General features: G+C 40.3%; 1 protein-coding gene and 1 pseudogene across 2 annotated transcripts; both read right to left on the bottom strand.

Moving 5' to 3' along the window:
* Window positions 1-1,628: 1,628 nt before the first annotated feature.
* Window positions 1,629-5,552, bottom strand: LOC129526068 (small integral membrane protein 10-like protein 1; annotated as a pseudogene).
* Window positions 5,553-33,762: 28,210 nt separating this feature from the next.
* TESPA1 (thymocyte expressed, positive selection associated 1) lies at window positions 33,763-59,013 on the bottom strand. 2 transcript variants are annotated; one of them, XR_010129326.1, is made up of 10 exons: window positions 57,913-58,205; window positions 52,289-52,338; window positions 51,625-51,678; window positions 50,830-50,866; window positions 50,488-50,586; window positions 48,169-48,377; window positions 46,858-47,669; window positions 45,591-45,690; window positions 41,180-41,233; window positions 33,763-34,820 (listed from the first exon to the last, which is right to left on the bottom strand). XR_010129326.1 is itself a non-coding variant. In XM_063693913.1 (10 exons), exons 1-9 carry the CDS (start codon window positions 58,996-58,998, stop codon window positions 45,592-45,594), a joined length of 1,566 nt encoding a protein of 521 aa, XP_063549983.1. In that variant the 5' UTR covers window positions 58,999-59,013; the 3' UTR covers window positions 33,763-34,820; window position 45,591. The 2 variants fall into 2 exon arrangements, 1 of the variants encoding a protein (XP_063549983.1); XM_063693913.1 differs by lacking the exon at window positions 41,180-41,233 and adding an exon at window positions 58,836-59,013 and having other exon boundaries at window positions 57,913-57,955.
* Between the last annotated feature and the right edge of the window lie 13,076 nt (window positions 59,014-72,089).

The following is a 72,089-nucleotide window of genomic DNA, read 5'->3' as shown; positions in this document are numbered from 1 at the left end:
AATCAAAGAAAAACATATACATAGTTAAAAAGAAATCAAATAATGCTGCTGGATTGGTAGTGAAAACCAGCAAACCTTTGCCTTTTCTCTACCCACCCCTGATTTCATTTTTCCAGAGACAACCACTTTTAACCCTTAGCAGTTTCTTATTGTAGTTTTTGTTTTGTTTTGTTTTGTTCTGAAAAGACATGTGTATACTGCTTTTTCTGGACTTTTCTACAACAGATCTTGATTGGCTTGCCACCATTACACACACATCTCTCTTCTCTCCCATCCTCCCAATGTTATAGAATTATTTCTTATAAAATCAGTATTCAGTAATTACATAATTATGACTAACTTTATATGGCTAGTATTGTTCACAGTTGAGATATACAGCGTAGTTTTTGAATTTTTATTTTTCCTGGGTTTCATAATTACCTCAGTTTTGTTTTCTTAACAAAAGAAAAATGTGCAGATCACTAATTTATCCCCATGCTCTCTGGAAAATGAAAGCTCTCTATATTCAAATACACCAGGTACTCTATCAATTTTTATTTTTTCAAATATTCTACCTGAGTTCTCCATCTTTAGGCATTTCCTGTTGACTTCTTACTGTTCTCCCCTACCATTCTCCCTCTTTAATACAGTTATATTACTATTTTAGAAACTTTATGGTTACCTTGTAAGTAATAAATGTCTTTTCTCCCTCAACAACAGACCATATCTTTCAACTTCCCCCCCCTTTTTGTTTTTTGTTTTTTTTTTGAGACGGAGTTTCACTCTTGTTGCCCAGGCTGGAGTGCAATGGCGTGATCTCGGCCCACTGCAACCTCCGTCTCCCAGGTTCAAGCTATTCTCCTGCCTCAGCCTCCCGAGTAGCTGGGATTTCAGGCGCCCGCCATCACACCCGGCTGATTTTTGTATTTTTAGTAGAGACAGGGTTTCGCCATCTTGGCCAGGCTGGTCTTGAACTCCTGACCTCAGGTGATCCCCCCGCCTCGGCCTACCAAAGTGCTGGGATTACAGGTGTGAGCCACTGTGCCTGGCTGAACTGTCCACTTTATAAGGACACTATCACCATTCCATTTACCTTCCTCTCTCTCCTTCAACGTTCCCACTTGTATTTCCACTGATATTTTTAAAATATGGCAGATAACATTTGCATTCCACTTGGTAACCTTAATTAAGTATGCCCCTAATCAATAAAAATCATAAACAGGATTTTTATTTTACGGTTATTTAAACGTTATTCACTGAACAGCCAAGCTTTGTGCTAGGAAGGGATTTCTTTTTCTTTGGCTCCAAGCTCTTGATTGACATCCTGCCACAGGAGCATTGAAATACAGCCCATTTTCTTACACTCTCACCATTCATTCAAAATCTTGCAGCATCTTATATTTGGTACTTGGAGGAGGATGCTTTTCCTGTACAGTTTTATTTTTTTTTCACCTAGTTTCTAATTATTATTGTTTTCTCTTGTGGGATGAAGAAGTATATGCCTTCTATATCATATCCTTAATACCTTCAGCTTCTTACTCCTTGAAGCCTGGCTTACAATCCAATCCAATATTCCTGAAGTTTACTGATATTTTTTCCTGTAAATTTTAGCCTTTAGAAAAAAAAAAAAAAGGCGTTCTCTGCCCTTTTTCACGTCCTGAAATTTGTCAGGTGTTTATTTTAAGGTTGCATAGTGTCTTAGATCTTTTCAAGGTTCTTAACTGAAGTTCTCTGTTCCCGGAGTCGTATATTTCCTCTTTCTAGGAATTGCAGGCTCTCCGTGCTCCCAGAGGAGTTCCACTGGCAGTGAAGAGCCCAGCCACGAAGGGCGCCTGAGCACTCTCAACAGACTGTGGGACTCGAGGTAGGCAGCTCTGCTGCGCCGCGGGGGCCCCTGGGAGTCTGCCATCATGCTGTCCGGGGAGGCCGAGGCTGGCAGCTCAGTCGCGGCTCTAAAAGTGTACCTGCAAGCAGATGTTGAGGATCACAGAGCCTGCAACGACATACAAGTATTGGAAGTTCATGAGTGCCAGGACAGCTCAAAGAAGGCAAGGAGGGTGTGGGAGAGTCCCTTGCAGAAGACCCCGTACGAGGTGGGGGCCGCAGAGGGGCTTGAGGCCCTGATGGCCAAGGAAGACGGAGCCAGGGGCAGGGCTATGGGCCTAGTGTGGCCCCCCACTCAGATCCTGGAGCCAAGGTCCGCAGACCTCCCCAGCGATGGCCAGGACTGGTGGCAAAGGAAGGCAAAGCAGCCGCTGCTGCTCCGTCCAGTGCAGCAGGAGCAGGTCCTCCAACTAGTAGTATTTCTATTGGTTAATAGTGAACTACCTAAACAAGAAATCAAGAAAGCAATCCCATTTATAATAGTGCTAAAAAACCTAGGTATAAATAATATAATCAAGGAGGTGAAAGATCTCTACTAAGAAAACTGTGAAACACTGATGAAGGAAATTGAAGAAGGCACAAATAAATGGAAAGATATCCCATGTTCATGGGTTGGAAAAAATCATGTTAAATGTCTGTATTACCCATAGTGATTTACAGATTCAATGCAATCCCTGTCAAAATGCGATGACATTCTTCATAGAAATAGAAAACAATGTTTAAATTTGTATGAAAGCACAAAATACCCTAAAGAGCCAAAGCAATCTTGAGCCAAAAGAACAAAGCTGGAAACATCACAGTACTGAATTTCAAAATATCCTATAAGCTATAGTAGCCAAACAGCATGGTACTAGCATAAAACAGACATATAGACCAATGGAACAGAATAGAGAATTCAGAAATAAATTTACATATTTACAGCAAACTGATTTTGACAAGAGTGCCAAGAACACACATTGGGGAAAAGACTGTCTTTTCAATAAATGGTATTGGGAAAATTGGATATCCATATGCAGAAGAATAAAATTAGACCCTTATCTCTCACCTGATACCAAAGTCAACTCAAAATGGATTAAATACTTAAATATAAGATTGAAAACTATGGAACTACTAGAAAAAAATATAGGGGAATACTTCATGATATTGGTAGGAGCAAGGAGCTTTTGGAAAAGGCCTCAAAAGCATGGGCAACAAAAGCAAAAATGAACACATGGGATTTCATCAAACTAAAAAGCTTCTGTAAAGCAAAGGAAACAATCAACAGAATGAAGAGTCAATCTACAGAATGGGAGAAAGTATTTACAAACTGTGCATCTGAAAAGGGTTTAATATCCAAAATATATAAGGAACTCAAATAACTCAATACGAAGAAAACAAAGAACCCGATTTAAAAATGGGTGAAAGACCTGAATGGACATTTTTCAAACGAACTTTTGCAAATAGTCCACAGGTATATTAAAAAATGCTCAACATCACTAAACACTAGGGAAATGCAAACCAAAATCACAGTGAGATATCACCTCACTCCAGTTAGAATGGTTATTATCAAAAAGACAAAAAAAAAAAAAAAAAAACCAAGTGTTAGCAAGGAGTGGAGAAAAGGGAAACCTTACATACTACTGTTGGGAGTGTAAATTAGTACCATCATTATGGAAAACAGTAGAAGAGTCTTCAAAAAATTAAAAATAGAAATACCATATGATCTAGTAATCCCACTACTGGGTATACACTCAAAGGAAAAGAAATAATATCTCCTGCACTCGCCTATTTATTGCAGTACTGTTCACAATAGCTAAGATATGAAATCAACCTGTGTCCACCAATGGGTGAATGAAGAAAATGTGATATATATGATATATATCATACATAAATATATACACACATATATTCACACATACAATGGAATACTATTCATCCATAAAAAATATAAAATCTTGTCATTTGCAACAACATGGATGAAGCTGGAGGACATTATTAAGTGAATTAAGCCAGACACAGAAACACAAATATTGCATCATCTCACTCATATGTGAATCTAAAACTGTTGATCTCATGGAAGTATAGAGTATAAGGGTGGTTATCAGAGGCTGAAGTGGTTGGGAAGAGGGGGCATGGTGAGATAGTCATCAAATAATACACAATTACAGTTAGATAGGATGAATACATTTCAAGAGATCAATTGTAGAGCAAGGTGACAATAGTTAATGATGATACGTGGTATTCTTGAAAAATGTAGAGAGTAGATGTTATTTGCTGTCACCACAAAAATGATAGCTATGTAAGATAATGCATCTGTTAATTAGCTAGATTTAACCGTTGCACAATGTATATGTACATCAAAACATCATGTTGTCCATGACATACTACATGTTATTTATCAACTTAAATACAAATAAATAAAAAAAATCAGTTCTACAAAGAAAAAAAAGTTTGATAGAATTCATTAGTAGAAAAAAAAACTAGTTGCCCCAAACCACAAATAATTTGCCCTCTGCCTCTAATATAATTTTTTGGATATATTCAAGTTTTACATCTGCCCCATAAACCCTTCTTTTTGGAGAGCAAAGCCCTGGAGGCTCAGCATATGTTTTAAATTGGTGCTTAATATTCAGAGCCCCCGTCAAAATGAAAGAAGCTGCCTCTGCTCAGATCACTTGTCCATCTGTCTTTCTGTTCTCTTCGCATTAACATTTCCACAATCTTTCCTAAACCTGCCATATCATTAACATGAAACATTCAAGTGGAAAGAAGCCAACCAGTATCTTCCTACAATCAAAGGGAGGCTGGGCAACTTAGGTGAATCAAATAGAGATAAATCTTCAATGCTACTCTCAGTGACAATGTGAAGGGCTCTGGCTGAAGTGACAGCAGTCGGTTGCTGTCCTGTGGCTAAAAGGAAAGATAAAGGTGTTGAGATGAGACACCCGCTATCTTAAATCTGTTGAGAACTGAAATGCCAAGCTTTATCTATTAGGTTAGTGCAAAAGTTGACATTAGCTTTAATGGCAAAACCGCAATAACTTTTGCACTAACCTAATATGTCCCTATGATCCCCAAACTGGAAGCATCCTAGTAAAAAGAGAGGTCCAGAAAAGTTCCAATACTAAGTCCTGGTTATTCTATTTATTTATGGTCTCTCTTTGAGTATTTAGTACATTCTTTCTATGTGACAGGACTGTGTTGGTGAATAAGATGATAGGTTCTTTCTCTTCCAAATGCTGAGGAGTATTCATTCGGAATCATAGACATTGAATAAATAGCTACATATATGAATGTAACAAAATAAAACGAAGGGCCATAAGAAGGATTAAAAATGAGCACAAACTCTTTCCTAGCACCCCCACTGTGGAGAAATGGATTCAAACAGGAGAAATTATGGGAGTGAATAGCCTGGCTTGGTTTCTTATCCTACCTCACCTATCTGCATAATATGATAAACAAGCTCAATTCTCTTTTCTCCTGTGCAAAGAAGTGAAATTTTTCTCCTTTATGAGACAAAGAATAAAAGCAAGAATGAAGTGAAACTGGTTATCAGTATTATTTTGACACTGGAAAACATGATAACTAATTAATGGTTTATACTTTCTCAGTGGCAAATGAAGCATGACTTCTTCCATACTCCCAAACCAGATAGCAGTCCCCAATATCCATGGATCCATCTCCTGAACACCAGAAATGATTTTTGTCATTCTTCTCTTAATGTATCCTTTTATTTTCATTTATAACCAAGACCCTCAAACAAGCGAATGGTTATGACGTCTTCTGGCATTTCCCAATGAGTATTTTCTTCAGCTAAGAATTAGGTAGGAAATCATTAAGTTCATTGAAGGCAATACACAATTTATTTTTTAGTACAAATGCAGCTCTTCCTCTGGGCTTGGGCATGATATGTGGTACTCCAGTTTGTTGGTTTATTTGTGTCAAAACATGACACAGACATTTTCAGCTTTATCTACTGATACTTTCCTTAATCTGATACCCAAGCTAAAAATAACAACTTTGTTCTTTATAGCCAAATAACCAAGGAATCATTAATCTTGCAGTGCTACAAAATGTCCTTCCAGATTTCTAAATAAAATGCATCATTTAAGTAACCTATATTTGTCTGTATTTTAATACTCTACCATTGAACAGTATTGAAATAGAATGAATGTGTGGTCATTTATAAGTATTCTTATCATATATCCCTGTCAGTCTCTTTAAACTGCCCAGTGTCTCCATGACAATTCATAGGCCTCAGGAATATACTGACACTATGTAAAGAATATTACTACAATGATACCTCCTGTGAAAGTGTGATTACAAAGCATAAGCTCAGAAACTTACTAATTGTAGTTGTGTCTTCAGAAGAAATGATGGTCATGACCTCTGGAAAATAAATAAGATAAATTAAGAAATTACTGATACGCCTACTAAATAGTTGGCCAGCTAATTTCCTACCAACTCAGTTAGATTCAAATGATATAAACTAATGATAGATAAAAGGAACAGGAGTAATATAAGAGTATTCGTAAAAAGCATAATTAATAATAATAATTTCTAATTGTTTTTAAGATAAAACTTTAATTCTACTAAAAAATAATTTTTTACTGATGTGGCAGTCTTCTTTCCCTGGATATATAGTGGTTAAGAAAGAATAAAATTTCTCAATATCAAAACTTGTGTTTTCACCTCTATCATCAGTATTGAATGAAGTATCTTTAGATCCAGGGTGAAGCTGCTCTTAACTAGCTTCTAAAGAGTTCCTCAATCTTTATTCCCATAGACTTACCGCTGGAAACTATGAGGCTGGACACACCCACCATCACAAGAAGAACCAGGAAGGTAAATGGAACAAATCTGTGAAATACAGAAGGCTCAAGTAGGTAATACGCTAAGTGCTTCGATATTAGTTGATGGTCCTTTTATATCAGGCATGATCTAATAGGACCTGCTTTTCATATTAAGGTTTAGTGATTTGAAACAAGGACAATAAAACTAAAACAAACAACATAGCCTGAGGCCCAATGACAAGGACACTGACTTCAAAGCACCTTAGGCATTTAAATGGAATGTGAGGCCAAGTTGTCTAAACCAAAGAATTATCTAAAGAAGACTCTCATTTCTTAGCTAACCTTCAGATATTTTTCTGAGATTTTCTATCAAAAATTATTTGAACTCAAACTTTTAGCTTCTTATAGCCTGTTCCATATAAGTTAGAATGTTCCCCTTTTCCAAGATGAAGTTATCTTATCCTCCAGATTCCCTTCTCTTCAATATCTTCTAAATTATCCCCTTTCATTTCTCTTTCTTAAAGTCTATATTTCTTGTTATTCCTGACTTTTAACACATTATGTAATTCATTGTAAATCCTTCTTTTATTAATCATTAAAATAAACAAAACAAAAGAGAAATGGGATCTAGAAGTTAAATCTTCAAAAAGAAATTTTCCAATCTTTTACCCATCACTGTTCTTATTCCTTTTCAACCTTTCTTTATTCCAGAACACACTACATTTACTATCTTCTCTTCTTCCATTTTCCATTCATTTCTTATCTTGTGTTAATGTAGTTTTCAACCCTGTAACACTATCTTACTTATCTGCTTTATGTAGTACTATTGACTATTTCTTGAAAGTCCTTGATCAATTATTTTCTTCCAACTTCTTTGACTACACCTTTGCAGTTTTCTATTTTAGATTATTTTTAATAACCCATTCCTATGATTTTGTTCTGTTCTTCCTCTTCTCTCATTAATTTACTTTTTTCCCGTGTCAACTAATTCATACCAATATATCATTCATGTATTCATTTTTAATTTTTTAACATTTATATTTAACCAAGACTACCCTTCTTAGTTCCATAGACAGATAAGTAGCAAGGTAGGTGATAGAAAGTTAAAAAGATAGATAGAAATTGTTAGAAAAACTTCAGCCAAAATGTAAAGGAGTTTAATGGAGCAATGAATGATTCACAAATCAGGCAGCCCCCAGAATCACAGCAGATTCAGAGAGGCTCCAGGGATGCCTCGTGGTCAGAACAAATTTATAGACAAAAAAAGTAAAGTGACATACAGAAATCGGAAGTGAGGCACAGAAACAGCTGGATTAGTTACAGCTTGGCATTTGCCTTATTTGAACACAGTTTGAACACTCAGCAGTGTGTATGACTGGTTGAGATATGGCTGCTGAGATTGGCCAAGACTCAGTGATTGTTACAGGTGTATACTCCTGAGTTAGGTTTTCAATCTTGTCTACCTATTAAATTAGGTTGCAGTTTATCCGTAAGGACTCAAATATAGAAGTATGGAGTCTTTCTCCAGCCATATTTAGCTTGTTTTAACAATATTCACCTACTAAGCTGTCTTCTGTTGTCATGAAGACTAGTTTAAGATTTACACACACACACAGACGCATGCACACACACACACACACACACACACACACACCTCTTTTGCTTATGAGCGATCAGGCCCCTTAACCAGAGAAATGTAGCTATATAAGAGAGCAATAGTTGCATCTTGTATATCCTTTTCTCAGGGCACACTTTTATACCTGAAGTAAAGTAAATCATCCAAGATTGGCTGGTAATTATATTTTCTATTTAATAATTTTTCAATTTTTGATATTACAGTTGTCCCTCAGTATCCATCAGGGATTTGTTCCAGTACCCCCTCAGATACCAAAATCCATGGATGCTCAAGTCGTACAGTAGCCCTGTGGCACCCGTGAATAGAAAAAGTCAGCCCTATGTATTTATGGGTTTCACATCCCATAAATACTGTGTTTTCCATCCATGTTGGGTCGAATCTATAAATATGGTATCTGTAGATCAGGATGGCTGACTATTTGCACATAACCTATGCACAACCTCCCATATACTTTAACTCATCTCTAGATTGTTTATGTACCTAATATAATGTAAATTCTATGTAAATTGTTGTTATACCTCATTGTCTTAAAAAGTCTGTATATGTTTAGTACAAATCATCCATTTTTTATTGGTCAAATATTCTCAATCCATGTTAGTTGAATATGCAGATGCAGAACCCATGAATATGGGGGGCTGACTGTATTATAAATAATTCTGTGCCATAACAATAAGGCTTCAACTTCAATGAGGGGACTTCTGGTTAACATTAGTAGGAACATCTAAATGAATGGGCTTGGCATTATTGACATAAACAATGTAGGCAACTTTGTAGCAGAATTTGAAAAAGTGACACACACACACACATGCACACACTTATTATACATATATTAGTGGTGTTTCTTCCAATGACTGGTAGTGATGCTGTGGGAGTTGGGTGGGCATGAGATTGCAAAATCTCCAGTTCAGTGACTTAGAGATGTCTCAAATTCAGCTTTCCCCAAATCACACTTTTTATATTGTGAACCCAAAATATCTGAGACATGTCTCAGTCAATTTAGAAAGTTTATGTTGACAAGGTTATGGAATGCCCATGACACAGCCTCAGGAGGTCTTGATGACATGTGCCCAAGAAGGTTGGGATACAGCTGGCTTTTATACATTTAGGGAGGCATGAGACATCTATCAGTACGTATAAGATGTACATTGGTTCGGTCTGGAAAGGTGAGACAACTTGAAGTGGGGGGCGGGGGGGATCCAGTTCAGAAGTAGATAAGAGACAAAAGGTTGCATTCATTTGAGTCCTTGATCAGCCTTCCACTGAATACACAGTTTAGTCTGGCTCAGTGAATCTGCATTTTTACATAAACAATAAGGCAGAGGAAGCAATCAGACATGCATTTGTAACAGGGGAGCCTCAGAGGGATGACTTTGAGTTTTTTCTGTCCTTTGTCCACAAGGAATTATCTTGCTGGCAAATTGTGAGGGAGTTAATGTAGCATTTTATCTTTGTAGCTATCTTATTATTTAGGAATAAAATGGGAGGCAAGTTTGCCTGACATAATTACCAGCTTGATTTTCCCTTAGCTTAGTGATTTGGGGATCCTGAGATTTATTTCCCTTTCAAAATATATTGCTCCTTCTTTATTCTGTAATCTTAATTTAGGTACTGAGACGGTTTGGCTGTGTCCCCACACAAGTCTCATCTTGAACTGTAGCTCCCACAATTCCCATGTGTTGTGGGAGGGACCCGGTGGGAGGTAATTGAATCCTGGGGGCAGATCTTTCCCATCCTATTCTTGTGATAGTGAATAAGTCTCATGAGACCTGATGGTTTTATAAAGGGGAGTTTCTCTGTACAAGTTCTCTTCTCTTGTCTGCCACCACATGAGACATGCCTTTCATCTTGTGCCATGATTGTGAAGCTTTCCCTAGCCACGTGGAACTGCAAGTTTATTAAACCTCTTTATTTTGTAAATTGCCCAGTCTCATTTATGTCTTTATCAGCAGCATGAAAATGAACTAATACAATAAATTGGTACCAGTAGAATGGGGCACTGCTGAAAAGATACCCAAAAATGTGGAAGTGATGATGGAACTGGGTAACAGGCAGAGGTTGAAACAGGTTGGAAGACCCAGAAGAATACAGGAAAATGTAGGAGCTTGGAACTCCTTAGAGACTTGTTGAATGACTTTGACCAAAGTGCTAATAATGATATGAACAATGAAATCCATGCTGAGGTGGTCTCAGATGGAAATGAGGAACTTGTTGGGAATCGGAGCAAAGGTGACTCTTGTTATGTTTTAGCAAAGAGACTGGCAGCATTTTGCCCCCGCCCTAGATATTTGTGGAACTTTGAACTTGAGAGAGATGATTTAGGATATCTGGCAGAAGAAATTTCTAAGCAGCAAAGCATTCAAGATGTGACTTGGGTGCTGTTAAAGGCAATCAGTTTTAAAAGACAAGCACAGTATGAAAGTGTGGAAAATTTGTGGCCCGACAATGCAATAGAAAAGACAATCTCATTTTCAAAGGAGAAATTCAAGCCAGCTGCAGAAATTTGCATAAGTAACAAGGAGCTGAATGTTAATCACCAAGACAATGGGGAAATGTCTCCAGGGCATGTTAGAGACCTTTGCATCAGCCTCTCCCAGCACTGGCTGGAGGCCTAGGAGGTAAAAGTAGTTTTGTGAGCCAGGTCCAGGGTCCCTCTGCTGTGTGCAGTCTAGGGGCTTGGTGCTCTGGGTCCCAGTCACTCCACCCATGACTAAAAGAGGCCAAGGTACAGGTTGGACCATGGCTTCAGAAGGTGCAAACCCCAAGCCTTGTCAGCTTCCATGAGCCTGTGGGTGCACAGAAGTTAAGAACTGAAGTCTGGGAACCCCCACCTAGATTTCAGAGGAAGTATTGGAATGCCTGAATGTCCAGGCAGAAGTTTGCTGCGGGGCAGGGTGCTCATGAAGAACCTCTGCTAAGGCAGTGCAGAATGGAAATGTGGGGTTGGCACCCCCACACAGAGTTCCCACTGGGGTGCTGCCTAGTGGAGCTATGAGAAGATGGACACCATCCTCCAGACCCCAGAATAGTAGATCCACTGACAGCTTGCACTGTGTGCCTGGAAAAGCTGCAGACCCTCAATGCCAGCCCGTGAAAGCAGCTGGAAGGGAGATTGTGCGCTGCAAAGCCACAGGGGTGGAGTTTCCCAAGACCATGGGAACCCACCTATTGCATCAGCATGACCTCGATGTAAGACATGGAGTCAAAGGAGTTCATTTTGGAGCTTTAAGATTTGACTACCCTGTTGGATTTTGGACTTGCATGGGGCCTTTAGCCCTCTCATTTTGGTCAATTTATCCCATTTGGAATGGGTGTATTTATCTAATGCCTGTACCCCCATTTTATCTTGGAAGTAGCTAACTTGCTTTTGATTTTACTGGCTCATAGATGGAAAGGACTTGCCTTGTCTCAGATGAGACTTTGGACTGTGGACTTTTGAGCTAATGTTGAAATGAGTTAAGACTTTGGGGGACTGTTGGGAAGGCATAATTGGTTTTGAAATGTGAGGACGTGAGATTTGTGAGAGTCCAGGGGTGAAATGATATGGTTTGACTTTCTCCCCACAGAAATCTCATCTTGAATGGAAGCTTCCATAATTCCCATGTGTTGTGGGAGGGACCTGGTGGGAGGTAATTGAATCACGGGGGTGGGTCTTTCCTGTGCTATTCTTGTGATAGTGAATAAGTCTCAAGAGATCTGATGGTTTTATAAAGGGGAGATTCCCTGCACAAGCTCTCTTATTTTGTCTGCTGCCATGTGAGATGTGCCTTTCACCTTCCACTATGATTGCGAGGCCTCCTCCACCACGTGCAACTGTGGGTCCATTAAGCCTCTTTCTTTTGTAAATTGCCCAGTCTGGGTATGTCTTTATCAGCAACATGAAAATGGACTAATACAGGTACCATAACATCAAGTATGACTCTTGCATGCTATCTGTATCATCACAACATGTAAAATGCTTAAATGTCCTTGGGCATGTTAGCAAGGTCATACAGAAACATAGACTAGGAATTTTTATTCATGACGATAAAGAAGATGTTAGGTGTGTTAACGTTAGTCTATGACTTTTTAAAAAATAAACAAATGCTAGTCAACTTCATTTATATCCTTTGCCTAGTTTGTCCATGTAGATTGTTTCCCTTTTTTCTTATCAATTTATAGGCATAGTTTTACCTTATTATGTGTTTGATACAATGAAAGTTTTATTTGATACGTAAATAATATCATGTAATTTGAGTAAAGCTTCCTCATGGGAAATGAAGCTCCTTTCTAATGTTGAGGATGTGGACTCCATCAATATCCTTTCAAATGTGCAAAGTGGGAAGGGGCAGGGATGCAATTCATACCAATTTTACATCACTAACCTGTTCTTACTTGTTATTCTCAGTGTATTAGCATTGGCTTAAGAAGACATAAAATCTAACCAAATTTGCAGCTCCAGTATAATTCAGAGACATAATTATGAACTACAGTTGTAGTTTCTATGAAGAAATTTTTGGACATACCAAACAAGTTGGCCCATATGAGAGATAATGAATGGCTTTAACTATTTCAGAATTTGGGTACCGTAGCATGCCATTTTGGGGCTTAGAAGATAATGCTCCAAAATATGGTGTTTTGGCATGCTGAGTGCTTGAATTAAAGGAAATAAAAACCCTCAGAACCAAGGTATCTCTCTGACTTTCCCCTGACTTTCTGATCTTCTTTCTTTTCCAAGTACTGAGAAATTTCCTCTTCTGACTAGGGGAGCTTCTTTACAAAAGAAATACAATTGTTTTAAGATTTTCTCCCTGGTAATCTCATCAAATAACCAGGAAATATTAACTACCAGAGAAAAGACTGGGAGTCATCACATCCAGACAGGTTTTCATTTATTCTTCTGAGGGTAACTCAGAGGGTTTACATGGGAAAGTTTATCTACATAATGAAATAACTTTTGTTTACTGTGAAATTCTACTCTTCCCCTTCCTGCCACCTCCCCTAGAGCACATTCTCCCTGAAAATCAATTACTCCTATACCCACTCCCCATCTCACCTTCTTCTATGAAGAAGGGTATATAAGCATCCGGACCTCTTTGGGTTATTGGATAATCATTCCCTTGAAATTCCCTGGTGTGCATGCACATTAAATAGATCGGTAAGCAAATTTTTATATTTTAAAACATTTAGCAGAGATAGTATTTGATCTGTTAAATTAATTTGAAGATGTTTCTATTTTATTTTACCAAAGATTTTAAAAACGATCTTTACCAAAGATTACTAAAGTCATGTGAACTGAAAGGTATTTGAGTTAAAGTTCTAATTTTTCTGATAAAATATTTGATTTAAGTACTTTTTTCTTTAAGCCAATTAGAGTTCTTTTATATATTTCAGTAGTAAAATGTTATATACACCTGACATATATAAATACATAGACATATAATAGCAGACCAAAGTGTATCTTATAGAATTATAAGATCATTATTTTGTCAGTTTTCAAAATTTCTCTGCCCCATTGTAGACTTGCAATTTTTTTGAGAGCCTGTCTCATTGCCCTAGGCAATTGTCAGCTAGACAGCTCTAAATTTGCATTCTAAAGCAACAACTCTTAGGTGAAATCAGATTGAGAATTTACATCTCAAGGTACAGAGCTAAGAAGTTGGGCCTAAAAGATCATTTTACGCTCAAAACAAGGAAATAAAAAAAGAAATGGTGTAAGTACATTTTAGTTAAGAAAGCCAGGAAAAGCACTTTGAATGGAGGCATGACTTACGACAGTAAAGAGAAGTTTTAGATTTAAGAATCTCTCTTCTTGCAACTCTGAGGGTTCCATGAGGAAAACAGAGGTTCCTCCTAAAATGGAGTTTGTAGTGACTTTTCTGTTTCTCCCAAAGGAATCCCAGGCTGTTGAAAATTATTTTGGGTCGTCTCATGTGGGCATCCAAGATGGCAAGAGGAGAGGGAGGCCAAAAGCCCGACTGGTAAAAACTTTACCATTATGTGGACATGTCAGGCTTTTTGGTTCCCTTCCCCTGAGCCCAATCCTAAGCCAACCAGTTTAGGGTTTAGGAAATCAACTCTTTCCAGTTTGGAGGATGCATCTGAGGGGAGTATCCCATAGTATGGAGACAGAATTATCAGTGAAGAGAGACAATGGAGGAGCAAGGAAAAAAGGTGCTTTTTAAGGGAGTCCCAGGATTTCAGGATGCATTCAAGAGGGGTACAGACTGAAGATGAATGGCTACTCATCTAAGAAGGAAGTGTACTATATGAATCATTATCAATCTATTGCACAGGAAGACATAAGTAGTGAAAATAAGAGTGAGAACTCCCACTAATAAAAAGTGAGGGTCTCAAAGGGGGGAAATGAGAGAAGAGAGACAGGCCCTCTCATATTTTTTTATATTGTTTTATACTCAGAAAAAGAATGAGAAGTGAAACTAAAGGCAGGTAGCCCAGCTCCTAGGAACCAGACCCAAAACCAAGGAACCAGACCTGAAACCAGGCCTGGGCCTGCCTGACCTAAGTCTGGTAATTAAAGATCGATCCCTGACCTAACCGGTTGTGTTATCCGTAGATTCCAGACACTGTACAGAAAGGCATTGTAAAAATCCCTGTCCTGTTCTGTTTCATTCTGATTACTGGTGTGTGCAGCCCCCAGTCATGTACTCCTTGCTTGCTCAATCAATCACGATCCTCTCACACACACCCCCTTAGAGTTGTGAGTCCTTAAAAGGGGCAGGAATTGCTCAGTTGGGGAGCTCAGCTCTTGAGACAGCAGTCTTGCTGATGCTCCCGGCCAAATAAACCACTTCCTTCTTTAACCCGGTGTCTGAGGAGTTTTGTCTGCTGCTCATCCTGCTACACCTACAGGTTTTGGGATAGGCAGTGGAGTTAGGAGCAATGTTTTGCAGACAGGGGGTGGATCTCACAAACTACATTTTCAAGGGTGGGGAGAATTACAAAGAACCTTCTTAAGGGTGGGAGAGATTACAAAGTACATTGATCAATTAGGGTGGGGCAGAAACAAATCACAATTGTGGAATGTCATCAGTTAAGGCTATTTTCACTTCTTTTGTGGATCTTCAGTTGCTTCAGGCCATTAATAAGAAAAATAAAACAAAATAGTGGTAAAGTGTTGGGGCAGCAATAAGTTTTGAGGGTTGTTTGGAGAGCTAATAGGCAATGTTTCTCAGGGCTGCTTCAAGCAGGATTAGGGGCAGCATGGGAACTTACAGTGGGAGAGATTCAACTGAAGAAAGATTTTGGGGTAAAGGATTATATTGCGGGGTTGTTAGAAGGAGCATTTGTCATATAGAATTACTGGTGATGGCCTGGATGCAGTTTTGTATGAATTGAGAAACTAAACGAAAGACACAAGGTCTGAATAAAAGAAGGAAAAAAATAGGTATTAAAGGACTAAGAATTGGGAGTACCCAGGACATCCAATTAGAGAGTGTCCAAGGGGGTTCAACATTATTGTTTGCTTGGTTGGCAAGTTTTTGGGCTCTATGCTTGAGTTTTTTTATGTTGTCATATACCGGGCCAGATTGATTTAAGTAAAAACAACACTCTTCATTTAAAAATATACAAAGTCCTCGTTTTTCAGCAGTGAGTAAATCAAGGCCTCGGCAGTTCTGGAGGACAACTGCAGCTAAATACTCAACCTGGGCTTGGAGAACAGATAAAGTTTGTGATATATCTGTAATGTTAGCAGAGAAGTCATTAGAGAGACTGCAGAATGTCGTGGCAGTGGTTGAGATGCCTGCTATTCCAGTTCCAAGTGCAATAGTGGAGGCAGAAAGTCCTAGACCCACAAGTAAAGGGATTAGTGGGATGACTCTTTTTTGTCATGTTGATGTCATGAGGGGGACAAGCAGTTGTTCGTTCCCACCTGCGAACTGGATTTTGGGGGTAAGGAAGACTAGAATACATGTGCCCGTCAGTTGGCCGGTAGGCACATGTAGGTGGAAGAGCCACATAAAAAGAAGAGACCTTTTGCCAGGCAGAACTGGAAATGTAAAGTGAAAAGGTGAGAGGGTGTACTGAAAGAGGAATCCTGCACCCAAAATCCTAGAGATCCAGCAAGGGTAGCAGCTGTTAGAGGTTGTAATGGGGATTGATGGTGCTACTGTGTAGAGGGAGGGGTTCAGTTTTCATGGTGTATGAAAAAGCAAATAGTGTCTACAAGTAACCTTTCACTGCTATTCATGGGGCTGGGTATAAGCAAGCAAGAGGAGGGGCTAGGAGGAGATTCAGATGAGCAGGGGGAGGGTAGCCAATGATGGAGTGAGATGCAGGGTAGGTGTCTTCCTAAACAATAGTGACTGCCAATGTTTTTTAGTTTGTCAGTAATGATAGAGGTCTTATCAGTAATGCAAAGTTGGAATGCTACCATCTGTTTGATAATGTGTGTGGCTGGGTTCTGGAGATAAAGAGTAAAGGAACATGTGGACAGTGGAAGGTTGCCTAAACGGATTCCAGTAGGCTGTTGTCGGGAGATGCACAAAGGAGCGGCAACAGGGATAGGATAGTTGTTTGTGTGGTTAGGGGTCCACATATGGGGGGGGGGGGTGCAATTGACATAAGGAGAAAGGTGCCGTAAGTAGATGTGGAGAAGTGTAGCAGCTTGTTGGTGTGAAACATCTGAGGAGTTCTCACCAAATCTGTCTAGAAAGTAAAGAAGTTCCTCAGGCGGGTAAAGATGAGGGCTATTTTCACTTCTTTTGTGGATCTTTAGTTGCTTCAGGCCATCTGCATGTATACGTGCAGGTCACAGGGGACATGATGGCTTAGCTTGGTCTCAGAGGCCTGACATTCCTGTCTTCTTGTATTAATAAGAAAAATAAAATGAAATAGTGAAGTGTTGGAGCAGCACAAAATCTCAGAGGCCTGACAAGTAAAGATTTTATTGGGTGAAAAGGGTGGGGGGAACGGAAAAACAGAGACTCTTGGTGAAGCGAGAGAGTGTGCTTTCTGCCTTGCAGATTGAATCCCAGGATCCACCCAGGAAGAGGAGAGGCCAGGCTCCTCCCCATTGCAAATGGCACGAACTTCTGTGGCTCCACCCCAGAGTGCACTCCTCCCAGTGTGCAGACCAGCTGGAGTTTTGCCAGGGAGCCCTTCCCACCTGGCTGTCTCATTATTACCAGATTTTAGCTGAGGCAAATAGCTGATATTTCTGGCTTTTGAGCATCTTTACAAAGGGTAATCTCCCCAATGAAGCCAATAAGCATTAATAAGGTTATGACTTAACTATGGAAGGGTTCATACAATTTATATGATTACTGAGTACTCTAATTGTAAGGAGAAGTTAAGAATAGCTGGTTGTCAATCTTTATGTTAGTGGAAAGAGGGTTCTCAGATCTCACGAAATAAAAATTAGGGGTGAGTCCACAGAGTCCACAGAGTAGAGTGAAAGCAAGTTTATCAAGAAAGTAAAAAAATAAAAGGGTGGTTACTCCATAGACAGAGCAGCCCTAATGGCTGTTGTTTGGCTATTTTTATTGTTATTTCTTGATTATATGCTAAGCAAGGGGTGGATTATCTATATGTTTTTCCAGTAAAGGGGAAGGCAATTCCTGGAACTGATGGTTCCTCCCCATTTTAGGCCACACAGGGCAACTTCCTGGCATTGCCATGGCATTTGTAAACTGTCATGGTGCTGTTAGGAGTGTCTTTTAGCATGCTAATACATTATAATTAGTGTATAATGGGCAATGAGAATGACTAGAGCTCACTTTCATTGCTATCTTGGATTTGTTGGGTTTTGGCTGGCTTCTTTACCACATCCTGTTTTATCAGTGAGGTCTTTGTGACCTTTATCTTGTGCCAGCCTTCTTTCTCATCCTGTGACTAAGAATGTAGCCCAGCAGGTCTAAGCCTAATTTTACCCATCCCCTATTCAAGATGGAGTCACCTGGTTTGAATACCTCTGGCACTAACTTAGTCATTAAAGAGAATTTTTAAGACAAAATCTCAACTTAGCTGTTATCCAGGAATGAGGCTCAGGCTAAAGACTGCTCTCTACCATTGTAAAAGCAGGAAAAGTCACCTTCCTTTCCAGAAGCAAGCAGAACTCCAGAATGGAATTGTAATAGCAAAATAAACCTTAGATCTCACTCCAATTTTGGGAGATCAAGGCTTCACTGGAGAGGATGAAGCTCCCAGACCTCAGCAAGTTGTCCTATTGGTTTCAGCAATAAAAACAGCCCAAGTTAGTATCAGGCACTGTTAGGAGTTTTGCCACAGGCCAAGGGCCACCTCCACTCAGAATTTCATCATGGTTGCCAATTTGTAAACCTAAGACAGTGTCTCTATTAATTTAAAGGTTCATTTTGTCAAGGTTGAGGTTGTCCCTAGGAAGAAGAGACACAAGCCACGGTAGGATCTGTGGCCCACAATTTTTCCAAAGAGGATTTTGAGGGCTTCAATATTTAAAGTGGAAAAAGTGGGTGGGTGGGGAAAGGAGGAAGGAAAAAAAAGGGAGAGTATGGTCACATTCTTGTGAGGCTTGGGTTAGCTATCACTGAATCTACCTGTTACATGTGAAAAGGAAAAGATAGGGGAATAGCCAATTATATATTTGTCTTGCACTTCATAAATCTGTACTTTGCTTAAGTTAAAGTAAACAAAGAGCAAAAGTCAAATATGCATTCATCTCAGGGTGGACAGGGGGACAATTTTTAGTTTCCTTTTGTTCCGTACCTGTAAAGATAAGCTGTTAATTTACATTGTCATGGTGAGGGAGGCCCCTTGAGTAGATATATGTCCTCCTGTCTCATAACTATCTGTTTAGGAACAAAAGTAAAGTCAGCATTTTACATGACTCAGTTTCAAAGCTTTATTTTTCCCTTTGGTATAGTGAGTTGGAGTCCTGAGATTTTATTTCCCTTTCACAGGGGTACAGACACATTGAGGATGAAGAGGTTTCAACCATTTTTCTTCTAAGAAGAAAGTATAATAGACTCTTGGGTAGGACCTCAAAAATTGATCATCAGGAATTAATCATCCCTTTCCACTCCCAATACTTCTACCTTTCTACAAGCATAGTTGATTTTTAATCACATTTTTTTTTTTTTTGAGACAGAGTTTTGCTCTTGTTGCCCAGGCTGGAGTGCAATGGCACAATCTCAGCTCACTGCAACCTCCACCTCCCGGGTTCAAGCAATTCTCCTGCCTCAGCCTCCTGAGTAGCTGGGATTACAGGCACCCGCCACCACACCTGGCTAATCTTTTGTATTTTTAGTAGAGACGTGGTTTCACCATGTTGGCCAGGCTGGTCTCAAACTCCTGACCTCAGGTCATCCATCTGTCTCAGCCTCCCGAAATGCTGGGATTACAGGAATGAGCCACCACGCCCGGCCCACATTTCTTAATTGCCATGAATTCTTAAAGGTTTTTCTGAACTCACAGCCCTTTCAATTTTATGGAAAATTTTTGTTTGCAAGGATTTCCAAAGCAGAAGGTTTTAGCACTTGCTCAGTAATCGTCATGTGCTTCCTTATTATTACTGACAGTTAGTTCCCTCTTGGGTCCTGTCTTAACTTTGTTATACTGAAATCTTAGCTCTTTCTCTCCTCCAATTCTTTGGCAGGAAGAACATCCGTTCTCTGTTCTTTGCAGGTAACAACGTGGCTTAGACATGTAAGCAATGACTCAGTTCCTACTCAGTCTGCTCTTTCTTCAGCTGAGTCATCCTGACACCCACTGGACAAACTGAAATAGTCTCTTAGTCTTTTTTGTGTTGCTATAATAGAATACGTGAGGCTGAGTAATTTATAAAGAACAGAAGTTTTTTACCTCACAATTCTGATGGCTAGAAAGTTTGAGATTGGGCAGCTGTATCTGGTGAGGTCCTCAAGCTGCTTGCAATCATGGTGGAAAGTAGAAAGGCAGGTTGTGCAAACATATCACATGGTGAGACAGGAAGCAAGAGAGAGAAACCAAGGAAGCCAGGCTCTTTTTAACAAACCACTCTCCTACGAACTAATCTATTCCTATGAGAACAAGCGAGAACAAGAACTCGCCCCCACAAGAGAACATTAATCTATTCAGGAGGGATCTTCCCTTATAACTCAAAAACCTCCAACTAGGTCCCACCTCCCAACACTACCACAATGGGGATACAATTCCAACATGAGTTTCAGAGGGAACAAACTCAAATCTATAGCACAGCCCAATGCATTTTTAAGGCACTTTTAGTAACAAATAAACTTAGAAAAAAAATAATCTCAGCCGTCTCTTTGCAACTGGGCAGGTTCACTTCCTTCTGAAGAACTAGACTCCTCAAGGACAGGAAATGGGCCCAGGCTTCCCTCATACTGTTCCATCGGGTAGCTTATAAGGCTCTACTTTCAAATTGCTTACCTTGTTTCTTTGGGCATACATACGAATAGAAGGGCCCAGTGCCTGCATTCTAGTAGTGACATACATTGAGAAACACATTGTATTCAAATGGAAAACTTGAGATCTATTTCTGTTGTAGGAACTAGCATAGAATTCATTTCAGTGTATAAGAAAGCCTTTAGATCTAACTTGAATCATTCTGGTTGTTTTTAAGCTCATTGAATGTAAAAGTATTTCTTATAATTCATTTGGGGGAGGATAATGCAAGGTAGAAAGAAACCACATGGAAAAATACCTCATGACTAAATCAAAGATTCAAACAACTAATATTGGTAAATCTGAGGTAATCTAGTTTAATATCTTTAGTCTTCATTCATTCATGTATTTAGTCACAGAGTGACTCAGGCATAAAGCACTATTCTAGCCCTTGAGGATAATAGTGGACAAAAAGTACAAAAATACCTTCCCTCATGAGCTTACATTCTACTAAGGAGAAAGAGACAATGAACACATTAAATAAGTGAACATAAAATGTGAAATAGGATAAGTTCTATGGAGAAAAATTATGGCAGGAAAGGGGTAGATAGAAGATGTGGGCTGCTGCAGGTGGAATTGGAAGTGGATGAGAACACTGAGGCTGAAAGATGGAGAGAGACTTGTCCAGGGTCAGGCAGCAGGTTGGAGCCATGATGAGACAAGAATCAAGGTTTCTTTACTTTCAGTCCTGTGTACATTTCTCTACTCCTCCCGCATGTGCCAAGATCAGAAAGCACCCTTACACAGATCACTGCATCCTGACTCACCCTGTTGAAAGTCAACAGGTTAAAATGCAGAACAATGTATTTTTTTCTTAAAATGTTGATACAATAGCTGGTAAGTTTAGGGAATGGTGGAATATGAAAAGGGAGTAACTGTGCCTTAAACTGTGACTTGTAAAAAAAATATAATTCCCTGGTATATATTTGACTTGGTTTAGAAAGCACTCTCTTATTCTTTTGTCTGATCTTCACAACAATAACTTGAGATGAAAGCAACCTTTATATTATTATCCCCATTTTAACAAATGAGGAAACTCTTAGGGTGCTCTTGAGCTGTCTCTAAATCTAACTAGAGCCAAATACCTGAGAATTTGGCTAACTGGAAGAGCTAACTTGAAATAAACACCCAATCCCTAGATTTTAGCAACTCTGGAGACCTTGTTAAAAATTTAGACAAATTAGATTTAAAAGAATTTATTTGAGCAAAGAATGATTCATGAATCAGTCAGCACTAATGTGATGGTTAATATTAGGTGTCAACTTGGTTGGATTGAAGGATGCCTGGATAGGGGGTAAAGTATTGTTTCTGGGTGTGTCTGTGAGGCTGTTTCCAGAGGAAACTGATATTTGAGTTTGTAGACTGGGAGAGGAAAGCCCACCCTCAATGTGTGTGGGCACCGTTCAGTTGGTTACTAACTCAGCTAGAACAAAGAAGGTGGAAAAAGGTGGGATAACCTGGCTTGCTGAGTCTTCTGGCTTTCATCCTCCTCCCATGCCAGATGTTTCCTCCCTTTCCTCCTGCCTTTGGACATCAGCCTCCAGGTTTTTTGGCCTCTGAACACTTGGACTTACACCAGTGGTTTGCCGGGGGCTCTCGGGCCTTTGGCGACAGACTGAAGGCTGCACTGTCAGTTTCCCTGCTTTTGAGCCTTTTGGACTATCAGCTCCTTTCTTCCTCAGTTTACAGGTGGCCTATTGTGGGACTTTGCCTTGAGATCATGTGAGCCAGTTCTCCCTACTCAACTCCTTTCATATATACATATATCCTATTAGTAATGTCCCTCTGGAGAACCTTGACTAATACAACACAGAACCAGACAAAGTTCAGAAAGCTCAGCCAAGCAGTGTGAGCAGTGAGCTTTTACAGGCTACACACAGAAGCTGAGTAGACGTATCATCTGATAACTAGGAATCTGCCTTATTTGGATGATGAAATGATGAAGCATTTGCCTTTTTTGGGCGTGATGTGATGATTGAAGTTTAATTATTTGTAATTGGCTTTTGTTACAAAAAAAGTTCCAGGCATACTCATTTTGTTGTGTTTTATTTTATTGTACTTTGCAGATATTGAACTTACTACAAATTGAAGGTTTGTGGCAACCTTGCATGGAGCAAGTCTGTTAGCACCATTTTCCCAATAACATGTGCTCCTTCACGTCTCTGTGTCACATTGTTGATATTCTTGTAATAGTTCAAACTTTTTTGTGCTATGGTGATCTGTGATCAGTGATCCTTAATGTTACTATTGTACTTGTTTTGGGACACCACAAACTGCCCAAATATGATGGCAAAGTTAATTGATAAAGGTTGTGTGTGTTTTCTGACTGCTCCATTGATTGGCTGTCCCCACACCTCATCTTTCTCCCTTTCCTCCGGCCTTCCTATTTCCTGAAACACAACAATATTGAAATTAGGCCAATTAACAACCCTGCAATGGCTTCTAAGTGTTTAAGCCAAAGGAAGAGTCGCATATCTCTCACTTCAAATCAAAAGCTAAAAATGATTAGGCTTAGTGAAGAAGCCATATCAAAAGCTGAGATCGTCCAACAGCTAGACCTCTTGCACCAAACAGCCAAGTGGTGAATGCAGAGGAAAAATCCTTAAAAGAAATTAAAGTTGCTACTCTAGTGAACACACAAATGATAAGAAACTGAAACAGCCTTATTGCTCATATGAAGAAAGTTTTAGTGATCTGGATAGATCACAGAAGACACAACATTCCCTTAAGCCAAAGCCTAATCCAGACAAAGATTCTAACTCTCTTCTATGAACTTCGTAAAACTCTTAGTTCTATGAAGGCTGAGAGAGGTGAGGAAACTTCAGGAAAAAAGTTTGAAACTAGCAGAAGTTGGTTCACGAGGTTTAAGAAAATACATTATCTCTATTGCATAGAAGTGCAAGGTGAAGCAGCAAACTGCTGATGTAAAAGCTCCAGCAAATTATCCAGAAAATCTAGCTAGGGTAATTGATGGAGGTGGCTACAGTAAACAACGAATTTTCAGTGTAAGTAAAACAACCTTCTATTGGAAGAAGATCCCATCTAGGACTTTCATAACTAGAGAGGAGACATCAATACCTGGCTTCAAGGCTTCAAAGCTTCAAAGGACAGCCTGATTCTTGTTAGGGTCTAACACAGTTGGAGATTTAAGTTGAAGACAATCCTCATTGACCATTCCAAAAATCCTAGCGTCCTTGAGAATTATACTAAAACTATTCTGCTTATGCTGTATAGATGGAAAAAAACCTGGATGGATGACAGCACATCTTTTTATAGCATGGTTTACTGAATATGTTAAGCCCACTGTTGCAATCTACTGCTCAGAAAAAAAATATTATTTTTCAAAATATTACTGTTCATTGACAATGCACCTGGCCACTCAAGAGCTCTGATGGAGATGTACAAGACAATTAATCTTTTTCATATCTACTAACAAAACATTTGTTCTGCAGCTCATTAAGGAGTAACTTCAACTTTTAAGTTGTATTGTTTAAGAAATACATTTTGTAAGGCTTTACAAAATGGATGGATCTGGGCAAAGTAAATAAAAAACCTTCGGGAAAGAATTCGCCATTCTAAATGCCATTAAGAACATTTGTGATTCACGGGTGAAGTCAAAATATCAACATTAACAGGAATTTGGAAGGTGTTGATTCCAACCCTCAAGGATGACTTTGAAGGGTTCAAGACTTCAGTAGAGGAAATAACTGCAGATGTGGTGGAAATAGCGAGAGAACTAGAATTAGAAGTGAAGCCTGAAGATGTCATGGAATTGCTGCTTTGATAAAACTAACAAATGAGGCAGGGAGTGGTGGCTCATGCCTATAATACCAGCACTTTAGGAGGCTGAGGCAGGTGTGTCACCTGAGGTCAGGAGTTTGAGACCAGCTTGGCCAACATGGTGAAACCCTGTCTCTGCTAGAAATACAAAAATTAGCCAGGCGTGGTGGAGCGTGCCTGTAATCCCAGCTACTGGGGAGGCTTAGGCAGGAGAATCGCTTGAACCCAGGAGGTGGAGGCCGCAGTGAGCCCAGATCGCACCATTGCACTCCAGCCTGGGTAACAAGAGCAAAACCCCATCTCAAAAAAAAAAAAAAGAGCAGTTATTTCTTATGGATTAGCAAAGAAATTGGTTTCCTGAGATGCAATGTACTCCTGGTGAAGACGTTGTAAACATTGTTGAAATAACAACAAAAGATTTAGACTATTACATAATCTTAATTGATAAAACGGCAGTGGGGATTGAGAGGATTAACTCAAATTTTGAAAGAAGTTCTGCTGTGGGTAAAATGCTATCAAACAGCATTGAAAGCTACAGAGAAATCTTTCATGAAAGAGTCAATCATCGCACAAACTTTATTGTTTTATTGTAAGAAATTGCTACAGCCACACCAACCGTTAGCAACCACCACCCTGATCAGTCATCAGCTATCAACATGGAAGCAAGACCCTCTACCAGCAACAAGGTTACGGCCTGCTGAAATTTCAGATGATCATTGGCATTTTTTAAATAATTAATAGAATGTTTTAATATTAAGATGTATGCTTTTTTTAGACATAATGTGATCACACACTTAATAGATGGCAGTATAGTGTAAACATAACGTTTATATGCACTGGGAAACTAAAAATTCATATGACTCACTTTACTGCGATATTTGCTTTATTGCAGTGGTCTGGAACTGAATATGCAATATCTGAGAATCCGGATGAGGTAGTCCTGTGCTCTTAAATTAGGTTGCAGTTTGTTAGAAAGCAACTCAAAGTACATTCACAGCCTCAGGCTAACAGCCTCCTACTTTTAAAATTTAACAGTCTGTATCTTCTCCAAGCCAGATGAATGCTTCCTCTCCCTCACTTCCCATCCAAGGCGTCCCCACTGCCGTATTCCACCCAGTAGCCTCAGAGGCCTCTCTGTAGCTCAGGAAAGTGATCTCCTAAAGGCTTCTCCACCCGTGTCACTTTCCCTGGAATTAGCTCCCTGTAATGACCTTGGCTTTCCCTGGCCTCCCCTTAGAATTCACTTAGGAACTCCAATTTGCATACATACGCTTGTCACTTTTTGTTTTTTTGGGCAGCACTTATGAGCTCTAGCCTGTTTCCTGAGGGAGCCTATCTCCCACGTTGGCCTCTCTTCCTTCTACACGGCTTTCAGATAATGCAGGATAGAAATGGGAGGTGGGAGAAAGTCATGGCTGAGAAAAGTCAGCACTGAAAGGGGACAGTGAGGAATTGGGGGAAAGGCTTGGACAACATGGAGAATGCATGTAACAGAAAAAAAAAAGCACTTCTGCTCATGGCCATAGGACCAGAGCTCTAGCCCTGGATGCCCGCCTGCGATCTTGATCACATTCCTTTGCTCTCTCTGGCCCTTTTTTGTTTCTTTACTACCAGACAACTGGGCTAGTCCTTTTGAATTGTGGTAGTCTGTAATTTCCAGCCTCAGTTTACCCATTGAGAATGGAAATATTAGCCCCTGCTTTGCTAAGTTCACAGTGTAACAATTTGGCTTACAGCTTGTAAACAAGCGTACAACCTTATCGAGACCGCAGTGTTGCGCTCTGCTTAAGAAACCACTGAATTGCCATGTGTCTAATCCATTATTCCTACCTAAACAGTGCAGCAGCTCTGCCATCCACCCAGCTTCTGTCACTCACATGGGAGAGAGGAGGGAACTGCAGAGTGGCCTAGAAACAATGAACTGTTGTTAAGCAGCAACCAGCCAGTTCCCTTGGAGTGTGGAATCCCTCCTCCCATCGCCCCATTGCCCCTTCACTTAAGGACAGTTTGTGGCTTGGGAGGCTGGCAGAGAAGCCTGGTCCTCCCTGGTAGCCAACTGGAGAAGGTGGAGCCAGGCAGATTCTGGAGAGACCTAAGGCAGCAGGGGAGCAAGGGAAGCCTTTGTTCTCAAGGCTAATAATAGAACTTGCTGCAAAATATTCGCACTCACCAACTCAATTCTTTCAGAATCTTTGAGGTGGGTGGAGAGGGTAGGGCAGCAGGGGAGCATGCATTGTTTCTTTCTCCCTCCCTGGTGTTTCCCATGCCGATCCATTTGTCACTCCTCATGGTCTGTGTGGCCTGAGACTAGAGACTGAGGAAGCCCCTAGGGAACAGAGGAGATTATCTTGATCATTCCCCCGCTACCTCCAAAATGAGATCTCTGATAGACACACACTCTAGATGCCTTTCAGTTGTCCACTTTCAGTTGTTGAGGAGTAGTGTCTGGCAAAACTGAATGTGGGGATTGCCTCATTCTGCAGCCCCAACCCATTTCCTCATGGAGATGGGATCAAGGATGCTGTTAGTCTCTTAGGTTCTTAACATGGTTTGTGTCACATGGGTCTGAGTGAAGAGAGCACCAAACAGGCTTTGTGTGAGCAATAAAGCTTTTTAATCACCTGGGTGCAGGCAGGCTGAGTCCAAAAAGAGAGTCAGCAAAGGGAGATAGGGGTGGGGCCATTTTATAGGATTTGGGTAGGTACTGGAAAATTACAGTCAAAGGGGGTTGTTCTCTGGTGGGCAGGGGCGGGGGTCACAAGGTGCTCAGTGTGGGAGCTTCTGAGCCAGGAGAAGGAATTTCACAAGGTAATGTCATCAGTTAAGGCAAAAACCGGCCATTTTCACTTCTTTTGTGATTCTTCACTTGCTTCAGGCCATCTGGATGTATACGTGCAAGTCACAGGTGACATGATGGCTTAGCTTGGGCTCAGAGGCCTGACATTCCTATCTTCTTATATTAATAAGAAAAATAACATAAAATAGTGTTGAAGTGTTGGAGCAGCAAAAATTTTGGGGAGGTGGTACAGAGAGATAATGGGTGATGTTTCTCAGGGCTGCTGTGAGCGGGATTAGGGGTGGCATGGGAACCTAGAGTGGGAGAGATTAAGCTGAAGGAAGATTTTGTGTTAAGGGGTGATACTGTGGGGCTGTTAGAAGGAGCATTTGTGTATAGAATGATTGGTGATGGCCTGGATATGGTTTTGGATGAATTGAGAAACTAAACAGAAGACACAAGGCACAAATAAGAGAAGGAGAATAACAGGTATTAAAGGACTAAGAATGGGAAGACCCAGGACATCCAATTAGAGAGTGCCCAAGGGGGTTCAGCATAATTACTTGCTTGGTTGGCAAGTTTTTAGGCTCTATCCTTGAGTTTTTATGTTGTCATATACTAGGCCAGATTGATTTAGATTAAAAAAAAAACACTTCATTTAAAAATATACAGAGTCCCCCCTTTTTAGCAGTAAGTCGGGGCCTTGGCGATTTTGGAGGAAAGAGAAATGCAAAGCCAGCAATTGTTTGTTGAAGAAGGATTAGAAATGGCTAGGAGAGAGTGAGTGAGATTGATAGTGTGGTAGAGATAGCTGGGGAGAGGTAGAGGGTGGCATAAGAACAGAAACGAGAATAAGAGTGAGTTTAAGGTAAAGAATAGGACTTCATCAGGGTGAAAGTATTGGAGGGTGCCCTGCCAGCAAAGATTATTTACTTTAAGAGGGAGTTAAGAGTGGTGGTTTGGGGATAGCACCAGGAGATATCAGCTGTGATGGCTTGGAGAAACAGTGTAAACCGACAGTGTAAACAAGAGCAGGGCATTTATGAGTAGTTGGGAATGGTGAATAGAAGAATGACTAGAGAGAAGATAGTAGGGATGACAAGTTTTTGGGGCACAATCCAAGTTGGGCTGGTGTCTGGAATGAGACTGGGGCCTAATAAAAAGGAGCATCCATAGAGGAGCTCAAATGGGCTGTACCCTGTAGCATTCCAAGAACAGGCCCGAATTCTGAGAAGGGTAAGTTGTAAAAGCACTGTCCAGTCCTTAAGTTGGAAGCTGAGCTTGGTGAGGTGTGTCTTTAAAAGACCATTAGTCTGTTTTACTTTTCCTGAAGATTGAGGATGGTAAGGGGTATGAAGTTTCCACTGAATACCAAGAGCCTGAGAAACTGCTTGGGTGATTTGACTAGCAAAGGCCTGTCCGTTATTGGACTGTATAGAGGTGGGAAGGCCAAACCATGGAATTATGTCTAACAGAAGGGAAGAAATGACCACGGTGGCCTTCTCAGACCCTGTGGGAAAGGCCTCTACCCATCCAGTGAAAGTGTCTACCCAGACCAAAAGGTATTTTAGTTTCCTGACTTGGGGCATGTGAGTAAAATTAATTTGCCAGTCCTGGGCAGGGGCAAATCCCTGAGCTTGATGTGTAGGGAAGGGAGGGGGCCTGAACAATCCCTGAGGAGTAGCAGAATAGCAGATGGAACACACTAAGAAGTGATTTCCTTGAGGATAGATTTCCATGATGGAAAGGAAATGAGAGGTTCTAAGAGATGGGCTAGCGGTTTGTAACCTACATGGAAGAGGCTATGAAATGACAAAAGAATAGAATGGGCCTGTGAGGCTGAAAGGGGATATTTTCCTTGGTCTAAGAACCATTTTCCTTGTGTGGGAAGAGATTGATAGGTGGAAGTTTCAGTGGGGGAGTAGGTGGGAGTGACCGATGAGAAGGAGAAAAACTGGCAGTTAGGGACAGAAATTGGAACGCTAGCTGCTTCTTTAGCTATCTTATCAGCATAAGTGTTGCCCTGAGTGATGGGATCTGATGCCTTTTGACGGCCCTTGCAGTGAATGACTCCAGCTTCCTTTGGAAGTAAAGCGGCCTTGAGAAGACTATTTATTAAAGAGGCATTAATGATGGAGGACCCTTGTGTAGTGAAGAAACCTCTTTTTGCCCATATAATAGCATGGTGGTTCAGGATATGGACAGCATATTTAGAGTCAGTATAAATATTGATGTGTACTCCTTTTGCAAGAGTGAGGGCTCAAGTTAAGGCAATGAGTTCGGCTTGCTGAGAGGTAGTGGAGGGGGGCAGAAAGTATATGCATCAGATGTGAGGAAGAAAATAGATTTTGGAAGTTATGACAACTGCAGAGAGTGAGTTGAGCATAGTTTGTGATTTTGAGGACCTCTAAAAGTATTAAAACAGTGGTACCTGCCACATGCAGACATGAGGGCTAGGCTAAAACAGTAAGGTCAAGTTGTTTGGACAGAAAGGCTAAAGGGCGTGGTCCCAGCTCTTGTGTAAGAACTCCAACTGCACAGCCCTGCACTTCAGCTGTGTGCAATGGAAAGGGAGTGATAAGTTAGGGAGAGCTAGTGTGGGAGCTGTTTTTTAAGGAATGGATAGGGGAGTGGGGAAAGGATTTAGGATCTATGGGGTCAGCTAGGTTTACCTAGAACAGAATAATGGGTTGTGGAGGGAGGTATTGAGGATAGGAGAGTATATGGGTTTCACACCACAGGGTGGATGCACAAAACAATTTGGTTGATAAGGCACAGATCCTGATGTAACCTGTAAGACTTGTCCGGTTTCTGGACAGGTAAAATGGGGGAATTGTAAAGAGGGTTTATAGGCTTTAAAAGGGCATGCTGTAACAGGCGAGTGATAACAAACTTTAATCCTTTTAAAGTGTGCTGTGGGATGGGGTATTGGCATTGAGTGGGATAAGGGTTATTAGGTTTTAATGGGATAGTATTGGGCGTGTGACCAGTTGCCAGGGAGGGAGTAGAGGTGTCCCATACCTGTGGATTAAGGTAGGGAGATACAAGGGGAGGATTCGAAGGAGGCTTTGAACTGGGGAAAAGGGTGGCAATGAGGTGTGGCTGTAGCCTAGTCAGGGAAGCAGATAATCTAGTTAAAATGTCTTGGCCTAATAAGGGAGCTGGGCAGGTGGAGATAACTAAAAAGGAGTGCATAAAAGAATATTGTCGAAGTTGGCACCACAGTTGGGGAGTTTTGAGAGGTTTAGAAGCCTGGCTGTCAATACGCACAACAGTTATGGAGGCAAAGGAAACAGGCCCTTTAAAAGCAGGTAACGTGCAGTGGGTTGTCTCCATATTGATTAAGAAGAGGAAGGACTTACCCTCCACTGTAAGAGTTACCGAAAGCATCTGTGATGGTCCAGGAGGCTTCCGAGGCAACTGGGCAGTGTCAGTCTTCAGCCACTGAGCCAAGAAGATCTGGGAAGGAGTCAATCAGAGAGCCTTGGGCCAGAGTTCCAGGGGCTCTGGGAGTGGCTGCCAGGTGAGTTGGACAGTCCGATTTCCAGTGGGGTCCTGCACATATGGGACACAGCTTAGGAGGAATCCCAGGCTGTGGGCATTCCTTGGCCTAGTGACCAGATTTCCAGCACTTGAAACAAGATCCTGTGGGAGGAGGTCCTGAAGGAGTGCCTGACTGCTGTGGCTTAGGCGTTTTGAAGTTCTCATGTGCTGGAGATGTGGCTGGAGTTTCTCACAGCAGAGGCAAGTAATTGCAACTCTTCTGTATTATTGTACACCTTGAAGGCAAGGTTAATTAAGACCTGTGTGGGGTTTAAGGGCCAAAATCGAATTTTTGGAGCTTTATTTAATGTTGGGAGTGAATTGGGTAATAAAATGCATATTGAGAATAAGACAGCCTTCTGACCTTTCAGGGTCTAGGGCTGTGAAGCGTCTCAGAGTTGCTGCCAAATAAGTCATGAACTGGGGTGGGTTTTTTACATTTGATGAAAAAGAGCCTAAACGCTAACTGATTTGGGAGAGGTCGGATAAAGAAAAAGGAGCATTAACCTTGACTATGCCTTTAGCACCAGCCACCGATTTAAGAGGAAATTGCTGGGCAGGTGGGGGAGGGCTAGTCGGAGAAAGAAACTGTAAGTCGGACTGGGTGTGAGAAAGGGAGGTGATAGAAGGATTATAGGGTGGGGGAGCAGAGCCTGAGGAAGAATTGGAGCCTGATTCAGCCTGGTGGGGAGCGACCTGAGGAGGAGCAGTCTGGGGATGAGGGGAGAGGTCAGATGGGTCTGTAGAAAAGGAATATTGAAAAGACTCAGTGATGCTTGGGGTTAGGACTGAGGGGAAAGGTGGAAGGGAAAGAAGGAGGATTTGGGATGAGTCGCATTGGGAAAAGAGACTAGAGAGGGACCCATGTGTAAAAGAATGCATGGACCTCAGGCACCTCAGACCGTTTGCCCATTTTACGACAAGAATTATCTAGATCTTGTAGGATGGAAAAATTGAAAGTGCCTTTTTCTGGCTATTTGGAACCATTGTCGAGTTTGTATTGGGGTTAAGCGGCATTGCAGAAGAAAATAAGGCATTTAGGTTTCAGGTCAGGTGTGAGTTGAAGAGGTTTTAAGTTCTTGAGAACACAGGCTAAGGGAGAAGAAGGAGGAATGGAGGGTGGAAAGTTGCCTATAGTGAAGGAGGAAAGCCCAGAGAAAAGACAGGGTAGAGACACAGAGAGAAGGGGTGGGGGGTGCTTGCACCCTAGGAAACTGGTGTTTGTCACTAAGGGTGAAGGATCAAGGCAGGCATCCCTGCGGTGATCAGGCACCTCTGAAACGTGGGTGAATAATCAAGCAGGTGTCCCTGCAGTGATTAAACACCAAGGGAAGATTGTCTTCCCAAGTCTGTGACCGGCACCGGAGTTTTGGGTTCACGGATAAAACGCATCTCCTCTGTCTCTACCAGAAAAGGAAAGGAACTGAAATTAAGAGAAGGGAGAGAGTGAAGGATGGTGCCAAGATTGAAAGGAGAAAGAGGCTGAGGGATAGTGAGAGAGGTTGGAGAAGGCAGTAAAAGGAGGCCGCTTACCCAATTTAAAATTGGTGAGATGTTCCTTGGGCTGGTTGGTCGGAGGACCAGAGGTCATAGGTGGATCTTTCTCATGGAGTAAAGAGCAGGAGGACAGGTGATTGATCTCCCCAGGGAGGTCCCCTGATCTGAGTCACAGCACCAAATGTCATGGGCGTCCGTGTGAAGAGACAACCAAACAGGCTTTGTGTGAGCAATAAAGCTTTTTAATCACCTGGGTGCAGGCAGGCTGAGTCCAAAAAGAGAGTCAGCAAAGGGAGATAGGGGTGGGGCTGTTTTATAGGATTTAGGTAGGTAGTGGAAAATTACAGTCAAAGGGGGTTATTCTCTGGCAGGCAGGGGTGGGGGTCACAAGGTGCTCAGTGGGGGAGCTTCTGAGCCAGGAGAAGGAATTTCACAAGGTAATGTCATCAGTTAAGGCAAAAACCGGCCATTTTCACTTCTTTTGTGATTCTTCACTTGCTTCAGGCCATCTGGATGTATACATGCAGGTCACAGGGGATATGATGGCTTAGCTTGGGCTCAGAGGCCTGACAGTTTGGATCTGTGTCCTCACCCAAATCTCATGTCAAACTGTAATCCCCATTGTTGGAGGTGGGGCCTGGTGGGTGGTGACTGGATTACTGGGTAGAGTTTTCATTAATCGTTTAGCACCATCTCCCCTTGGTACTGTATAATGAGTGAGTTCTTACAAGATCTGGTCATTTAAAAGTGTTAGCACCTCCCCTTTTCTTTGTTCCTCCTGCTCACACCACGTAAGATGCCTGCTCCCACTTTGCCTTCCACCATGAGTTAAAGCTCCCTGAGGCCTCCCCAGAAGCTGATGTTGCCATGCTTCCTGTACAGCCTGCAGAACTGTGAGCCAATTAAACCTCTTTTCTGTATAAATTACCCAGTCTCAGGTATTTATCTATAGCAGTGTGAGAATGGACTAATACAGTTCTTTAAATGAAATATTGTCAGATATTTCTGTTCTCTTGTGACAAGATAGCCTTAACTTTCCCCTCAGCTTGACCAAATAGGTTTCTTCCTGACTTCAGGCCCTTGACCTCCCTTAAGAATATTTGCTTTAGAAAATTTGCTGTAGTTCTTTCTATTTCTTGAGATGTAAATCTTCTTCCAGCCTCTTCCCAGTTTTACAACTCAGGAATATCTTTCTCTAGGACCTGAGAACCACCTCTTTGAAATATTAACATCAAGGACGATAGTTCCCCTGTCTCCTGGTTTCTGTGGGTGGGAAGGGTAGGAAACTTGGAGTGGGGGGCTTTTTCCAAATTGAAAAACTATCTTTTACCATGAAATAGGAGAAAGTTCATTTTTTTCTTTTGGTATGGGGAATTAGTAAACACAGACGGTTTAAAATTTTTTCCACCCTAGCCCTTTGTCTCTGCCTCACTAGGTATCAGACTTAGTTTGTGCCTTCTCCCCTAATGCTGGCAATAGCATCAGAACAAAATCAACTTCTGTTTATCATGTCTGGTGCAATTTTTTCCTTTAAATTTTTGGTTATGATTTCCCTCAAATTCCCTCAAGTCCCTCTCTTCCTGTTTTGTTTTGTTTTTTTTTGGTCTCACAATTTATTAGGCAGCCAAATAATATACTTCTGGAAATGCGTGCATCTGACTTCTCCCATTCTATTAATGCTAATATTTTCTCAGGGGAGAAATGTGTCCAAGATGCTCTGAAACCACATACTGCCTAAGAGAGCACTGCATGTGCTCAAGCCCTGTTTATTGACAAAACATTTAACTTCCAAAGCAAACTACAGCTGTTAATTAACTTTAAAAACATGCCATGATTTAAAAAAAATATTTGTATTGTTTTCTGCCAGCAGAAATAGCATTTTTTCCCCCCGCAATGGCTAGGAGAAGAGACTCTGAATCCTACTTATCTCTTTTTCTATAAAGATGCAAAATTTTGGGTAGAGAAAGAAACTGGATTTAAGGAGGAGCCTCCAAGTTGATTTCTTCAAAGGAGGTCTCAAGAAGAAAAATAGGACTCCGGTGTTGTGGAAGACTTTCTGGAATTTAGTTAGGAACACAGGGATGAACAGAGGTGCAGAGGGAATCCTAGTGTGAGATGTACCATGCTTTTAGAGCCAGAAAGTGAGGTGTCCTTCCTCTCTTCACTTGGGCCTTTTGAAAGTATTAGAAAAAAACTTGTCCCCTACACTTGATCCTGAAGTCTCCTAACTGCCCTTGGCAATGTCAAAGCTTGGGAGAAAATTAAGGCTTTGTTCAGTTTACTATCGTCCACATTATATATTTTAATACACACATAGTAGAGAAACCAGTGTAGAGAGAAATGAAGTGATGTGCCTAAGGTCTTTGTGCATGCAGCTTGTGGCAGCATTAGGATGTGGATTCCAAATCGCTCAGTCTGGTCTTCCTCCCCATGTACCATGCTGCCTTTCTCCTGCAGAGTTTGGGGGTTTGGAGGACCAAGGAGTAGGGGCTGGATGTTGAGGGCAGTGCAGTTTCCTGCAAGAGGTGGCTTTTAGGTTCTTCTATGAAGCCAATTCTGTCAGACCACATGCTGTTGTGGTGGTGGAGAAAGCCTGCAATGGGAATAAAAAAGACACATATCATGCATTTTTTAAACAACTTTGGGTACTGAGGTTGGTAGGAACTTTCATACCTCAGCTGTGGAAATGTTTCTCAGTATTATAAGTGATATTTAAAGTTATTAGCAGCAGCAGCAAAGAGTCATGTGACTTGGGGTTTCTGCTCTTTTCATCTTGAGGTGAGATTCCTGCAAGAGTTTACCTCTTACTGTTTAATACTTATAAAGGCATACATTTATACCTTTATTTTTTTGCATGGATTGCTGAGCACTGTTGGCGAATATCACTAAACCACTATCAATTCATGTTCTGCACCTTGAAATGAGCCTAACATTATTCACCTATTCAACTAGCAATGCATTTTCTATTAATAAGTATTTCTCTTATTTTTTCTACATAGTAGAATTCTCAAATTTTTACCATTCTTTTCCTGACTCACACTTTTTAGTAATGACCCCACAGGAAAAAGAGAGAAAGAAATAGGCAGAATTTTTCTTGACTTCCTCTCCAGATGACCAATATAACTATATTGACACTTAAAATTTTTTTCCATTTTTTTTTTCCTTTAAACTCAGAGAAATATCTGTCACACTATTTTATGGCTAGCTACACCCTCCAAAAGTGCCTTGAATCTCATCTCATCCCAGTTCTCAGTGACTTCACACCATTAACATCCCTGATATAGTTTGGCTCTGTGTCCCCACCCAAATATCATGTTGAATTGTGATCCTGAGTGTTGGAGGTGGGGCCTCATGGGAGGTGATTGGATCACAGGAGCAGATTTCCCCCTTGCTGTTCTCATGACAGCGAGTGAATTCTCATGAGATCTGGTTGTTTAAAAGTGTGTAGCTCTTCCCCCTTCTCTCTCTCTCCTGCTGACCATGTGAATATGTGCTTGCTTCCCCTTCTGCCACGAATGAAAGTTTCTGAGGTCTCCCCCTAGCCATGCCTCCTGCACAGCCTGTGGAACCGTGAGCCAATTAAACCTCTTTTCTTTACCCACTCTCAGCTAGGTCCTTACAGCAATGTGAGAACAGACTCATACAATTCCTTCCCTCCTAAACCATAGCCTTTCCCATTCTATTGATTCTTTCCTTCCAGGGAAATATTTACTGTATGCTTAAACTTTCACCATCCTAGAAAAAAATTATTTACCTACTTTCTTTTCAACATTTCTTATTCACTTTTCATATTAATATTTTAAAGCCTTGTCACCCAAATAAAAATATTCTTATCAAGTTTAGTAATTGTTATCTAGTCACAAATACAATGGTATCTTTGCATTTTCCTTCCTATTGGATATTTTATGGTAAATGTTACTGAAGACTACACCCTCCTTCTTGAGAGAAACATCACTTGGTTTCTATTTGCAACCTTCTTTTTCTAATCAATATTGCTCCTTTATATACATTGTTCCTTGATAAAACTTTAAATATTAATATTTCTAAGTTGTTTTTTTTTTACTTCAGATTCTGATTCTGCATACTTTCTTGGGTGAACTATCTTTCCTCATGCCGTCACCTATTGTAAGTAAGCCTTGAACTCCAAAAGCCTCCATTCCTAGATTCCTTTATCCAACTGCCTTATGGACTGTTGTTTGAGTTTGCCCTCCAAAATTCATGTTGGAATTTAATTGCCATCGTGATAGTATCAAGAGGTGAGGTCTTAGGGAAAAAATTAGGATTAGATAAAGTCATCAGGGTGAGGCCCCATGATGGGAATCTTGGCTATATAAGAAGAGGAAGGGAGACCTGAGATGGCATGCTCTTGCTTTTTTACCATGTGATATCCTCTGCCATGTTATGATGCAGGAAGGAGGCCCTCACCAGATGTGGCCCCTCAACCTTGGACTTCCCAGCTCCCAGAACTGTAGTAAATAAATTTCTTTTATAAAGTAAAATACCTAGTTTGTAATGTTCTATTATAGCAACAGAAACCAATGAAGACATGAACCTCTTTATCATAGTATTTTAGAAGTACCTTACACTCACCATGTTCAGATATGAACTCATCAGCTTTTTCTAAATAGTCAAACAAGATGACTAGATATTCTTTCAGTACAGTGTTAATCTTCACTTTCTATTTACACTGCTATTTTATAGTTTTGCGAGGGCAGAGATTACCTTAGTGATTTATGTTGGGTAGAGATGCAAATAATTTCCATCCAGTGGAACCAGTAATCCCAGAGATAAAGTTTATGCTGTTATTGGATATTAACCAGTTTTGTATCTAATATGGCGATCTGTTAAATTATCTCTCTGTATAAACTGACTTCTCAAATAGTCTTTGGACCAGGTCAAGCATATTGCTGGTGCCTTCAGTAATTAATGAGTTGAGTAAAGTCTTTGAACATGTTTATCTACATTTGCATGAGAGTCATTATTTTACCTTTTTGAAAATTATACTTTAATATATTTGCCTTCCAAATTGTTATTCCTATTTTACTTCATTCTTAATAAAATGATATTTACATCCATTTAGTTGCCCAAGAGGAAACCTGTATGCCCTATCTTTCTTTCTGTTCCTTATTCCATTTTTCTTCCCCAAACACAAGTCTAATCGGTCCTGGCTTAGATATTTTACCTCCTGAATATCTCAAAATCTCATTCGTCCTCCCCTCCATTCCCACTGCCTTCAGCTTGTTTCTGATCATCACATTTCTCCCTAGGTTTCTGCAGTAGATTCTTAAATTATTTTCCTTACTCCGCCGGCTTCCTACCCAGTCCATCTCCCATACTTCTGCCAGAATAATCTTTCTAAAAGACAAATCTAATCACATCACTTCCTTTGTAAATTTTTCAGTGGGGTCCTATCTTAGACTAAATCAAAACACTTAAAATAACATAGGAGACTTTGTTTTATAACTTCCTTTCTATTTATCTTTCTTATTTTCAGTTTTGATCTTTCTCCAGCACATCCCCTTTCTCCCACTAGGCATAAGGTGTAGTTTCATAAGATACTGTGGTATTCCATTCATCTGTCTTTGAACTTATCTTTCTCTCTGCCTAGAATATCAATATTCTGCTTTTCCTTTTTCTAGTCTCCTCAGCCACCTTCTCCCTGTTCAATGTTGGACACATCTGTCCAGACTTACCTTCTTTACATCTTTTTTTTATTTACCTTTTTTTTTTTTTTTGAGACGGAGTCTCGCTCTGTCGCCCACGCTGGAGTGCAGTGGCACGATCACAGTTCACTGCAAGCTCCGCCTCCTAGGTTCACGCCATTCTCCTGCCTCAAGCCTCCCGAGTAGCTGGGACTACAGGGGCCCGCCACTACGCCCGGCTAATTTTTTTGTATTTTTAGTAGAGACGGGGTTTCACCGTGTTAGCCAGGATGCTCTCAATCTCCTGACCTCGTGATCCGCCCGCCTCGGCCTCCCAAAGTGCTGGGATTACAGGCGTGAACCACTGTGCCCGGCCTACCTTCTCTACATCTTTGCCAACACACATCGTTAAAAAAAGTAATGTCATCTTCTGAAAGGTTAATTTCTGGTCCCTATGGCATTTAATGAAAATTATTAATAATTACTGATTTTCTTGTCAAGTTTTTCACTAAACTATGAGCTCAAAGCATCCTGTGAACATTTCTGCTTATTCTGTATAATGCTTCTCTTGCTGGTGACTTTATAAGAAGGCAAGTATATTTCAGTGGTGACAAAGGTAGTGAGAGTATTGGTACTTAGCATAAAGGGTCAAGGCACACAGTAAATGAAGCTCAGATCCAAGTACAGGTAGTGAGGCTTGCCCTGATCCACAGTAACAGCCTAAACTTCTGCTCAATCAGGGCCATATGCTCTGATGGAAACGGCCTTGGCTTGGATCTCAGGAGACCTGGGCCTTAGTTCTGGCTCTGACACTAACTAGTTGCATGATCTTGCTAAGTCCTTTCTTGAGCCCATTCAAGTATAAAATGGATTTCAGGTAAATGAAATCACAAAATGCAAAACCACAGACAAAATAACACTTCTGTATCTTCTTTTCTCTTCCTCAGTCTTCCCTTTATCTATACTGTCTCATTCTTTCTTTGGCTGTGGAAGGCAGAAAGATAATCTTTATCTGCATTGCATAATCCCCATTTTCTAAGTTGTAGTTCAAATGGATCACCAAGATTACTTCCAAGGCTGCCAAGGCACACAACATCAGGTGTCAACATTCACATAGAAAGCAATGTAAGAATTGCTTTTGAGGATGTGCAGAGAAGAGGAGGTCCTGGCTTCATCCACACCACTTTACACAGTCCTGGTAGAAAGAGCGTCTAGTAATTATACTGTATAGCATTTTCAGAAATATTGTCTCATATAAGTCTTATATAGAGTGACGATGTCCACAGGATTCATCCATGCCATCACATATTGCAAGGCTTCCTTTCTTTTAAAGGCTGAATAATATTTCACTGTATATATATATGTCTCATTTTCTTTATCTATTCATCCACTGATGGACATTAAGTTTGTTTCCACATCTTAGTCATTGGGAATAGTGCTGCAGTGAAAATAGGAGTGCTAATATCTCTTCAAGATCCTGATTTCAATTCTTTTGGATAATTACCCAGAAATAGGATTGCTACATCATATGGTAGTTCCACTTTTTATTTTTTGAGGAAACTTAGTACTCTTTTCCATAGCCGTTGCACCATGTTACATTCTTACCAACAGTGTACAGAAGTTTCAGTTACTCTACATCCTTGCGAACACGTATCTTTCTTTTCACTAATAGCCATCCTAACAGGTTTAAGGTAATATTTCATTGTGATTTTGATTTGCATTTTCTTGACGATTAGTGATACTGAGAATCTTTTGATATACCTGTTGTGCACTTGTATGTCTTCTTTCAATAAATGATAATTCCAAAATATATGAGAAACTTCTTCAACTTAATAACAAAACAAACAAATAGATCATCCAATTAAAAAAATGGACAAAGGTTGACAGCCATCCCTTTGAGATGTAATTATCAAGGAAGGTAGCACCTGTCTCTTCCAGTCTCAATGGGCAGGTGGGCATCTAACTTAAGCACTTTGTTTTAACTTGCAAAAACCACTTTCTGTCTTAAAAATATGAGGTTTATTTTTCTTTGCATAAAGCCAATTGACTGACACAGATGGCCACTCCAATTACCAGGTAAGTCTAGGGTGAACTGTGAGTGACAAATGATTCTGTTAAGTCTTCTTACTTGAGGACAAAGTATTGTTTATTTGACAACAGCCATGTAATGGGTTGTATCTGCTTGGCCATGTACAAGGGTAAGATTTCGTTCTGTGTTTGCAATCTGTTTAGTTGATGTTCTGTAATGCATATCATAGTCTGCTTCAATGGTATTCAAAAATAAAACTTTCTTTCTTTTACACCTTTGTGGAGCGATTTCCTGGGGTGGGAGGAGATTTTGTTTTTAATTATATTTTCCCAACAGAGGCAAAACAACCTTGGTAAGAATTGTAAATGAGGTGGAAAAATATTCACATTTTCGTGATGTCCTCCCACTATCCCTCCCCCTTGTCTAATCTCTTCTTACACTTCACATCTGACAGTCCCTCTTCAGAATTTATTTTGGTATAAAAAGAACTGTGTCCAGTATCATCATCTATAAAATGGGGAATAATGAAAGACCTTATATCATAGGATGAAATGATTTAATATCCATCAGTGCTAAAGATACTGTCTGCTATGTAGTAATCCCTATATATATTGTTATTGGTAATATTATCATATAGGACAATCTTACATCAAAGAGAAGACTGTAGCTACCCAACTTACACAGGTTCCACCAAGTACAAACAGATAGTGCTTTGAGTTACCCACCATTTGGGGGTATCTCAAGCTAGTTTTCTTCTTTGTCTTGTGCTCTGAACGAGCATTCCCACCTAGTCCCTCCTGTCTCTTCTGCTGCCACCAGCAGGGGTGACCATAAAAATGAAAACTTCCACCTCTAGATATGGTCACTTCACAAAGAGAATAAATATTGACCTGTGCTACCTCAGATCTGGTGAAAGAAACAAAAAGAACAACAAAAAATAAAAACTTTCTCCTTGGCTCTGCCGCTTATAAGTGTGATAAAGGTCAAGTGGTTTAAATGTCAACACAGGAAACCAATAGAAAGGGCTGTGAATTTGACATTTTTGAGCATGGTGGAAATTATGAGGAAAGATGTGGGTCATCCTTTCTCAGGAACTTGGAGGAAGATTAAAACCTCTTTCCCAGCAGAGACTAAATGAGAAGGTGGCAAGTGAAGAAAGCTGTTGGCTGGGGGTCAAGGTCCTCTTTTAATAGAAAAGGTGCCTGTTTGACTTCATTTCGTGTTGCCATCACAATACCACAGATAGCGGCAATTTTTAAAGAAAAGAAATTTATTTCTTACAATTCTGGAGGCTGGCAAATCCAAGGTCAAAAGCCTGCATCTGGTGAGGGCCTCCTTGTAGCATCATCCCATGGCGGAAGATGGAGGGGGAAGACAGCGTGAGAGAGCAAGAAAGCAAGACACAGCCAAACTTGGTTTTATAACAAGCTCACTTGAGATAACGAAACCTCTCCCACAATAGTGACGTTAATCCATTTACGAGGACAGAGCCCTCATGACCTAGTCACCTCTCAAAGGTATGACCTCTCAGCACTGCATGGGGGGTTAAGGTTCCAATATACCAACTTTGCGAGACTCATTCAAACCACAGCAGTGCCCTTGTGCTAATTACAGAAAGGCACTCACCTTATGTGAATGAATTAGAAAAAAATGGAGCTCGCTCTTAGAAGATGAAAGCCCTAGAGTTTTTGGATGGCAAGCTCGGTAGGGCTGGATTCTAATTCCCATTTGCCTGCTCAGCTGGGTGTCTCTGGGCAATGCATGGGCTGCACAACGCTACATGGTGGCTGGCTGAGTGCTGCTACCACTTCCTATCCACTACTAACAAGTAGTAGTTAATACCTGGGACTTGAAACGACATTATAATGGAAGATCATTAATCTCCAGGAAATAATTACAGACTCTGAAAAAGGGAGAAGTGGGACTATTTCCCAGCAGAACTGAAAAAATTATCCCACTTAGCTCTGCCTTTGATTGTGGTGAGTGAACTTCCGCCTTCCATATTTATCACACTGCCTTTAATATTGGCAGTACTGAGCTGTTGCTATAGCTCTCTCCGCTTCTTGAGATTTCTTAAAGGGTAATAGAGGAGTGGATTGAGAGAAATAGATTATAGCTTTGTGAAAAGATGGTTAAACAAATGCACAGGACATTGGAAAAATTTGGGAACTACTGTGACCCCTTCCTCAGCCAAAGACTGTGTCAGGAAAGAAGAGATCTCTTATTCTTCTAGGTAATCATAGAAAAAAAATCACAAAATATTTTCCTAATTTACTTGAGAGAAAAAGTGCATTTAATTTATAAAGTTGTTCTATTTCATTGATGATGATAAACCATTTTTTGTAAGACTCATAATTATTTTGCACTCCACTTAAGGAGGCAAAAAAAGACAACTAAATTGGCTGACACTACGAATCTTAAGGCACAACCTAATTTCAGAGATGTTAAAATGTGGAAAAATGTGTGCCTTAGAATCAATAAAATACAGCATTTTAAACCATTGCCTCTCCTGCTGTAATGAAGCCCCATCACTGGCAGAAAATGGAATCTAGTTAGGTACTTGAAATGTATGACTCCTAGCAATACTTTCTCCCTAGCAATTCAATTCTGATATTTTAAAATACTGACCTTTAGACAAAGTTGGGACAGGTTTGTGAGAGGAACTTGTGTTCTGGGCATTGCACAGATTGCCCAGGAATGTATAACCATATAAATCCTGCACACAGCCTGCTTTGTGGAACATCTTGGCATTTTTTTTCTTGTGCAAGGCTGACATCTGCTGGACAAACAACACTTAAGCAAAGTGTTGCATTTTAGAGTAAATTCAATTCTTGGCAAGAACCTACTTGTGGAGTATATACTACACATTTTCTGAGGAGAAGTTGCATGTAATTCTTATCTTTGTTCTTTTATAGGTAAGGTGTTTTTTCCTTCTGGCTTCTTTTATGATTTTTCCCTTTACTTGTGATTTTCTGTAGTTTAAAAATTATATGCTTAGGTGTAGATTTTTGTGTTTTTTTTTTTGCGTTTATTCTTTTCGGTGTTCTCTGAGCTTTCTGGATCTGTGGTTTGGTATCTGACATTCATTTGGGGGAAATTCTCAATTATTATTGTTTCAGATATTTCTTCTATTTCTTTCTCTCTTTCTTCTCCTTCTGGAATTTCCATTATGCATATGTTACACCTTTTGTAACTGTCCCACATTTCATGGATATTCTCTTCTATTTTTTTCAGTCTTCTCTTAGCTTTTAAGTTTTGGTGGTTTTTATAGCTATAGTCTCAAGCTCAGAGATTCTTTCCTCAGCCATGTCCAGTCTACCAATAAGCCCATCAAAGGCATTCTTCATTTCTGTGACACCATTTTTTATCTCTAGCATTTTTTTTTTATTCTAAGGATTTCCATCTCTCTGCTCATCTGTTCTTGCACACAGACTACTTTATCCATTAGAGCCCTTATCATTTTAGTTGTTTTAAATTTCCAGTTTGATAATCCTAACATCCCTGTCATATCTGAGACTGGTTTTAATGTTTTCTCTGTTTCTTCAACCTGTTTTTGCCTTTTACTATGTCTTTTTTTTTATAACTGGACGCGATGTACTGAGTAAAAGCAATTGATGTAAATAGGCTTTTAGTAATGTGGTGGTAAGGTTTAGGGAGAAGGGAAGTGTTCCATGGTCTTATGGTTAGGTCTCAGTCTTCCAGTGAGCCTGTGCCTCTGGATTGTGACTCTCACCTGTGCTTCTCATCCTCTCTGTCCCCTTTAATGGGACGGGATGGCTAGAGTAGGCTGGAGTTGGGTGTTTCCCTTCCTTCAGGTCGGTTAGTCTCTGATAAAACCTCATCCGGTTAGGTTTTTGGTATCTAGTTTCTCCCGAGGGAAGACTTTGTTAAGAGGAATAGAATGCTCTGCTGCATTTCAAAATGGTTCCTTTCTCCCGTCCCCTGCAGGAAACACTAGGGGATTTTTCTCCAGTATTTCCTGTGAGAACATGGTTGAGCTCCTAGAAGTAAGACTCCCAGAAATAAGGGGCCTCCCAATGACTGGGTCTCCCTAGAGTTTTTATTTCTCAGACTGGTCCATGCTGAGCATCCAGTAATTCCTCGGTTATTGTCCAGGTTCTCTACCGTGGTTCTGATTCCTGGGGGAGTTTATGCTTTGGGGTTTTTGCTCTAACAAGTCATAAATCTTTGCATTTGCCTATTTCTCTAATTTGAGGAGAAGTGGTTTGCCCTGTGACCCACTTCTCTGATGGGTCTAGAACGGTTACTAATTTTTCAGTCTGTTCAGCTTTTTACTTGTTGTTTGGGTGGAGTGGCCGCTTCTAGCTCCTAACATGCCAGACCAGCAACTGAAACCATCTGAAACTTCTTGAAGTGCGTATGACATATTGATGCCTTCTGCTATTTACCTCGTTTGTGAGTGACTAAATATCTACATATGATTCATATGCCCTGAGATGTAGGTAGTAGGTAAGAGAGAAACAAGAGTGATTAGATTCCTAAAACCACAGAGAATTAGAATTAAAACAGAATTGTAAATATCTTTGTGTGTCTGAGCAAGTACCACTGAAATTTTGGAGTATTAACTAAGAAAACAATTAGACTAGAAAATGTAGAAAATGGTACCAAGATATCCAAAATAAAGGAATCTCTAAGCAAGATTTATTTACTTAATTCGATAAAGATTTTAATTTATACTACCTGGGGAAAATACCATTATCCCTTATGCCATTTTCTTTGTGGTTGTAGTAGATAGGTGGTTAAAACTACAGAAAGATTAATTTTCATTAGTTTAAATAATAAATTACTGGCCAAACTATTTAAGGGTATAAGAGATATCTCTGAAAAAATTAATACTTGAAAAACTCATATCTGGAGGAAAGAAATTTTAGCTGCAATAAATAACAATGTGAAATTCATTTCCTGCTTTGAGAAGTGGAGGGAGAGCTACCTTCATCAGACCACAGTTGCAGAAGGGAGCTCAGACCCTAAATAAGCATAGCTGTGAGGTACATTGAGGAGTCTGCTCTGAGTCCAATAATGTGGGCTGATTAGAACATAGCTGAAAGCGGGTGTTGGGATATTGATTTCCATGGCTGGTCCTCACCTGTTACAAAACTTCTACTACAATGAGTTTCAAACTTCAATATGCAATCAATTATCTACCTAAAGATCTTGGTAAAACTGTGATTCATTAGGTCTGGGGTGGGGGCTGACAGTCCACATTTCTAACAAAATCCCAGGGGATGCTGATGCTCCTTGTATCTGTAGACTACAGTTTGAATATTAAAGTTCTACACAGTGTCTCCTGGAACAGCAGTTCTCAGACTGTGATTACCAGACCAGCAGCAATAGCATCACCTAAGAACTTCTTAGAAATACAAATTCTTTGGTTCTATCCAGGCCAATTCAATCAGACACTCTGGGAGCTGGGATCTGGTCATTTGTATTTTAACAAGCCCTCCAGGTGATTGTGATGCCTGCCAAAGCCTGGGCATCATTGATCTAGAGAGGTATTTTCCAGCCATAATAGAATTACCTGGAAGCTTAAAATAATTAGTCATTGGTTTCCAATTAAATCAGAATTACAGAATGTGGGGACCCTTTATTATGGGTTAAAAAAAAAAAACCTTTCTCATTTGATTACAATGTGCAGCCAGGTTTGAGAACTGCCTGAGAGAGGCCCACTTACTTCACGAGTCTTTGCCAGCAAAAGTCTGGTGGTGGTGGGGGTGCCTGGGTCGGCTGGGCCAGCGACTCTGACTCTGCTCCTCCTCACTGTTGCTTTGCACCTGTAACCAAGATCCCACAGAACTCAGCCAGAGCCAAGGGGGAAAGGGGGTAAGGAAAGGTGCAGGTGGCAGGTAGCTGTAGGGGAAGGAGGCTGAGTGTACTTGAGAGACAGCCTCTTCTGTGGTGTCAGGGACACAGTAATGAGGAAGGCAGGAGCGGAGGTGTAGCTCTACATTCAAGGAGAGGTGACATACATGCAAATGATATTTCAAATAATCACGGCTTCTTTTTGTGGCAAGGATTTAAAAGCTTTTTAAAGAGATCCCAGCACTTCATGGAAGTACCTTCCACAGACCCAGGCAAGAGGAGTTCTGAGTCTTAGAGGGTCAGAAGAGTTGGTGGACTTAGAGAACATGAAGAGATGGTGGACTTAGAGAATGTGCCCACCTAGTCCTGCACTATTCCTTCTAGAACGTTCTTTGGTTACCCAGAATCACAAAGTTTGCTGGTCAAATGGCCCCAAGCCGGTTGCTGGAATGTGCGCTGGTTTTGCCTGATGACTGTTCTCTCAAGGGCTGACCTCTCCAGTAGTGTATGCAGCCTAGGCCCAAATGACGACCAATGGCTGTTTGTGTAGGTGGGAGCTTGTGGCATTTGGATGTGCAGGCTCGGGTGACCAAACATGGACATGCAAGGTCCCTTATGGTATAGGACAGGTCTGGGCACTGGAAGAGAAGGGAACAGGTCAGGAGCTGGGGAGTGGTTCTGCTCACACTGTCACATTCTAGCACAGAAGTCCTAAGAGTCTGAGAATCCTGGATTGAAATCTGGACTTCTGGGTCTTTATGGTTAGATATTTGTCAAGGTAAGGGAGAATTTATTTTATTTAAGAGTGGTTAGCTTTGTGTAAAACTGCTCTCCATTTTTATTCTCATGAGGACCACAACAAATGTTAATGAGAGGTGTACTTAATGAGAACATTAAATGGCAATCAGATCAGGTAAGTATTACCAAAGGAGCTCTGAAAACTCGACTGCTCTTAGGAAACCAGGCCTCTGTCTCTTTCTCCCTGTATATTAACCCTGAATTGAAATCAGAAAGTGGTGTATCTGGCTAGGACAGGAAGCCTGGATTTTTTTTCCCCCAAGGGTTCTAACCCTTCATCTTCTGGGAAAGAATCTACAGCCTTTCTCTGCCAGTCTCTCCCTCACCTCCAACCCACTTACCTCCTCCAAGTCAAAAGTGTCCTGTGGCTGCTGGCTTAAAGACCGACGCAGTTCTGGTCTGTCTACACTCTGCTTCCATTTCTGCTGGGTGATGGACAGGTCCAAGGACTTAACCTTCCTGCCCATGAGATTCTTCTGGAAGAGGCTCTTTCTTGCTCTGCTCTTTCTTTTCCAGAAAGTCTCATCCTTGGCTGGATGGGTTTCCGTATTGGTGGCTGGTAGACTACACAGCTCTCTCCTTATCTGAGCTGGGTCTGTGCTCCACTGTGGATCTTCTATGGGCAGAGAATGTGTGCAACAGGGTACCTTGGGTTTCGAATCCAGAGTTTGGGATGGTGCTAGCACTGTGGACATCCTTTGCTGTGTTTCCTCTTTGCAGCAGAGGACACATGGATAGGGAGAAGTGGGCAACTTTTTACCCTCAACAGGGGGCACAGGATCTTCCTGTGAGAATTGCCCCAAATCAGAGTCTTGCTGGAGGAACTGCTTCTCTTCTTTCACTTTGTCCATCACTTCCAACACAACTTGGTCCAAACTGTTCCTTTTGGGGGTGTTGTGGGGTGGTGGTGGCCGGTCTCGGGGGCATGTGTACAGACACATCTTGGAGATGGCTTTCCGAAGGCGGTCTCTGGGTGACTGGGGTTCAGGTTCTCGGGACAGAATCCTGATGGAGGGCACATCAGTTGGATGGTTGCAATTCCAGAACATGTGGGATGGTGTGAACTTTTGGACAGGTGTCTTAGACACATAGGAGTAGAGACAGAAGAAGGCATCAGCAGTGACAGCCAGTGTTTGCACCTGCTTAAACCTGCCTGGGTACAAGAGTTAAAGATGGTAAGTCTGGGGTTCATCAGCAAATCTTCTTAAATCTCTCCCTTCAGAAGCCTCCCCAAAGCTCAAAATTCAGGGAGAAGCTTCCAATTTTCCTACTAGTGTTTCTCCCTTTTCGATTTCTAACACTCTTTTTCTGGAATTTCGTGACTTCTTGACACCCCATCCCATGTAGATATTCCAACCGGGAAATAAAAAAGAGGGATAAGATTTATAGACATCATGCTGATATGATTGACTGAAAGGCAAGAAGGCCTAAAGGAAGCAGTAGTTGCCTGAAGTCTGTTAAAGGCTATTTCTTTAAGAGAAAGAATCAGACAGAGTTCTCCATCTTCATTGAAGACAACATAAGAGGAAATAGACACAATAGGCAAAGGGTTAAAGATAACCAAGAGAAAGCAGGATTTGAAGCCACTGAGCCCTGCTGTGAAAATCTAAAGGAAAAGGGAAGTAGAGCAGGTGCCTGGGAGGGACACTCACTGGCCAGCATGAGGCAGGGGTCTTCCATTTCAATCCTCCGCACCTGGGACTTCAGGAAGAGCTGGAAATCAATGCCCTTGGCCTGAGAGGGGGTGGTGAAAAATCGGGCGGGTATCCGAGAAGTGTCTTTGTGATCCTCTTGGCCAAAGCCCAGACTGAAGAGGACATCTTCTGCATCTTCTTGCACTTTGTCCAGAATTTCTGAGATGCTGAAATGAGGGAGTTTGGGTAAATAAGGGACAACTTTGAGACACATGGTAATTCAGAATATCAGAATATCTAATAAAAGTGTCAGAAGACTGAAATTCTTTTCTGTCCATTTCTCTACTTTTCACTGTGACTTTGAGAAAAGCTTTCACTTCTCTGAACCTAAATTATCTGTTGGAAACATGGAAACTACAATCCAACCCTAGTTATAAAAACTGAATAAAATTTTAGTACAGTACTTTGAACAACTTATTGCAGATGAATAAAAATTTAAGTAAATACAAAAGGATTTTGAAAAGTAAGAGCAGTATAGATACAAATAAATTTCACAGTTGCATCATTAAGTGCTCAGTTCCCAAATTTGCCATCCGACTTGCCCCAGTGGTTGTTGCGTGGGACAACTAAGCAATGAATATGTAAGAAACATAGAACCCCTGAAGGTTAACATTTTTATTCTGATCTTAGGGCAAAAAGTAATCAATAAGTACATCCAAAACCTGATGTTCAGAGGTATGCTCCTTTCTAGCACTATTTTCAGTACAGAAGTCCTGTGTCACAGAAGATCGCGTGCACGCACTCTCTCTTTATGGTATCAACCTGGATTTATGTCTAAATCGGAGTTCCACCAACCTGGGTGACACTAGAGCTTAGTAATTGTGTTTCAGACAGTGAGGCTAAGGGAAGCTATTATTATTTGAGGCTTTGAATAATCACTATCACTCTCTTCAGAAAGTGTGCTGGGCTTTTTGATCAAATAGGGACCATCTTGTTTAGCTAATAGCTGGACAGTCGGAATCCCTGGATCTACTCTTGTCCTTGCCAGCTTTTATCTCCATGGTCCTAAGTTTCCCTATCTGTGAATTGTGGGCATAAAACTGGATCAGTGCTTCTCAACCATGGCTACATGTTAGGGTCACCTTTGCAGGCTTTAAAAATGCATATATTTGAATCCCATCTCCAGACATTCTGATTAAATTGAACTAGGGTATGAACTAGGACTAAGGCTCAGTGAGGATAAATTACTAAATTTGGTCATGTGACAAAATTTAAGTCTCAGAACCAAGTCTCAAATTCAAATTTTGACTTCAAATTTCAGATACTTTTCATTATATCATACTAGTTTTCCTGACTTTTCATCTTTTTCAAAGAGTTATTTGTGTGTATATTTTGTCCACCCTGTTAAATCATTCAGCTCCTGGGATCAAGCTATTTGTCTGCTTCATCTTTTCTTTTTTTATTTTTATTTTTGTTTTAAGTTCTGGGGTACATGTGCAGGAAGTGCAGGTTTGTTACATAGGTAAACGTGTGCTAGGGTGGTTTGCTGCACCTATCAACCCATCACCTAGGTATTAAGCCCAGCATGCATTAGCTATTTTTCCTAATGGTCTCCCTCCTCTCACCCCATCCCCTGACAGGTCCCAGTGTGTGTTGTTCCCCTCCCTGTGTCCATGTGTTCTCATTGTTCAGCTCCCACTTAGACGTGAAAACATGTGGTGTTTGGTTTTCTGTTCCTGTGTTAGTTTGCTGAGGATAACGGCTTCCAGCTCTATCCATGTCCCTGCAAAGGACACGAATGCGTTCCTTTTAATGGCTGCCTAGTACTCGTGTATATGAACCACATTTTCTTTATCCAGTCTATCACTGATGGGCAGCTGGGTTGATTCCATGTCTTTGCTATTGTGAATAGTGCTGCTTCATCTTTTTCAAATTCCATACAGTCATTGCCTGGCCTGCCTGGCCTGCCTGTCCGAATGAATTAATATTTTATTGCTTCATTCAGTCAACAAATTAGTCAATTAATCAATACATTGTTTACTGAGCACCTACTCTGAGTCTTGGAACTGTGATGGTACCAATACTATACCTCCTGGGGTACAAGTTTCAGTGGGAGGAGACACCTGTATTTTACACATAGTATTCAGCTCTGAGAAGACTCCTCTGTGTCTTTCACAATTCTTGAAACAAATATGGTCACATTTTTCAAGTATGCAGTAAAAGTGCATAAAAGCTCCAGTAAGATATCCCAGAAAAAACAGGCAATGGCTCTTGGTTCCATTCTCCTATGCTTCTCATCTTCTCCACCCTTCCATCCTGCCAAACTTCAGTACCTACCTTGAACTAGTCTTGTTGGTCCCCCCAGTCATGCTGCTGGAAGCCAAACTACAGCCAAGATCAAGTAGCTGGCAAGGCCTGGCTGTCTCGAGGAAACTCCTGCAGAGATCAAAGCTGATGTCATACAAATCTTGTTTCTAGTCTGCACCCTGGCTTCAAGGAATCCCTGCTGGACTTATTCACCCCCTGAACAGTACCTTTTAGTCTATGCAGTGGTTGTTCGTTGGAAAGTCTCAGTCTCTAATGTGAATCTTTAGCTCTTTATTTTAATCTCTTTGACCTACCCCAATTCACTGATTCTTAAAGGAGACATCATTCACCCTGGCTGAACCTAACACTTACCTGGAGAAGAGTTTGCCATTGGCGGCCAGTAGTGCGGCTGGACAAGAAACAGAGAAGCAAAGAGCAAATTAGAAGGGAAAATGAAAATCACCTGTGTTGCCCCTCTGAACTTAAAACTCAGTCCCCTCTGTTTCCTTTTGTGACTATGACAGGCTAGCTGGACCCCATAAATTCTACACTTCTTGGGGCCTCAAGATTACCTAACACAGTTCTGGAATAGGGACAGATATGCCAGAGAGTAACTGGCCTTAACCCTCTGAACTTCTGACCCATGACTGATGTTTAGGCAAGAGCTCCTCTGTCCTAAAAAGGATAGAGTCATTTGGCCTTCCTGGCTAGTGTTCCTGTCCCCCTACACAAGTCTTTACAGCTCCCAGGAGACACTGGTAGGTTGCTGTGCTTTCATTCTTTACTGATGTCCTTCTCCTCCTGCAGTATAGTCTCTATTTTACATCCAATGCACAGACTTGTTTGGAGTTTCTGTACAGAAAACAGTCTTAAAGCTATCTGGGCAGCAAATGTTATAGTAATTTTATATGTTATCATCCCAGGGGCCAAAGGAAAGTTCCAGTGATGAACCAGTAAGAGTCATGGTAGGCTGATGAGGAGGTGTTTCTGGGCATGTGATGCCTTCTGTTTTTTACATTAGATAATAATAAGACTGCCCTTTCCCTGTACATAAGACCCCAGGGATGGGCTGTTTCTTTCTGAAGTTTTGCACTTCCATCCTATCCTGAATTCATCCAATGTATATCCTGTTTTCTCATCCCAACCTCAGAGAACTGTGCCACTTACCCTCTGCTCCCAGGGTCAAGTCATCTTCAAAGCTGGTCCCATGGCTGCAGAAGCCTGTCCAATAATCAGGTGAGGGTCACAGAAAACCAGGATGGAACATATACACATGCACACGCACACCCCCTGCATACACGAACATCTTCACATGCCCTTAGACTAGACTTGCACAACCAGATAATCATACTAGATACCCACATGTTTGTCAAATTACCACAAACTGTACATATATCACCTCAGAAGTCATATTCATTTTTGATTCAGAAATAATCATACATGCATTCACCTATAACCTTTCCCCTATATCACATAGTTATGTACACAATCCCCTGCCAAACAGCAAACACATGGGGGTGTGCACTCACACCCATATAAACACAAATTTTATAAAGTTCTTTTCCTATAGCAGTGGTTGTTATCTGAGCAACTACTAGCAGAAGATAGCCTATGACTGTTAGTGAGCCTGTGGGCTCTGAGTCAGCACTTTCTTCTGGATTTCCTGAAGTCTTGTGACCATGAATAGTGTTTTTGCAGCCAGTTTAAGAACACTCAGGGACTCTTTTGCATGCCTATGCATGTACATGTGCATAAACACTCACATACACACACGCACAGGTATATCACTCTCCAGGTAGAAGAAAAATAGATGGACAGAACCTATACTCACCATTGTAGATAAACTGTCCCACTTCCTCAGAAAATCCTTCTTCAGAGTATCTAAACCAAAAACAGTCTTATAGGTTGAAGTCACTACATTTTCCAAGGAGCTTTTTCATGGAAAAACTCACACATATTCATATTCTTTTCCAGTGAGAGTCAGTAGTATTTAATTTGCTTTTATGTTGGAGAAAACAAAGACAGAGTGGTTACTTGTCTGAAAAATTCATAGAAGTAGTTGGGGAAACCGGGGCTGGAACGCACTATATTTTAGATTGTGCTTCTGTTGTCCTGGCCACAGGACTAAAGGACGAAAGTCAACTTAACAATGATTCTTCAGTCTTTAGGTGAAACAGGAAAGAAAGAATATTGAAGCAAAACGGGAGAATTACATTCATAGAAGCAGGGGTTTGTGTGCCATAATTTCCAAATCACAAATACAAATTTCTAGGTTTTCTTAAAACTTTTAGATCACCTTAACTACCCACACTTCCTTCCTTCTCTCTGAACCATGTTATTGCTGAATATCATGTCATTCAGGAAACAGCAGAAATTGTATCCTGGTTAGAGATATTTTAAAATTTTCAGACATGGTCTTATCAAACATTTACCATCTCCACCAGAAGAACAAACAGAAATCAGCACAAATGGTGGTAGCTCAGTTTTACAAACAAGGAAGAAATTCTCTCTGTCCAAAACAGGTGTGTGAAGTAATCTGTGACAGGGCTTTGAAATGTGATCAGCACATCCAGATTCTAGTCCTGGCTCATTGTGGCTGTTTTGTTCTCAAATATTATGTAAGGGAATTTGGATCCCTAGATATTATCATCATCTGAGTCTACTTCAAACAGATATGTTGTGTATTTTGTAGAGTTTGCTTTCCTACAGCTTTTTACATGGAAGTTGTTCATGGTGCTTTAAAGGTAATCTCAAGTGGAGGTTGGAGGGGAAAAGCGTCAGTAATGTGAGTTAGCAGAGAAACTGAAGTGCATCCACTGGTGCTGGTCCTAAAGGAGCTTTTGTCTTTATCAGTCTCCAGCAATCCAGATTACTCTCAGGCCACTGGAGTATCACTTCATGGCGTGTGTAACAGTGGGAATAGGCTTACTAACCAAATATCTGTAGGTCAAGTTCTGCCTAAATTTTACAAAATAAGTCACTACATATTTATATATATATATATATATATATATATATATATACACGTGTGTGTGTAGATAGATAGATATAGATATATCTTTTGCTTGTAACTCCTTTCAATAGCAAAAAAATCAACCATGTTTACCAAAATCTGAATTTTAATATGTCCTTATGAAAAATACTACATCAAAGGTTCATTATAAAATATGAAATAATAGGCAAGCTCATTAAGAATAGGTAACTCTAATAATGCACCTAGAACTATAAATATATTTTTCTCTTCCTAATATATAATTACATAAAATATGTTGTGGTATAATGCTACAAACATGTGTAACTGTAATATTTACTATTACTACTAAAAACAGCATGATAGCTAATATAGTCAAGTACTAGAATATTGCAATTTACTACTGTATTTAATGCTTGTGTTGTAGCTGCACAGTAGTGCCACTACTAAGGCCTACTATTACTAGAGGTACAGTTTAAATAGACTACAATTCCATTTCTAGGTTGTACCCAATGGACATGCCTGTATAGGTTCCCCCAAGTAAATACTAGTCATGATAACCAAAAAATGGAAGCCTCCAAATCCCTATTTATCATAAAATTAAACAATTATATAATAACTATACAACTTAATATTACACAATAATAAGAATGAGTTACTGCTGCATGCGAATACTTGGATAAGCATCGTAAACATAATGCTAAGCAAAAGAAACACACATAAAACAGTACATGTTATATGACTCTATTTCTATAAAGTTCAAAATAATCCCAAACATATCTATGATGTTACAAGTCAGGGTATTTGTTATCCTTGGAGGCAGGATACTGAATGAAACGGACGGAAAGGAGGCATTTGGAATGCTGGTGATGCTCTGCTTTAGGTTTCATGGGTGTATTCCCTTTGTGAAAATTCATTGAGCTATTTATGTATTTATTTATTTGCCTATTATTTATTTGTTGACAGGGTCTCACTCTGTCTCCCAGGTTGGAGCACAGTGAGAATAGCTCACTGTAGCCTTGAACTCCTAAGCCCAAGAGAGCCTCCTGCCTCAATCTCCTGGGTAGCTAGGACTAAAGGTGCTGCCATGCCTGGCTAATTTTAAAAAACTGTTGTTTTTTTTGTCCTTGCAGAGATGCAGTATTGGTACATTGCCCAGGGTGGTCTTGAACTCTTGGGCTCAAGCAATCCTCCTGCCTTGGGCTCCCAAAGTGCTGGGGTTACAGGCATGAGCCATGTGCCTAGCCTCAGCTACGTATTTAATACTCATTTATTTTTCAGTTAGTATATTATACTTCAATATAATTTATATTAAAAAGGAAAATGTTACTGATATGTATGCTGAACTTCAATACAATTTACATTTAAAATGTCACTGATAAAATTTCTGGTTTGTCCAAAGCAAAACTGACTTGTATTCATTGGATACAAGTTTTTATTGGGTGCTTATCCTACATTTCTCTTCTTTAGTTATAATCTGCCAAGTATTTCTATTCTCTTTATGAGGAATAGCCATTGGTGGGTCTTGGGGCATTCTGTGGAACCTACAACAGCAGTGTGGACATGGGCCTGGAGCTATTGATGCTTTCTCACCGAGCACGATGATTTGAGACTTTATGTCCATCACTCAAGTCCCAGGCCTTCCATGGGTTATGGGATAGGCCATAAAATCAATGACCAGGGACTAGATGTACAGTTGCTCCCCTCTTCCCACCCTTGCATTGAAAAATTCCTTAGCATCATTTTAAGTCTCAAATGAAAGAGCCAAGGTATTGCTCTTTCTGTATATGCAGTTCATAAACAAATAGTAGGGAGGAGGGATTGGATTGTGGGAAGAAGTATATGGCTATTTTTAGCTTCTTCTAGATGTTTCCATAGCTACCTGCCTGCAGAGATTTAAGCTGAAGCCCACACAGATGATTTTTGGGCTCCCAACCCCACCTCTGGTGATTCATGAGCAACACAGTCATGTCCCAGAAAATCCCGAGAGCTTAGGAGGAGAAAGAAAAAAGGAGAGGCATAGTTTGCAAAGACATGCATGATCAGATCCTGTGTCAGAATAGTCGGCCGCTAGATTCAATTGCACTGAGAAACATTGACACTAAATTGCCTGAGATGTTGGTGAACTCTCCTGCAGAGCTTGTCAGAAAAGAAGATGCTCTTGCTACCAGAGGATGTTTGGCTTTGGAAAGAAAAATGGAAACTATATGGTCTTGGAATAAAATTTGAAGAGTGCCCCTCAGGGCACCTGGCAGAGTGGACAGATAATCAGTAAATGCGGGCTCCTTGTTTATCCTCTTTCCTCTGTGGCCTTGGAGGATGGAATACTGTGGTAATTCAGAATCTCATATTTAGAATGCGTTTTCCCTCTATCTTCTTCATTAGCTATTACCAAAAGTCAAGTGTACTCTCACTATCAATCATTGTCATTATCGTCCTTTAATTTTTCTAGCTTTTCCATGCAATTAAGAAGTATTACACACTTAAACAGAATTAGAAGACAGAGGAAATTGGAAAATGTTCTGACTCCAACAATTCCCCTTCCAAAGACAAATGCAAGTATGTTGATTAGCTCTTTATGGCCGTTTTGAAGTTTAAATATTTGAAATCTTTTCAAAACACAGATACATAATGAAAATGTAACAGATACCCTTGCACCAGTCACTCTATTTTCACACATGTAAACATTTTGCTATATTTGCTTCAGAAAAAATAAAATATTAAGTAATATATAATGTAAAATACAAAATTAAATATTAAAGGTATAACTAAAGTCTTATTTTACTTCTAAAGTCAATTCTTTTCCTTCTTCCAGGTAATCACTATCCAAGAGTTAATATGTATCATTTCTGGGAATTTTTTTTCTGATAAATAAACAGATGTAGATAGATGGATAGATATAGACAGACATTTTGTGGAATTATAGGTAGGTATAAACTCCTCCTTTATAAAACTCACCAGTCACTCACTATTAAAAGCATAAAGCACATACACATATATCATCTCATTTAAACCTCACGAGAACCCTTAGACTGTATTATTTTAAGTGTCCCACTTTATAGCTCAGGTGTCTACAGTGAACAGAATTTAAGTTATTTGCTTATAGTTGGTTAAACACTTAGTAGCACAAGAATTAGGCTCAAATCTTGGAGACTTTTCACTAACCAGACCACCTTGTCATAAATTTTGGTTCAGGGTTTATCTTTGTAGAGCATGAGTGAAGAAAGATGATTTCTAGAGTTTATTATCTTGTATTTCTGTGAATTTATTATTTTCAATTAGAATGAAATATGTTCTAAGTCAATGAGCATATTTTAAACTACTTGGCACCCCTCGAGGTTATTCAGATAATCAGACAGTTAGCAAAAGCGTAATTAATAATTGCTGACATGAATTGATGACTCAAGAGTAGTTACTGAGATAAGGACATTAACTGAGCTGACTGTTTCCCCTGTACATATCTGGGAAGTATTTTAAATCCTAGGACAGTTCTCATCCTAGGCTTCTCACCCAAACCTGCAAACATTCTGATTACCACCACTCTTTTCTTCCTGTATTTTGTGGGTCCTCTAATTGACTTTGAAATCAATGAATTATGAATAAGATGAGGGCAATGAGAACAATAGGTTTTTTCAAACAACAAAACAAACACAAAATAAATCCTTCCTGGCATTGCCTTCTTGGGTACAGGTGAAATAAACAACCTTGGATTATTTGGTGCTATTTATTTCCTACCAAATAAGCAAGAATGGGTTTCTTTATGCCAATTAATAGATGAGTTTAGATTAAAGGCTATATAAAACTTGAGACATTCCTGGAGGGAAAATAAGGAGCAGGCAGAAGTTGTCCATTCTGAGAATTCATTATTACACAGAAGACTAAATAGATCACAGAATTCTTCCTTTTGTGTCTGGGTATACTGAGCCTAAGAACGGTACAGGCTGATGGGCTGTGGGGTCTCATAATTTAAAGTATCTCTGAGGAAAGAGATAATGCACTGCCTTGAAGTGCCTGCTCCAATTCTCTCCTGCTTTGAATGACTGTCATAAACCCTAAGCTTCTCCTGTGCTCTGCAGTAGAACTAAATAACACAGATGAATTGCTCTTCAGCAAGAATGATCAGGTTTCCAATTCCTTTTGTTACACAATGTAAGACTCCAATCTAAAGGGGGAAGTCAGGGGAGTAGGGGTCTGGAACTCACCCCAACTATTCCCCATCCACTCTTAGCTTTAGCTCAAACCCAACCTCTGTTCCTAGATCTCGTGCCTAATTTAGTCTTAGCCCCAAGTTGCACTTGATTCACAATTGTGATTACCAGTTCACCGTAAACCCGCAGCACCCCTCCAACCACCATCTCAACCTTACTTCTAATCTTTAGGCCCAAATCAAATCCATCTTCCTGTCTCTGAGTTTCCAGGAGTTGTGTCTGTTAGCAAATTCAACCATCAGCCACATACCACCCCATTGCCTGTCCAGCACTTACCCGCAATCCTGCAGCCAGTCTTCAATTTTATTGATTGGATTCCCTAGAAAAGTCAGACACTAGATCACTGTGAGAACTGAACGAAATCAGACCTCCTCCCTGCAACTAATTCCATTCCACAAGTTTATTCTTACATAAGCTGCGTCATGAATCTTTTTTTCTACATAAAGCTTTTCTTTAAGATATGAGAGGAATACACCGTATATAAAAATAGTAGATATTTCTTCTCTCTCTCTGCTTCTTTTCTCCCTTCCTCCCAAGAACCTGGAAAGTGCCCAAGATGTCAGGCCCACTGCTGTCTTTTGAGAGTTCCTTTCCCACAAGAGTGGATCCTTCTCATTTAAAAAGAAAAAGAAAAAGAAAGACAATCTTGTTTTTGTGCTTTTTGCTTCCTACCAAATAAGCATTTATTTCCATCAGAATTTTTGTTTTACTCTTATGACTGTGGTCTCATTTGAACCTCAAAGAAGCTCTGAGAAGTGTGGGAAAGGTACTACTACTTCAATTGGACAAATAAGTCTTAGAGAGGTGAGTGACTTCCCAAAGGCCACACAGCTTGTTAGTGACAGCATTGTGGCCAGAATCCAGGCATCCAGCCTGGATGTGGTCTTGTTACACAGACAAAATAGAAACACCCCAAAGCATTCCTAGAGAGCCCCCAGCCTCAGGTTCTTACAGAAGCTTCTCAGGATGATGCAAAAATGTGCCCTTCCCTTTTTCCTAATCTTATGCCTGTCTCTTTCTCACATAATTCATATTTCGTATTACTTTAGCTTTTCTCCTAAACATATTTAAACCAGTCAAAACAGTCCTCCCTGAGGGCCTGGCTAAACAAGGAACCTGTTCACACTCTGCAGACCTGGGCCTGCTGTCACCTTTTGCCGCCAGACAACATAGACGTCTGTCTGATGTTCGTCTCTTACCTTCTTGGAAAACGTCATCCAGGCTGGAAGGCTCAGGATCTGGGACATCCTGCAGGGCGGCGGCAGCCTCCTCTTCCAGGACCTGGGTCTGCCAGTTACGGCTCTGACGGAGCCAGGCCCGCCGTTTCTCCCAGGATGTGGGGCTCAGCACAGAGGCCTCCATGGCCCTGTCTCAGACTTCAGGGCCTCCCGTAACAGTAATGCCGTCCTAAGAGTTGAAAAACAGTGATACTCCCTCATCATATGCTCAGAAACCACCATGATGCTCAGGGTTGCCCCCCGAATTTTCCTGTGTCTGCCCAAAGGAGCTTGGTCTCTCTGACCATTCAAAAGCAGGGAGGACATGCCTAGCTCATTTTCTGTCTCTCCTGCAAAAAAAGGAATGCTCTGAAAACTCTAAATACCGGGATAAGTCTTTCAAGTCAGAAAGTTTGAAAGCTTCAAACATCATGATTTAATGGACATTAAGAAAACTCTTCTGACTTAAAGAATCTCTATTTCTCAGGGTAACCGAAATGCTGTATTAGAAAACATTTTTTTCTTTAATCCTTAAGAATGTTGTCTACCAGAATCTTCCATTATGACTAAAACATCTTTAAGTTTACAACTTATAAAATTCACTTCATTTTTTTATCCTCATCAAGACATATGAAAAAATTTAGGGTCTCAAAGGTAAAACAGATTTTCTAAGGTCCCACAACCAGGATGTCACTCCAACTATAGGAATTCTGGGTTTTGTTTGTTTAGTTTTTGTCTTGATTTTTTATGTTCCTGTTTTATATATTAGGAGTCTACATATGATTTCTCTCAGAAAAAAAAAAAAAAAAAAACCCTGTGAATTAAAAGCAGGGAGACACTGCCTTAAGCAATTAGCAGCCAGCACCTTCAGGATAATGACTAATTTGTCAACTTGTGCTTCTACCTAACTATGAATTTATTCCTCAGCTCATCAATGCAATTACTAATCCTGTCGATTCATATTTCATGTAACATTACCAAATATTGATGTATTTTTCCAAGAGACACAATGATGGCACTAGATACACATTCAAAGAGGAACAGAGGGGAAGAATCATTCAATTATCCAAATAGAGCTTAAAAAAGCTTGAGGCTAATGTAATATTCATTGGCTCATACTCTGTCCTGCTGCCTCTCCCCCGCTGGCCACACTTGCATCCCACCACACTGAGCAAATAGGAGTGGGGCTGAAACTCTCCAGGTCTTATCCCCCTATTTCCTCGAGCTGCCATAAACAACATCATCTTAACAGCTACACTTTTAACTACCGGAATAAAATAAAATAAAATAAAATAAAATAAGAAGACTACCAGTTAGTTTACAGAGACTTCTGTTCCTCCAAAACTTAAAACCATTAGTGAGGCATCCAACAAAATAGGCATTAAAATAGCTTTTTTGAAAAGAATATCCTGAACATAAAATGCATTCCTAGGGCAATAAAATTGTTTTTAATGCCTCTGCTTGTTACAGGCAAAACATACCTAGGAAAAAATAATACATAATTACTGTTGTCTGATCTAACTTCCTTCACTTCAGGTCCAGTCCAAGACATATTTTTCTTCCAAGTGAGACGGTAGTTAGCACTATGAGACTTTGCTCTTTAACCCCGAGCACCTGGCTCTTTGTCTACTGCCTGTGCCTTTTAGAGAAAATTAAATCACTGAATTAAGTTTGTGTCATAAAGAAGCCTCGAAGAGGAGTAGCAGAGATGACTTGCTATTCTTTGGTCAGAGCTGTCGTGAGGAGATAATGTCCATTAAATCGTGATGTTTGAAGCTTTCAAACTTACTGACTTGGAAGACTTACCCTGGTATTTAGAGCTTTCAGAGCATTTAATCCAACTGCCACTAGAATGACCTTAGGACAAGAATCTAAAAAGTCTTATCAGTTTGTTTACCTAGTCCTGTGATCCAAAATATTTAAGAGATTGGTTCCAAAACCCAGAGAAGAAAATCACAAAGGCTGACTTGCCTATTGTTTTTAATTCCTGAAGGAAATGGACCTCCCCTAGGTCACTGGGAATCTTCAGCTCACAGAACATTTTTGGTGGTAGAACTCAAAAGGAAGGCAGGAAACCAGGAAGCCAGGAGGGCAGGAACGCAGAAGGGCAGGAGGGTAGGCAGAGAAGGAGGAAAAGAAGGAGGGAGGGAGGGAGGGAGGAATAGCTGGATTCCATACTTTATTCTGCCACTTCAAATGGTATAACCTTGGAAAATTTCATCCTTTTATTTGATCTCAGTTTGTCAATGAAAACATTATAGCCCTAACGTTGATGCATCTAGTACTACAAACTTCTGGATGTGCTATTTTACAGTCGAACCCCTATACTGCCTAGCACAATTCCAGAATCTCACTAATTGAAATGGAGGTGGGGGGTTTCAACATCCTCTGTGATATGAATCTATTTTACATTCCTCCCACATCTTCAAAAATATATCGCAATAATATAGGCTAATTTCCTCTGCGTCCCCTGAAAATACTTACCTCTTTTTTTAACCTCGGTTTTCTCAAATTCTTTCCCTCCTTCTCTTCATCTTCCTCAGTCTTTGCCACACTCACCCTGCAGTGTCCAGCTCTTAACCAACCTCCTCCACGGAGCCATGCCTGGCTTCCACAGCCTACCTTAATCGCTTTCACTGAGCTCTTTCTCTGCTTGATTTTTTTCTTCTTAGGTCTTATCACTAACATACTTTACATTTTATTTATTTACCCAATTTATTGTTTACTCTTCTGATTAGAATACAAGCTCCAAGAGGACAGAAATTTTGGGTCATTTACTGCTGTGTGTCTAATGCCTAAAACAGAATCTAACACATTGTAACCACTTAATGAATACTCATTGTCTGAACGAGTGAATGTTTAGAAGGTGCCCTTTCCTCATAGGAGCCCAGTGCCTTCCAGAGTCATCAGAGACACATGCAGGGAGATCAGCTTCAAAACAGTAACAATAAGCTGGTAACTACGTGCTTACTAAGCATGTAAAAATGTTGTGGGTTGAAAGTTGGAGAAAAGAGAGATGGTTATTCTAAGACTTGTTTTTATCCTAGAAGTTCCTACAATTGAGAACAAAAATTGCATTTTCTTGACTAATCCCTATTTACTGCCTGTCTCTATGTCCTATGTACAGAAGTTTTACTTAATGTTAATTCTTAAAAGAAAATGCCTATGAAGGCAGAATCCTTAATGCTTAAGAGTTCCAAAGAAAGGCTTACAAATAAATGGCAATTGTAGGTATGACAATAAAAAGACCAGACAGGTTAAGTGTTCACTGAGAATGACAGACATTTTCCTGGCAATTTGGGTGAGAATGTAATAATTTTTCTACTTGAAAAAGTAATAGTGATCTCAAGTCTTGAAGAAAAGACACAAGGTAGATCTAAGCTAATCTTCACAACTCTAGCACACAGGATAGAGGACTGGGAAATTGCATAAATAATTTTTTTCCCAATCTCAGCAACACTTGAATTGTAGAGCCCTGTCCATGGAGTGTTATATGGGAATACTATAAGTACAGCAATATCAAGAGGCAAGAAGAAATGGTAGTGTCTGGTTAGTGGTAATAGGAGGAAGCTGTACTGCTGGGAGACAAGAAACCGTTGTTTTTTTTTTTTTTTTTTTTGGTTTTTTTTTTTTGTGCGTGGAAATCTGCAGGAAGCGGCAAATGATTATCAGACAAGCACATCAGCCATGAGAGTGTTAGACAGAATTAAAAAGTGAGTGCGCACAGATGTCAAGATAGCAGCTTTGTAGGTCTTGGGGCCCCTTGTAAGAGAGACAAAGACATGGAGATGTTTCCTCCAAATAAGTCATTCGAAAACGTACACTGATAATACAATGGAGTTTGGTGCAGTGAAAAGAAAACTGACTAGAAATCAGAAGACTTGGACATTTTTCTGACTTGTCCAATTAATTGACTTATGGCATATCAGTTAGGCTTTTTTATTACGGTTTCAGTTTAATCCTCTAGGAAAGGGATTGGCTGGACTCAATGCTGTGTAAATTTACTTCCAGTACCAATGTTTATTAATTTATTTAGGTGAGTTTGAAATATGCATAGGAATAGTACCCATAAAAGAAAGTGCATTTATACAGTTTTCCCCATTAAAAAATGCGAAATGCTTCAGTGGTCTCTGGAGTTACTTCCCATATACCAAATTCCCTTTCAAATTAACACCAACATATGGAGCTCCTGCACATGCGACCTTCACATTGGATCCAGGAAAGTGGTGAGCCTGAACAGGAAGGCCATACAGGAACTTATACAGGGAGTCAGTCAGGTGCTACTCATTGACTCTCAACATTGCTTGAACTTTTCTGCTTTTTTGCTTTAGCTTATAGTTTCATCCCCCTTCCTCTCTAATTAAACAAATTCTTTCTACCCTTTAAGGGCCTACTTAAGTCATCTCCTTTCTCTGTCCTACCTGTAGCAACAAACACCCATGCCTGCACCATATGCAACAAGACAGTAAGTGGCTACCTCTCTTGTCATCATTCACCACTACTTGTAACTTCTCCCCTAAACCCATCATAGAACATAGCACAGTACTTTGCAAAAGAAGGGACTCCATAAGTGCTGTATCTGCAGAGGAACAAGAATCACCCTGGCACTGGGAAATTATCCCCAATTAGTATTCGTCATAGGACGGGTGCTCCTGACTGTCCTCATGGCCTTGGATCCTAATGTACATTTTTGCACAGTTTGTAGTGAAGAAGAAAAAGGCTTGGAGCATAGTCTTTCCAGTCTTTTGTTGATATAACATAAGGTCACCCAAGTCTGACTTAATTTATGAAGCTTGAACTACCAAATTCTCCTATTTAAAAAAAATATTTTCCAGAGTCTTTCATTTCAAGTTTTTATTCACTTCTTCATCAAAATTTCCTTCTGGAGTTCATCTATCATCTCTCTTGATGCTGCTTATAGTATATGATCATATTTAATATTCTCTATGAGGATAGAAATATAAAGCCTGTAGATATCTGTTCTCCAATTTTCCCATGAAACTAAGAAATTCCCACAGTGGTACTATTGCTTCTTGCCTGAATCCACCCAAACCCTTATTTCCCCCCTCTGCTACCATTTCCAGCCTTTTGTTCTTTCCTCTTTTCTACATTTCTCTAGAGGTTCATTCCATAAATCCTTCTCCACAATCTTTCAAGAGTTCTGGAATCTGGGTTCAGCCAAGTGGAGTAAGATAGAATTCTTGTTCTGAGGATGCTATAGTTAAAAGCAGAAATTGTAGTAGATAGGATTGAGGTTAGACAGGAGAAATATCCTCCACTGGTTTAAGATTAGGGAGTTAAGAGCTGTGAAATGAGTATCTTCCAACAAAAATTATTATCAGAGGCAGTAACTGTAGCAGCAGCAGAAAACCTGTAGAGGTATGTCATAATTATGACTCGAAGAATATCGCCTATTTCTAGTCTCTGTTTTCCCAGGGAAGCAGTTGGGGATTCACTACACATTGACACGGGCAAGTCAAAGGTAGGTAGTCATAATAACTGAAATGTATAGAGTACTGCATATTTATCCATAAAACTTTCCTGTAAACTGCTTAACTTAATCCTGACAACCACTTTAGAGCTGATTACGGTTACCTGACCCTCATAGAGATATGTTATTTGTCCAAGGCCACATCCCTGTAGTGCTGAGATTAAACTCAAGTTGGTCTGACTCCATGTTATATAGTTTTTCCACTGACATTAGAATAAGAAAATGGCCCAATGTCACCATCCAATGTAATTTGGGGTTAAAAAAAAAGGAGAAGTTATTTCAGTAAATTCTCCATTTTGCACCTACGTAAGCTCTCCATCTTATAGTCTAGTAGAGAAGAAGCACCATAAACACAATGTAATTTATATTTGGTTCTGTGACAAATTTATATTTGGTTCTGTGACAATCTTAGTGCAGGAAGTGTTGCTTTGTTTGTGTTATTAGAATAGTTTCCTTTCTGACTCCAGCTAGGTGATTATGAAGCAGTTTAGCCTTCCTCAGGCTTACAGAGTGGTTTTTTTTTGGCAAGGGCCCACCTAACTTCTAGTGGGGAGGAGAGAATCTGCCTGGAATTCCGCATTACTTTCAGGTTGTTGTGGCATTCAGAATATTTCATAACGGTTTGGGGCACCACAGAGCAATGAGAGCTGATACCATCACAGCCCTGTGGTGGGGCCCCGCCCGGTACATGGCTGATGTGGCCTTGAATTTCTGGGGCCTGTCTGGGGAGTCTTGAGGAAAGAGCTGGGATAGCTGGGCTGGTCATGGGCACTCAGAGGGCTTGGGAAAGTGGATAATTATCATTAGTAGACATATTTTAATATTTTAGCAACTATTAGCCTACCAATTTGCACCTGATAAATATCAGCTCTGCTTACAGATACTTCACCATGGGGCAATTTTCAAGGGGCTCAGTAAGGATGACCAATGCTTCTTTTTCTTTAAAGTTCAGAGTGTTATTTAGAAATTAAAGAAAAGGAAAACTGTAGAAAGAGTTTGGGCCTTGGAATCAGAGTAAGCCTAATTTGGAATCATAGTTCTGTCTGCTTTCTGCATATTTGTCCTTGGTAACACTATCTTTTCTTCTATACCTAAGTTTCTTTTTCTTTTTCTTTTGTCTTGCTGTGTTACTCAGGCTGGTCTTGAACACCTGGCCTCAAGCAATCCTCCCACCTTGGCCTCCCAAAGTGCTGGGATTATAGGTGTGAGCCACCACACCTAGTCTATACCTAATTTTCTTCATAAAATAGATACTGTGCCAAACTAGTTGGGTGATTGGCAGTTGTAATCAGGTAACATATATTAAGTCCCTGATGTATAAAGGTGGTGCTTAATAAGTGATAGATATGATTATGATTATGAATCTCCCCTCAGTCTAAGATGTTCACTAAAGTTGAAACATCTTGAAGAATAAGGAAGGAAAGAAGGAAGGAAGAAGGTGAGAATTGCAGGGTACAGTTGACAGTATAAAATCAAGATGGTGAAAAAGATTTTTTTAATCTGTGTTAAGCAGAGATAAAAAGTAAGCAATGAAAAGTCTTTCTTTCCTGGGGCCTGTCCTAGGGTGGGGGGAGGGGGAGGGATAGGATTAGAAGATATACCTAATGTAACTGACGAGTTAACGGGTGCAGCACACCAACTTGGCACATGTATACATATGTAACAAACCTGCACATTGTGCACATGTACCCTAGAACTTGAAGTATAATATATTTTTTTAAAAAAAGTCTTTCTTACCTAATTCCCAAAGGGACCAGAGAGATTACCTAATCCTGGTCACTCATTTTGTAGTTGAGGAAACTGAAGAGAGAGAGAAAGGAGGGAGAAAGAGAGAGAGAGAGAGAGGGGGAGAAGCAGGCTTGCCTGGAGTCACAAAGAATATTAGTGGTTTTAAATGGGAACCAAACTCACAAGTTCTGAGTTCCAGATGCATGCTTTCTTCCTTTATATCATACAGCCTTCCTCCTGCCACACTTGGTTTCCAAGGACCCAGTCCCAGGTTTGTCTTTAGTGCTCTGGGGGACATGTATGAGACAGACCTCTCTTCTCTTCTGTCTGTTTTGTACCTATGCCCCAAGCAGTGCCTGTGAGTTGAGACTGAGAGTGAGAACCAGTGTGGGAGGAGAGAAGAAGGAAATGGGGTTTCCATGATGTGGCCCATAAGACCTTCTGCATCCACAGCCAAGATATACATCATTACCATCGCAGAGCTGCGGGAAATCCCAGAGTAGCTAACATTTCTCTGTTCATGAACTGGACAAACTCCACCTCAACCCGGGTGGATTGTCCCCCATTTGACATACCCCAATCTGCAACAAATTCTCACATTCCTTCATAGAACTGTCTTCTAGCTCCTAACCCTCTTCCATGTCAAGCAGGTTGGAAGATCATCAGAACAATAATTTCCCTGAGTATAATATTTGAGCATTCTGAGACTTCTATTGTCTAAGGAGCAGTTCAATCTGTTCAGGGAAAAGGGGAGAAGTTACTCGGTAAATAACAGAAAGAAAAAATGCCCATTAGTCAATAGAACTCCTATTCCCCTCCCTTTTCATACTCTTTCTCCCACAAATAAGCGTAGCTGAATAAATACTGAAAGAAGACCATCTAAGACCTTTTTCCTCTCCTTCCCTTTCTTCCTTACTTCCACTTTCAGGATATGAATTTTAAGAAAGGACTTGTATAATTGCTACAGGAAATATTAAAGTTGTGGATTTGGAAAAAAAATTAATCCCTTGTTCTCAATGTAGGGAGACATCAAATATCTTCTTTTGAATGGGCAATAAAGACATCAAGAATAAGAAACAGCAGTTTATCTGAGCTGATTTATAGATGGCTTCATCAAGAGAAGTAGGAAGAATGAGCAGATTTCTCAACCATTGTGTTAGCTCTGTGAGTTCGTATCTTTAATTCTTCAGTTTTATTTCCTTGGTAATAAGCTCTGTCCTGCATATGTTCATTTTTCTTCTTTCCTGCTTTTCTTTTTCAATATCTACACACTCTCTTCTCCTCGTCCCTCTACTTATTTGACTGAACTCTTTTCTCAATCTAAAATCTGTGTTTAGGCCATTCTGCTTCAGGCCTGGGTGTGGTAAGGCACACAGTACTGCGGGTACTGGAATATCCACTTTTGTTTTGTGCCTTAGGTGGAAAAGAGAACAGTTGTCAGTTTGCAGGTGGAAATAAACGTGTGATCTTTTCCCCTTACTGTAGCCCAGAAGGAATCTTGTAAGTCACAGCATTGGCTGAGATGAGACCTCCATTTAAATTCTCTACTAGAATCCAAATCAAACATGGAACTGAAAATGACGGTTGGGCCTTCATGTTCACTACATAATGCTGAATCGCAGGGTTCCATCTTAATTTTCAAAAAACCCAAGAGTTATGAGAACATGTTGGTAGCGTGGCTGTAAATGGTTTCTAAACACCCTGGGGTGCATGCAAATAACTCAGATGTTAAATTGCTTTCTATCCCTTCTGCTATATCTTCAGCTTGTTATTTCTGATAATAGTCCAAGTAGAGACAGACAATAAACCTGACTTCCCTTCTTCCTACTAACACTTCATGCTGCAAGAGAATATTACGAGATCTTTATCTCTAATCACTCAGCTGAACAACTATTGAGTCTGATAGTTGGACACACAAGTTGAAGGTTCCTACCTCCAACCTCCCATCCTAGGTACTGCCCTGCACCATCTAGAAAGTCTCCTTACCTCTCTACTCAGGACCATTTGTGGTATACAGAGTCACTAGTACTTCCCTGGATATCTCCTGTAAATGCTCACAGTCTTGTCAAATCATTTCTGTGGAACTCTCCTTTCTTGTCCTTGCCCTGCCCTGGGGACCCACCCTTTTTCTTCCACCAACTGGTGAGCTTAGTGGCACAGAAGGGGCATGGGAAAACCCCAGGGTGGAGGATCTTTCCACTCCTCCATCTACCCCAAAACTCATGTAGGTGGTGACATGCTCTGCCTGCTACCACTGGGGCAAGGGGTGTTGGAGGAGCATGAAGCCCCCAATATTATGTAGGTCACTGAGAAGGCAACACATCCATCTATCTATCTTTGAGATGTGAACCCTGAAATCTGGTCCTGATGGTGGCTATCCATCTATCTTGAGCCTCCTGGTGAATTTGACCTTACCTCACTCAAGTGTGTACATCCTCCCTCATAGGTGACCTCAATATATCTTGCTGCAGTTTATCTCAACAAGTTTCTTCTATAGCTTCTGAAGAAAGAGGTCATACCCACAGAAAGCAAAGTTGATTTCAGCCAGGTACTCTTAATGGTTGGAGCTATGGACACTAGAGTAGGGCCTGAAATGAAACCGGGAAACTTCTTCCTTGAGAACTTTTCGATGTTATAATCAGATGGAAATTGCAGCAACAATGAGTTCAGCAAGATACAGAGAAGAACTTTGCAGGTGAGAAAGGTGAAAAAAAATTCCTAAAATGTTATTCAAGTCATCAAGGAGACCCAAGTTTTGAGAATCTAGAAAGATTACCTCTCTGATAATAAAGAGAAAACAAACAAACGAAAGCAAAAGGGCACCCAGCATCGTTCTCCTAGGCATAATGATGGATGCTTTTAAGGTTGAAGTAAGAGTGGTGGAAGATTTTCTCTTGATTTTCCCTTGACTTGACAGCCTGATTTTTCTCTGACATGTTTCCTTCTTTCTCCTAGCATCACCCTAAATCAGTACAGCCTTGAAACTGAGATAAAGGCTGTGCTTACCTGTCTGCTGGTAGAAAGCTGAGTTTGAGGCAAAGCAGTTGTTGAAGCTGGGCCGAGGCCTTCACAGGTGTGGGCACAGAGGTGAAGCGAGTGAGAAAGTATCATGTTGTAGATTATGCCTTTCTCCCTGAACTCATTCAACTGCTGTTGCCTGCTCAAAAGGGGAAGCGGAAATGAGAACACACCACACACACACACATCCACACATGTAGATGCACTCCCCGCCTCCTGGCCCAGCCACATCCTTTGCTCTGGCTCAGGAGACTGAGCGAAGGACAAACCATCCGTAGACACGGTGCCCACAACTAGGAAGACCTTCCTGCCCCAGAGCTGCCTCTGTCTTTCCAGAAAAACAGGAGATCTTTTCCTATTAAGGCAAAGGTACAGTCCATTTAAAGAGGTGTGTGCAGGAGTCTTCCTACCATATAACTAGAATTCCACTGCTGCAGATAAATCCTTCTGTCCTCAGGAGAGCTGTCTGAAAATGGGAAAGCTCTCTCTCGTAAATGATCTGGCGTTTATCTCAGAGAAGATGTTTCCAGCCGTATCACACACTTGAGAGGGCTCTGAGCCAGTCGCTCTGTGTTGATAACTTTCATACTCTGGTAAATTCCCCCGAAGCTTGTTTTTGAATACTGCCTACTTTTTTTTTTTCTGTTAGTTTCTTAACTTTGTTTTATGTTCAAACCACTTCAAAGTTTTCATTTTTGTAATAAATGACTGCTTTCCCCAGCGTTTTCAAAGCTGAACTTTTAAAATCGGTTACACCCTGAAGATGTCTTCAGTTTATTGGTTTTCAGTTTGGAAAAGGCTTGTTGAACTCTAAAAGGTTTCTCCCAGGCCTCAATCACTTTCACCCACCGGGGGCATCCAGCACTGCTAACTATCCCTCCTCGCTTCTCCAGTATCTCCGAACACTCTTCTCTGTAGGATGCTGCTGCATTTTGGATATCTTCTTTCTGTCTCTCTCCTGATTCTACTGTTTCCTTCTTTAAATCATTTATTTATGAATGTATATCACAATATTTATTCTACAAGGCACTCCTCTAATGTGTTAATTGTGACTGATTTTCACATGTTCATTACCTTCTTTCTGATTTTTTGGCTATAGGTATAGTTAGATTTTTTTTTTTACCATGTTTCTAAATTCCATTTCCAATAATCAATGGGACAACTCCATTGAGTATCCATAGTATAGCTATAATATGGTAGAAATAATCCTAAACAAAATTCTTGCTTGGCAAATTAAGTTCTCAAAACATTATTTTCTTCAAGTATAATGTGAGGAAAATAACAATTCTCTCTGTTTCTCACTCAACCCTTCTCCCACGCTATTCCTTTTACGTAGGCATGAAAATATCTAACATATTTTCTCAGGACATAGTAGATGCTAAATATGTGCTTCTCTGAGAATTAGCTTCACAGTCAACAAGTAAAATGCTAAATCCAACACGCCCTAATTCTCTTTATTTACTATTCTTTTCCCTACAAATTAACTGTAAAAGCTGAACTAATGGAAACTTAACAACTCTTTTAAATCCTAAGTTTCTAGAATTCAATGTTTTCCTTAACAGTTGTTTTTCAATATGTTTGGGAAATGGAGAATATAACTTCGGTAGGGAGTTTGGAAATATGTGAGAGAGATTTAATTTTCAAAGAAATGGAAAGCTGATACTGGTATTTAGTACCTGAGGGCCAGTGATGATAAGTGCTTTTGAAGGGATGGGACTGTTCAGTACAAGGAATAATTGTCCTGGCCCAAATGTCAACATTTTGTTAACATCGATAGTTTGATGGTTAGGAGAGCAGGCTTTAGAGTGAGGCTCTGGCATCAAGTAGCTCTGTAGTCTTGGATACGTTAACATCTCTAGGTCTCAGTTTGTTAGCTGCTAAATGGGGATAACCTTACAGGAGTGGTTGTAGAGCTATAAGAATAAAGGAATACAGAGTATTCAGTCCAGCGCCTACCTTACAGCAAATGCTCAAGAAATTGCAGCTATTTTTAAGACTCTTGAAATATAATAGTTTCTTTTAACTTTTATTTTAAGTTCAGTGGTACATGTGCAAGTTTGTTACATAGGTAAACTCCTGTCATAGGGGTTTGTTGTACAGATTATTTCATCACCCAGGTATTAAGCCTAGTACCCAATAGGTATTTGTTTTGATCCTCTCCCTCCTTCCACCCTCTACCCTCCCATAGGCCCCAGTGTGTGTTGTTTCCCTCTATGTGTCCATGTGTTCTCATCATTTAGCTCCCACTTATAGGTGAGAACATGCGGTATTTGGTTTTCTGTTCCTGTGCTAGGTTTCTAAGGATAATGGCCTCCAGCTCCATCCATGTTGCTGCAAAGGACATGATCTCATTCTTTTTATGGCTGCATAGTATTCCATGGTGTATATGTTCCACATTTTCTTTATCCAGTCTACCATCACTGGGCATTTAGGTTGATTCCATGTCTTTGCTATTGTGAATAGTGTTGCAGCAAACATATACGTGCTCGTGTCTTTATAACAGAATGATTTATATTCCTTCAGGTATATACTCAGTAATGGGATTGCTGAGTCTAAAGATATTTCTGTTTTTAGGTCTTTGAGCAATCGCCACATTGTCTTCCACAGGGTTGAACTAATTTACACTCCCGCCAACAGTGTATAAACATTCCTTTTCCTCTGCCACCTCGCCAACATCTTTTATTTTTTGACTTTTTAATAATAGCCATTCTAAGTAGTGTGAGATGGTATCTCATTGTGGTTTTGATTTGCATGAAATATAATATTTTCAATTTATCCAGAATACTGTGTCTGTCAAAATTACCTCACTCATTAAAGATACCATTTCACAAGCAACTGCTAGAGTTTTTTTGTTAATAAAAAAGATGTATTAATTTTTGGTTTTTATTTATATTTATTCTTAATTTTTATGAGTACATATGTAGGTTTATATGTTTATAGTATTTGTGATTTATTTCTTGAAAGAAATATTTTTCTCTTCTACAAGCAGCTTCTGAAAG

The sequence above is a fragment of the Gorilla gorilla genome, chromosome 10 (genome assembly GCF_029281585.2).
Source record: "Gorilla gorilla gorilla isolate KB3781 chromosome 10, NHGRI_mGorGor1-v2.1_pri, whole genome shotgun sequence".
NCBI classification, from domain to species: domain Eukaryota; kingdom Metazoa; phylum Chordata; class Mammalia; order Primates; family Hominidae; genus Gorilla; species Gorilla gorilla.
This window is presented reverse-complemented; position numbering and strand designations above follow the sequence as displayed.

Bases quoted from the DNA above. Each gene is read 5' to 3' on its own strand.
- TESPA1 (XM_063693913.1), bottom strand. From the start codon at position 58,998: ATGGAGGCCTCTGTGCTGAGCCCCACATCCTGGGAGAAACGGCGGGCC. The intron at 47,670-48,168 runs GTGAGTGTCCCT...TCTTGTACCCAG, and splicing joins CCCCTGCCTCATGCTGGCCA to GCAGGTTTAAGCAGGTGCAA. The intron at 45,691-46,857 runs GTAAGTGGGTTG...TCTTGGTTACAG, and splicing joins ACACTTTTGACTTGGAGGAG to GTGCAAAGCAACAGTGAGGA.